Source organism: Phocoena phocoena, chromosome 1 (assembly GCF_963924675.1).
Source record: "Phocoena phocoena chromosome 1, mPhoPho1.1, whole genome shotgun sequence".
NCBI lineage: Eukaryota > Metazoa > Chordata > Mammalia > Artiodactyla > Phocoenidae > Phocoena > Phocoena phocoena.
In genome coordinates this window covers 76,325,897-76,397,985 of record NC_089219.1, presented here as the reverse complement: position 1 = coordinate 76,397,985, position 72,089 = coordinate 76,325,897, and the positions used below count along the sequence as shown (strand labels likewise).

The 72,089-nt window shown below is 37.5% G+C and overlaps 1 protein-coding gene across 1 annotated transcript; it reads right to left on the bottom strand.

The window, feature by feature from the left end:
• Window positions 1-20,885: 20,885 nt before the first annotated feature.
• CLCA1 (chloride channel accessory 1) lies at window positions 20,886-57,592 on the bottom strand. The gene is made up of 14 exons (XM_065898213.1): window positions 57,431-57,592; window positions 52,727-52,867; window positions 52,409-52,556; window positions 49,905-50,010; window positions 45,719-45,896; window positions 35,211-35,429; window positions 34,423-34,650; window positions 30,971-31,145; window positions 29,042-29,148; window positions 26,660-26,875; window positions 25,838-26,099; window positions 24,588-24,758; window positions 22,112-22,351; window positions 20,886-21,274 (listed from the first exon to the last, which is right to left on the bottom strand). Exons 1-14 carry the CDS (start codon window positions 57,590-57,592, stop codon window positions 20,886-20,888), a joined length of 2,742 nt encoding a protein of 913 aa, XP_065754285.1.
• Window positions 57,593-72,089: the final 14,497 nt, after the last annotated feature.

Here is a 72,089-nt window from a genome sequence, read left to right as displayed (position 1 = left end):
GTCAACTGTGGAGTTGCTGAAGAACCTTGAAAAGCTTTTAAGAAAAGACATGACCTAGTTAGACTGTACAGATGGATAGAACTCTGGCAGCATATAGAGGATAAACTGGGAAGGGGCTGGAGGGCTCCTGCTGCTGGTGTTGCTTGGAAGACAACTAGTGATGAAGTTCTGTTCTAATCCAGACAAGAGAGTATACTGCCAAAACTAAGGTGGTATTGGTAGGAATAGAGTGGAAGGATATGAATTTAAGAGGGAATACAGGATATAGTCTCTAGAACTTGGTGACTGAGGGTGAAAAGAGAGAGAGAAAATCAGATGACTCCCAGTTTTCTGACTTGGCTATCTTGGTGGAGAGTTGAGACCCCCTATTCCCACTCATTCAGGAAGAAAATAAGAAAAAGAAAAAAAGTAGGTTGGGGAATGGGAAGCAGAAAGAAATTTAGTAATTCAGTTTTGGACAAATTGAGTTTGAGGTGTCAAAGAACATCTAGATAGAAAAGACCTGTAAAGAACTACACACACACACACACACACACACACACACAACCAGATACATAAATGTGTGTGTGGGGGTGTGTGTGTGTGCGCACATTCATACCTTGGTACTTGGGGAGAGCTCTTAGAATCAGAGATCTGGGAGTAATCAGCTTATAGCACAGCATACGTATCTTAAAATCAAATCACTCTTGTCCCACTGTGTTAGTTTCCTCTTTCTGTTGTAAGAAATTGCTTCAAGCTTAGTGATTTAAAACCACACAAATTCATTTTCTTATGATTCTGGAAGTCAGAAGTCTGAGGTGGGTCAGTTGGGCTAAGGTGTCGACAGGGTTGGTTTCTTCTGGAGGCTCTAAGGGAGAAGCTGTTTCCTTGCCTTTTCTGGTTTCTAGAGGCCACCTGCATTCCTTGGCTCTTAACCTCTTCCTCTATCTTCAAAGCAATAAATATAGTATCTTCAAGTCTTTCTCTCTGTCTCTCTGTTTCTGACTTCTGTTTCCATCATCACATCTTCTCTGACTCTCCTGCCTTCCTGTTTCCCTTACAAGGACCATTTTTATTACACTGGACACACCTGAAAACCAGGATAATCTCTCCACCTCAAGGTCCTTAAGTAAATCACAACTGCAAAGTCCCTTTTGCCATGGAAGGTAACACATTCACCGTTGTGAACACTAGGACATGGACATGTTTGGGAGGCAATTATTCTGTCTTCCACATTCACTTTTATTTGTAGGGTTTAAATTCAAATTCAGTTTATTCACTTTTAGTGTTTAAATGCCTCTGCAATTTGTCATGATTGTTGCCTCCCTAGCTCTCCAAACGTGATCTGATCTTTGTCCCACCTCAAGTAAGATCAAAAAAACCTTTCTTGACCTTCTAGTCCAAAGACATGTCTCTCCTCTGAACTCCTACACTCCTACACTGTTGCCTACCTAGCTCTCCAAACTTGATCTGATCTTTGTCCCACCTCAAGTAAGGCCAAAAAACCTTCCTTGACCTTCTAATCCAAACAAATATCTCTCCTCTGAACTCCTACACTGCTTCTATTTGTTGTATTCATTTGTATTAATCATTCACTCATGTGAAGTCTCAGTTCCATTAAAGAGAAATTTACCTCAGATTGACTTAAGGAATTAAGTGGAATTTATTGACTCAGGGAATCCAAAAAAGGACTAGACAAGAAGTTATGGGAAGGTCAAGATGCAGCTAGTTTTCAGGAAGAGCCAAAACCAGGGACTTGAACATTCTGTCTCCTTCCTTTGTTTCTACTTCTCTCAGAGACACTTTCATTCTCTCCTATGGAAGATGATCTTGTCCATATGGAAAAATACAGGGGCCAAGAACAGGAACCAAGTTTTATACTTTAAGGCTTTTCTCATCAGACACACAAACCAAGACAGACTTAAGAGAAGAAATGTTGCTTAAACTCCCTTCAAGAGTTGTGAAAAGACACAGAAGAATCAAGATGCTGGAATAGGAGGATGTGGAATTTGTCTCTCCTCACAAGTATATCAAGAATACATCTACAAATGGAACAATTCTCACATAGCACTTGCTGAATATTAGTGGAAGACTTGAGACACCGAAAAGCATAGGAAAAATCCCCACCCAACTGGGTAGGATGAAAGAAAGAAAAAAGAAAACAGGAATTTAAAAAGGGACCAACGCTAGAGGAAACCTGAAGGAGGTATCCATCTTGACACCAAAACCCAGCTCTACCCAACTGCCTACAGGATCCTGTGCTGGACACCTCACACCAAACAACCAGCAAGAAAGGAACACAGCTCCACCCATCAGCAGAAAGGCTGCCTAAAGTCGTAATAAACTCACAGACACCCCAAAGCACACCACCTGATATGGCCCTACCCTTCAGAGGGAAAAGACTTTGATAAAGAACTCAGAGTAATATAGTAAAGATGATCCAAGATCTCGGAAACAGAATGGAGGCATGGATCGAGAAGATCCAAGAAATGTTTAACAGAGACCTAGAAAAACTAAAGAACAAACAATCATTGATTGTTCTCATTAACATTGATTGTTCACATTCACAATAACTGAAATGAAAAATATACTAGAAGGAATCAATAGCAGAATAACTGAGGCAGAAGAACAGATAAGTGAGCTGGAAGATAGAATGCTGGAAATAACTGCCACAGAGCAGAAGAAAGAAAAAAGGAATAAAAAGAATTGAAGACAGTCTCAGAGACCTCTGGGACAATATTGAACACAAAAACATTTGAATTATAGGGGTCCCAGAAGAAGAAGAGAGAGGGGAGATCTGAGAAAATATTTGAAGAGATTATAGCCCAAAACTTTCCTAACATGGGAAAGGAAATAGTCATGCAAGGCCAGGAAGTGCAGAAAGTCCCATACAGGGTAAACCCAAGGAGAAACATGCTGAGACACATATTAATCAAACTAACAAAAATTAAATACCAAGAAAAATATTAAAAGCAGCAAGGGAAAAAACAGCAACGAATAACATACAAGGGAATTCCCATAAGGTTATCAGCTGATTTTTCAGCAGAAAATTTGCAGGCCAGAAGGGAGTGGCAGGATACATTTAGAGTGATGAAAGGGAAAGCCTACAACCAAAATTACTATACCCAACAGGGATCTCTTTCCTTTTTCTTGAGAGAGAATTCAAAAGCTTTACTGACAAGCAAAAACTAAGAGAATTAAGCACCACCAAACAGCTTTACAACAAAGGCAAATGGAACTTCTCCAGGCGGAAACACAAGGCAAGAAAAAGACCTACAAAAACAAACCCAAAACAATTAAGAAAATGGTGAGAGGAGCATACATATCAATAATTACCTTAAATGTATATGCTCCAACCAAAAGACAGAGACTAGCTGAATGGATACAAAAACAAGGCCCGTATATTTGCTGTCTACAAGAGACCCACTTTGGAATTAGGGACACATACAGAGAGAAAGTGAGGGGATGGGAAAATATATTCCATGCAAATGGAAATCAAAAGAAAGCTAGAGGAGCAATACTTATATCAGACAATACTTATAACAGACTTTAAAATAAAGACTGTTACAAGAGGCAAGGAAGGACACTACATAATGATCAAGGGATCATTCCAAGAAGAAGATATAACAATTGTAAATATTTATGCACCCAACATAGGAGCACCTCAATGTATAAGGCAAATGCTAACAGCCATTAAAGGGGAAATCGACAGTAACACAATAATAGTGCGGAACTTTAACATTCCACTTACGCCAATGAATAGATCATCCAGACAGAAAATTAATAAGGAAACACACACCTTAAATGACATATTAGACCAGATAGACTTAATTGATATTTATAGGACAATCGATCTGAAAATAGCAGAGTACACTTTCTTCTCAAGTGCACATGGAACATTCTCCAGGATAGATCACATCTTGGGTCACAAATCAAGCCTCAGAAAATTTGAGAAAATTGAAATCATATCAAGCATCTTTTCCAACCACAACACTATGAGATTAGAAATCAATTATAGGAAAAAAGCTGTAGAAAGCACAAGCACAAGGAGGCTGAACAATATGCTACTAATTAACCAAGAGGTCACTGAAGAAATCAAAGAGGAAGTTTTAAAAAACACCTAGAAACAAATGACAGTGAAAACACGATGACCCAAAACCTATGGGATGCAGCAAAAGCATTTCTAAGAGGGAAGTTTAGAGCAATTCAATCTCACCTCAAGAAACAAGCAAAATCTCAAATAAACAATCTAACCTTACACCTAAAGTAACCAGAGAAAGAAGAACAAACAAAACCCAATGTCAGTAGAAGGAAAGAAATCATAAAGATCAGAGCAGAAATAAATAAAATAGAAATGAAGAAAACAATAGCAAAGATCAATGAAACTAAAAGCTGGTTCTTTGAGAAGATAAACAAAATTGACAACCCTTTATCCAGACTCATCAAGAAAAAAAGAGAGAGGAAATCAAATCAATAAAATTAGAAATGAAAAAGGAAAAGTTACAACTGACACTGCAGAAGTACAAAGGATCATAAGAGACTACTACAAGCAACTATATGCCAATAAAATGGACAACTGGAAGAAATGGACAAATTCTTAGAAAAGTAAAACTTCTGAATACTGAACCAGAAGAACTAGAAAATATGAACAGGCCACTCACAAGTAATGAAATTGAAACTGTGATTAAAAGTCTTCCAGAAAACAAAAGTCCAGAACCAGATGGCTTCACAGGAAAATTCTATCAAATATTTAGAGAAGAGCTGACACTGTTAGCTCTTGTTGACAAAATTCAACATCCATTTATGATAAAAACTCTCCAGAAAGTGGGCATAGAGAGAACCTACCTCAATATAATAAAGGTCATATATGACAAACCCACAGCAAACATCATTCTCAATGGTGAAAAACTGAAGACATTCCCTCTAAGATTGGGAACAAGACAAAGGTGTTCACTCTTGCCACCATTATTCAACATGGTTTTGGAAGTCCTAGCCCCAGCAATCAGAAAAGAAAAAGAAATAAAAGGAATACAAATTGGAATAGAAGAAGTTAAACTGTCACTGTTTGCATAAGACATGACACTGTACATAGAAAATCCTAAAGATGCCACCAGAAAACTACTAGAGCTAATCAATGAATTTGGTAAAGTGGCAGGATACAAAATTAATGCACAGAAATCTGCATTCCTATACACTAACAATGAAAGATCAGAAAGAGAAATCGAGGAAACAGTCCCATTTACCATCACAACAAAAAGAATAAAATGCCTAGGAATAAACCTACCTAAGGAGGCAAAAGACCTGTACTCAGAAAACTGTAAAACACTGATGAAAGAAATCAAAGATGACATAAACACATGGAAAAATATACCATGTTCTTGGATTGGAAGAATCAACATTGTGAAAATGACTATACTACCCAAAGCAATCTACAGTTCAATGCAATCCTTATCAAATTACCAATGGCATTTTTCACAGAACTAGAACAAAAAGTTTACAATTTGTATGGAAACACAAAAGACCCCGAATAGCCAAATCAATCTTGAGAAAGAAAAACAGAGGTGGAGGAATCAGGCTCCTTGACTTCAAACTACACTACAAAGCTACAGTAATCAAGACAGTATCGTACTGGCAGAAAAACAGAAATATAGATCAATGGTACAGGATAGGAAGCCCAGAGATAAACCCACACACCTATGGTACCTAATCTATGACAAGGAAAGCAAGAATATACAATGGAGAAAAGACAGACTCTTCATTAAGTTGTCCTGGGAAAACTGGACAGCTACATATAAAAGAATGAAATTAGAACACTCCCTAACACCATACACAAAAATAAACTCAAAATGGATTCAAGACCTAAATGTAAGGCCAGACACTATAAAACTCTTAGAGGAAAACATAGGAAGAACACTCTTCAACATAAATCACAGCAAGGTCTTTTTTGATCCACCTCCTAGAGTAATGGAAATAAAAACAAAAATAAACAAATGGGACCTAATGAAACTTCAAGGCTTTTGCACAGCAAAGGAAACCATAAAGAAGATGAAAAGACAGCCCTCAGAATGGGAGAAAATATTTGCAAACGAATCAATGGACAAAAGATTAATCTCCAAAATATATAAACAGCTCATGCAGCTCAATATTAAAGAAACAAACAACCCAGTCCAAAAATGGGCAGAAGACCTAAATAGACATTTCTCCAAAGAAGACATACAGATGGTCAACAAGCACATGAAACACTGCTCAACATCACTAGTTATTAGAGAAATGCAAATCAAAACTACAATGAGATATCACCTCACACCAGTTAGAATGAGCATCATCAGAAAATCTACAAACAGCAAATTCTGGAGAGGGTGTGGAGAAAAGGGAACCCTCTTGCATTGTTGGTGGGAATGTAAATTGATACAGCCACTATGGAGAACAATATGGAGGTTCCTTAAAAAACTAAAAATAGAATTACCATATGACCCAGCAATCCCACTACTGGGCATATACCCAGAGAAAACCATAATTCAAAAAGACACATGCACCCCAATGTTCATTGCAGCACTATTTACAATAACCAGGTCACGGAAGCAACCTAAATGCCCATTGACAGACGAATGGATAAAGAAGATGTGGTACATGTATACAATGGAATATTACTCAGCCATTAAAAGGAACGAAATTGAGTCATTTGTTGACATGTGGATGGATCTAGAGACGTCATACAGAGTGAAGTCAGAAAGAGAAAAACAGATATCGTATATTAATGCATGTATGTGGAAACTAGAAAAATGATACAGATGAACCGGTTTGCAGGGCAGAATTTGAGACACAGATGTAGAGAACAACCGTATGGACACCAAGAGGGGAAAGCCACGGGGGGATGGGGATGGTGGTGTGCTGAATTGGGCGATTGGGATTGACATGTTATACACTGATGTGTATAAAATTGATGACTAATAAGAACCTGCTGTATGAGAAAATAAATAAAATAAAATTTAAAAATTAAGAACTAATACTAAACTTTCTTTGGGTTAATTGTATGGCAAGATGTTAATATAAATGTTTCAGACATTACATGAAATTCCTAAAAATCTTATATGTTCTGGTATAATGTTATGTCATAATTCTAGTTAGTACTTTAAAATGTATATCTCAGAAATAACTAAATTTCCTCATCAATTGCATTATTATGAACTTTCATCAAATCTTTAACTATGGTCATTTTTAAGTGTTTTGCCATTTACAGACAGTTCTGGGTGTACTCTGATGCTTTTGCAAAAATGTTCCTCTAAAAGGGTTTCATCTTCAAGAAATTCATGGAGAAGACTCTGACAGGTACAGGTTTCTGGTAGCTGACTATACTGCTGAACTGAATGAATAAGCATTTTCAGAACTCTAATGGAAAACTGATGAATTCATAAAAGTGCTAACAAAACATCAAGATGAAAAAAATTAATTACATGGGACTGAGTGAACTGATGAGGATGATTATAATTTTTGTGACTTTCTGTTTGAATAAAAAAAAAAAACCTAAAAATAGAACTACCATATGACCCAGCAATCCCACTACTGGGCATATACCCTGAGAAAACCATAATTCAGAAAAGAGTCATGTACCCCAATGTTCATTGCAGCACTATTTACAATAGCCAGGACATGGAAGCAACCTAAGTTTCCACTGACAGATGAATGGATAAAGAAGATGTGGCACATACATACAATGGAATATTACTCAGCCATAAAAAGGAATGAAATTGTGTCATTTGCAGAGAATTTGATGGACCTAGAACTATCATACAGAGTGAAGTCAGAAAGAGAAAAACAAATATTGTATATTAAATGCATATTTGTAGAATCTAGAACAATGGTATTGATGATCTTTTTGCAGAACAGAAATAGAGACTCAGACGTAGAGAACAAACGTATGGATACCAAGGGGGAAAAAAGGGGGTTGGCATGAATTGGGAGATTGGGATTGACATATATACACTATTATGTATAAAATAGATAACTAATGAGAACTTGCTGTATAGCACAAGGAACTCTACTTGGTGCTCTGTGGTGACCTAAATGGGAAGGAAACGCAAAAAAAGAGGGAATATATGTATATGTATGGTTGATTCACTTTGCTGTACAGCAGAAACTGACACAGCATTGTAAAGCAACTATACTCCAATTAAAGAGTTTTGAAAAGGCATATAATGTTTCAACTGCATGTTTAAGAACCTATTATTTGCTCTAGGAAGATGTTTTTGTTCTTTGACCTAATCTAAAGGGATACCAATAATACTGGTCGTCTATTAACTCACCTAACTCTTTATCTGTCAGCAAACATCCTTGATTTCTATTTCACAAAGAAAGTAGAGGCTACTAGATGTGAACACCATCAAACACTCTTTATACCTATAAATATATCTTTATCTGGACTGTTGCTTTTCTCAAGCCTCAGAGAACACTGATAATTACTTTTCTGAAGGCTGATCTCCATGCGTTTGTGCTATCTGCTGATGATGACCAACTTCACATGTAGCCCAGACTTTTCAACAGCAGCCATAGGTACAAGAAGCAATGTAAAACTATTTTCAAAGTATTAAGAGAAAAAAATTAAACCTAGTATTTAAAATTATCACTTAAATATAAGGTGAAAAGAATAATGTCAGGACTAGTAGGTCTCAGATCACCTGATACACACTGTAAAAATACTCTTGAAGGAAATTCTCCAGCAAAAAGAAAAATAAATAAAGTCAGTAAGAACTAAACGTGAGTAAATAATTTAGTAAAATTTCTTGTCTAAGCAAGCAATGAGCAACAACAACAAAAATTTATCAATTCATAATTTAAATGCTAGGAAATACCAACATGAGGGAGGTTGGTATTGGAGTCCAGAGAGACACAAGAGCCTGCTAAGGCATTTCTGTTGGAAGTGAAGGGGAGAGGGGACTATAAATATTGCTTTCATATTACTGTAGGAAATAAATACATAAATAATAAATACATAAATAATAAATATAAAAATGGGTCTTAATTAGTTGAGATAACCACCAGAAGGCTAAAATCATAATGTATGATTTTCAAACCAGCAGAGTAAAATTCAGTTTATCTAATGGAAGTTAGTAAAGAAGGGGAAGAGAAGAGACAAAAACAATATGTAAAATAGAAAATATGAAGGAAGATGGTAGAAATCATTTCTAATAAATAAACCTATGTGAATTCATTAAACTCATTTTTGGTAAGACAGGGACTCTCAACTTAGATTTTGAAAAGATGTAATAATATGTGATTCATAGAGATACACTTAAAATGATAATGTTATAACCATTCCAAAACTATCTATGTGTAAAAGAAAATGTAAGAAAGGTAGGATATTTGTAACAGGTAATGAAAAAGACAAAATCAGTTGATCCTGAATGGTTTTATTTTACCTCATTATAACGTTCCGTGGTAGCTCAGAGATTGCAATCTCTGTCCTAACAGAACCCCTTGTCTTTACCCTAATTCCTCCCAATATATTCTGCACTGATTTTTCTCAATAAAACATGATCTTGTTCTGCTGCAGCTTTTTTACTATCATTTCCCCATTGCCTGCTGGCTAAAGTCCAAGATCTTTGGCATTTTCTTCAAAACCTTCCTCTGAGGCTTAGCTACTTCCTCATTACCTTCCTAATCCTCAGTTTCGTGCCCTCTCCTCTTCTGGCTTTGAATATACAGAAATGTTTTCATTTTATTCTTTATGCTCCCATAATTACATGATACCATATCACATCACATTAAATTACTTTGTCTCCCTGACTAAACTGTAAACCCCTGGAAGAGCAGGGACCATGTAGTTCCAGACTCCAGCAAGATGCCTGTCATACACTACAAGTTGTGCTCAATGAATAAATGAATCCGAGTCAACAAATATTATGTTCCAAGAGCTAGACAGTGTTAGACTCAGACCAATAGGTAAGAAACAAAAATTTAGGAATTAGGTTCTTGTATAAAGGTTACAATGAATGTTTCTTTTTTTTTCAGCTCAAAAAAGATAATTATTTTCTGAAACATTAACTATATTGTATGAATACTTTAAACAGCACTCTTTGGTTGCATGTGACAGAAAACCAACTCACATACGTTAGTTAAATATTTATTTGTTTATTTGTTTGTTTGAAGGATATTGGGCATATCTCACATAGCACTGCAAAGGTGAGGTAGCCCTAAGAGAACTCAGAACCAGCTCTACTGCAGATTATCCAGGAACCAATACAGAATCAGTTTTGCTGGCAACTTTTTATACCTAGATCAGATTCTGGAAATATCTGGGGGATGATTTCGTAAAGTCTGAGATGGTCCCAAGGTGAAAACACCCTGTTTGGCAGATGCATTAGGCTGCTATATAGGCTGTTTTGGGAGAACCAGTCTCAGCCAATCTGATATTCCTTGTTATTATTTGTATGGGTATATGGTAGCCTTGATTGTCTGGCATCAATCAGGAATTAATACTGTCATGGAACTTTCCAGATAACTGAAGCCTAACTCACTTATTTTGAAAACTTAATTTTAACTCTTCATGCCTATCTTTCTAAAAGAGAATATATTAAATAGAATGTATTGAGGATAACTTGGGTAATGTAATGAGGCATGAGTGAATGCAGGTGGCAAGAGTCTTTATGAATGCCCGCCAGTGGGCACCAGCATCATATACTCCAATCTTTATCCAAAGGGACAAATTTTTATTAAGGCACACAAATATTTTTACAGAAGGGAAGTGCCGGATTTAAATTTTTTTTAGAAATCCATTCCAGATAAATTAATACAGTAATCAGTTATAGGGAAAGGGAGAGAAGAAAGCTCATATGCTTGTTGTCCTCCCTGAGTGTTTTATGGGCTTGCTTCTCTGTGACATCTTCTATTTCATATTAGAATTAGTTTAATTGTACACTTGGGATCATCATTCTATAAATCAACTTTGAGCTCTTCTCTGGAGACCAATACAAGGTACTTGGAAATTTGCTAATCTCTGTAGAGGTGTGTGTATTGGCCCCTGAAGGCACTGCTGAGATGTTGTCCATATGCTGCAGAAATGTATATTCTCCATTTCCCTCATTTCTGGCTCTTTTCTGCCTTCCCAGGGCCCATTCTTTGTTGCCATTTTTTTTTCTTTTGGCTACCCTGTGTGCCATGCGGGATCTTAGTTCCCCGACCAGGGATTGAACCCATGTCCCCTGCAGTGGAAGTGCGAAGTCTTAACCACTGAACCACCAGGAAAGTCCCTTTGTTGCCATTTTGAGTTTCTGGCATCACCTTTCTTTTTTTGTTTCTCAACATGTTTTGGCATTTGTATTATGTAGATTTTTTTATAATATGTAAAAATCTTTTTTTCTGATTATAAATGTTTATTATAAAAAGAAATTGGAAAATATTAAAGGTTTAAAGAAGGAAACTTTAATTACCTATTACTATATGTATGTATGTGTGTGTGTGTGTGTGTGTGTGTGTATAACCATGCTGTGTATTCAATTTTTCAATTTTGTAAACATTTAAAAATTGTAGGTATTATAAGCATTCTACCACAAAACTGTTTTGGGGGCTTCTCTGGTGTTGCAGAATTATAAGCATTCTACCACAAAACTGTTTTGGGGGCTTCTCTGGTGTTGCAGAATCCGCCTGCCAATGCAGGGGACATGGGTTCCAGCCCCAGTCCGGGAAGATCCCACATGCCGCGGAGCAACTAAGCCCGTGTGCCACAATTACTGAGCCTGTGCTCTAGAGCCCATGAGCCACAACTACTGAAGCCTGCGTGCCTAGAGCCCATGCTCCGCAACAGAAAAAGCCACCACAATGAGAAGCCTGCACACCACAACGAAGACACAACACAGCCAAAAATAAATAAATAAATTATATATATATATATATATATATATATATATATATAAAATTTAAAATAAAACTGTTTTGGAATGAGAATGAAGATGGAGATGATGAGATAACTAATATTGACTTAGTGATTCTTCTGTTCCAGGCCCTCTTCTAACCACTCTTCTTATATTCATTCAGTTAATCTTCACATCAATCCTATGATGCCTTCATTTTATACTACAGGCAAAGTAGCGGTAGTACAGAGAGTAACTTGGCCAATGTTCCATAACTAGTGAGAGGATATGTATTTTTAAAGCATTTTCTTATATCAAGAAATATTTCAGAAGCCCAAATGATTGAGTAAAGTTTCATCACATGAATACAACATAATTTACTATTATTGTTAGACATTGATATTATTTCCCATTTGGGTATCTTTCAGAGGATGCTGCTGTGAATAACTTGGTTGGCAATTTTATTTATTTCCTTATGATAGATACTGTTTGTAAACTGATGTGTTAAGGGGAGAAAATTTTTTTGGCTCTTGACATTGCCAATTGCTTTCTAGAATGTCACTGCCCATTTATGAAATGGTATATGAGAGTTCATGAAATGGTATATGAGAGTATATACCTCATTACACTTTACAAATAATATACATATAAACACTATATATATATTATTTAGTAACAAGGATTTTATTGTTGTTGCCAGTCGACGGGGTTGCTCACAGCACTTCTCTACCCTCATTCTCAGATGAGGAAATTGAGTAAACCCTAGTGCTTACGATCTTCTGTTTGTTACTCTTGGTTACCTTTGTCACTGTTTATCATTCAGGACCACTGATTCACTACCAGGTATGCATATTTGATACCTGTTTCCACATAGATCCAATTCTATCCAGTAGTAAAACAGAGCAACAAAACTAAATAGACAACTAGGTCATGCTATACTAGCAAATTTGATCCATATACTGACCAGCATTAAAACAAAAAACAAAACAAACAAGCAAGCTAGGCAATAAACTCTGTACTTTGGTAGCAAATTTGACTGACACTCAATTCCAAAGTTAATAGCCATGTTGACAACCGTCCGTTCTAACAGTTTTGTGAGTCAGCAGGGTTTTCCCGTTATTTCCTGGTTCCTGGCTTACTGTATGTATAGATAAGGAAGGTATATAGGACATTGAGTTAAATGTAAAATATTTCCTCATATGGAACCTTGGCTACATGATGAAAACAAATAGGTCTAAAATGGGAACCTTTAAAAATTCTTTTCTGAAAAATAAAATGTAAGAAAAACTGGTTAATGTGAGATTTTAGTTATGTCTGATAAATGAAAATGCTATTAAAGTCCCCTGTACTATTATTCTAAAAATATTTATTGATTGCCTTGTCTGGATCCCTTGGCTTAGTTCCACCTGCCTTCAAGTAGACCTCACTAATATAGTGATGGATCTATATATATAGAGAGATAGATGGTTCAAAGTAGCAAAGCTTCCTGGGTTCACCACAGCTAACATTATACTCAATGGTGAAAAGTTGAAAGCATTTCCTCTAAGACCAGGAACAAGACAAGGATGCCCACCCTTGCCACTTTTATTCAACATAGTTTTGGAAGTTGTAACCACAGCAATCAGAGAAGAAAAAGAAATAAAAGGAATCCAAATTGGAAAAGAAAAGTAAAACTGTCACTGTTTGCAGATGACATGATGCTATATGTAGAAAATCCTAAAGACATTACCAGAAAACTACTAAGGCTCATCAATGAATTTTGTAAAGTTTCTGGATACAAAATTAATATACAGAAATCTGTTGCATTTGTGTACACTAACAATGAAAGATCAAAAAGAGAAATTAAGGAAACAATCCCATTTACCATTGCATAACAGTATGGAGGTTCCTTAAAAAACTGAAAATAGAGTTACCATATGATCATGCAATCCCACTCCTAGGCATATATCTGGAGGAAACATAATTCAAAAAGATATATGCACCCCCAATGTTCATAGCAGCACTATTTACAATAGCCAAGACTTGGAAGCCACCTGAATGTCCATAGAGAAATGAATGGATAAAGAAGTTGTGTATATATATGCAATGGAATATTACTCAGCCATAAAAAGAATAAAATAATGCCATTTGGATGGACCCAGAGATTATCACATTAAGTGAAGTAAGTCAGACAGAGAAAGACAAATATCTTATGATATCACTTATATGTGAAATCTAAAAAAGTGATATAAATGAACTTATTTACAAAACAGGAATAGACTCACAGACATAGAAAACAGATTTATGGTTACCTAAGGGGATAGTGGGGATGGGGGGAAGATAAATTAGGAGTTTCAGATTAACATATACACACTAATATATAAAAAATAAACAACAAGGACCAACTATATAGCACAGGGAGCTATATTCAATATCTTGTAATAACCTATAGTAGAAAAGAATCTGAAAAAGAATAGATACATATTTTTATATATATATAAATATATATGTATTCAGTTATATATATTTCTGAATCACTTTGCTGTACACCCTCAAACTAACACGACATTGTAAATTAACTATACTTCAATAAAAAAGGTCACACAGTATTAATGTAGTAAATGTGAATATGAATAGACTTTAGATTTTCCCTGTTTTGTGGACAAAAAAAACACAGAAAAGAAACAACAACAAAAACCTTCCTGAGTTCAAAATTCTGACTCTATCACTAACCAGCTGTGTGACCTTACTAAATTTGTTGGCCCCTCTTTGCCTCAGCTTTCTCATTTGTCAAATGTAAATAATATTACCAACCTCAAAGGGGTTCTGTGAAATAAAAATAATATAGCAGAAATTCTCTGAGCAGTATCTGACACTTAGTAAGAGCTAAGTAAATGTTAGCTATTCTTATTATTAGTATTAATAATAAATATTATTGTTATTATTATTATATGTATTCTAATTATTACTGCAACGAAAAGTTACTTGCAACTTCTCTCTTAATCAGGCTGTTTTTTGAATAGCACTAGGATAATTGCAGCTATGTTTCTAGAGCCAGCCTGCCAAAGAATCAACTTGGAAATGCTTCTTGGCTATGGGAAAAAGAATACCTGAAAATCTGAGGCTTGTACACTACTGGCCCAGTTCATGTAGCTGGGCTTCTGTTCTCCAGATTGATCTCCAGGTTTTGACTAACTCTGGTTTAATTACTACTTAAGTCACTTACCAACTAAGATTGCAGGCAAATTACTTAACTCTGAGCCTTAGTTGCCCATCTGTACTGCCTTTCGATATGACATCCTTTCCCTTTAGAGGGCCCTGCTCTTGCCCTCTGCTGGCTCTGCCTTTCCTAGGGCTAGCTTCATGGGCTTGAGACCTGTGTAGTCATATATGGCCCTGCACTCAGAAAAGTTCTATGCTTGATTTAATGCTCTGCTGTAGTTGCCTTAAAATTCTTAATTTTTGTCTTTGAACTTAAGTTTTGTAAATAGCGTCTGATGGAACAGTGGATCATGCATTTAAGCAAAAGAGATACATGCAATATGTGTGTCCACCATTTCTTGCCACTCCATTTGTATATAGCATTCATGATGTCCATGAGCAAAAATTCAAGTGAGCTCACAAAGCGTTGGATTTCAGCAAGACTCAAAGTGAGTATAAGGTAAACACGTTACGTCTATGACTAAGTAGATGGTGCCCTGACAGCCTGAAGAGGCTGTGCTTTCAGTTTAATCCAGAACTTTGAATGCAGAAAGAAGGCAATGACATTCCAAGAAACACAAACAACCAAGAAACTGTATCATATCCTTTCTTATTCATGTTATTTCCCTTTGTTAACCAACTACTTATATTGATAAATGATGACATAGAATGAAAGGGGAAAATAGAGCAACCCATAGTTCCTTTTCCTTTTAGTCCTTCCTTACTCACCAGCGAGCCAAAGGTAGAGAGCTGGCAAGCAAGATGTGAAATAAAAACACTTGAGTTAATTTTGTGCAGTGTTTTCACTATTTCGGCAAGAATTAAATACATATGTATGTATGAGTTATAAAATTGTGTACAAATTGTGTATTCCACATACATGTTAAATGCTCTTATATGTGCATCTAGAACCAGCATTGCACAATATAAAGATGAATGGTAAAAGTCACATGAATACTTTACAATTGTAATTTTTAGAATTTAGAACAGCTTTAAATAACGAATAAAATTACCATGACAAGCCAAGAAAGGTTATGGAAGAAAGGAAAAACTTTATATTTTAGTAGCTTTAATAATAAAGTTTGACTGCTACTTAAACAAGGGGTCCTGCATTTTCATTTTGCACTTGGTCCTCCAAATTATGTAGCTCATCCTTTCTGTGGAGTAAGGAGTCCACAGGGCCAAGAGATTGTGCCCATCCAGTGAGTAACCCCCTTCCCCCTCCCCTTCTAGAACACACTACACATGCCTGAAATCTGAAATTCCCTGATAAATAACCGATCTTTCTTCCATGGTCTGCATGGGCCAGAACTAACTTGAGTGCCAGGGTCAGTTTTCCCCAGGGCAGATTGCATCAAAAGTGTGTGCATTTTCAGGCTTGAGAGAAGAACAAAGGACAGCTGTTGATGTGCTGTATGGGTTGAGAGGGCCATACCCATATACGTGAGGTCCCTCAAGGTGAGGACTGGAGTTGGGGAGGGTAGGAAGATAAAAGGGTACTCCATGACCCATCTGTTCCTGAGCTGCCATGTTCCAGCATGACATTGAGAGGGGTCTAAGAATTTTAAATTTGAATCTGGCCTTTCAAGTCATAATGAAAGTGTATTTGTCAAGATAGGAGATAAACACATTTAATAGATTGTTAGCCTGATTTATATTTGCATATTTAGAGACTTGGTATGTTGATCTCCATTTATACTTTTGCCTTAGTCTTCTCAAATATTGGCGGGGGGGGCCTCTGGATGTAAATATGTAAGGCACTTAGTGCCTGACATTTAGTAAAAACCCAATAAATGGTGGCTATTATCATTATCAGATAATATAGCAAATAATGATGTTAATAATGTAGCACCATTCTCTCCTTGGAAAGGCCCTACTCACCTGTGCCTGCCCTTACAACTCTTCTTCACCACCCAGTAGGTGGGGTGATAGTGGTAGTGTTAGTATTCTGCTTTCCAACCCCTAGATACTAATGCCTTGCTCGAAATAGACTGATTGCCTAGATCTTTAAAGTGCTGCCTCAGGTCCCACAGCCATGCCCTGTGAGTAGGATTAGCTGAGGCCCAGTGCCTACCTGAATCATGCATGAGCTTGTTATGTCCTCTGCAGTTTGAATTGTGCTGCCTATTCTGCAGCTCCTTATATGCTTTTTGTCTTTTTTCCTAATGAATTTGGAATTACTTTGAAATTTAGGAAAATATTTATCTCTGTGATAGTTAAAATAGGCTAAGAAAAACCACCTAACATTTCCCTTTTTGCACTGGATGCCGGGAACCAGGTAAAATAGATTTTTCTCAACTACTATAACTATGCATTGCTTAGGCTTTCTAATTCAATGAATTTCCTGTCCTCATTATTTAGTTCTTACCTGGATTGTTATCTTTGTTTCTGTGACATTTTATTATAAGTCTCCTTGAACACTGTTTTGTTGATTAATCTTCTCTTTCTTTGTTTTAATGAATCATTCTAACAAACACGCTTTGGAAAGCATGTTATTTGGAAATATTTTGGCATTTCTTCAAAAGTCTAAAATGTAGAATTGTTTCGGGGCAGGTGGAATCCATTGAGGTCATATGTCAGGTAGTTTTTTTTAGGCATAATTTTTAAAAACATAGTGCATATATTCTCTCTCTCTCTCTCTCTCTCTCTCTCTCTCTCTCTCTCTCTCTCTCTCATTCTTTTGCTGGTATTGATATCAACAGACTATCAATGAGTGAATGAAAAGAATTAGATCCCTAGAATCACCCCAGAGTGCATCTGGCAGTAGATTTTGCCCAACATGTAATATGTAGTAGTATTTGGAGAAACAGAGATTTGATTAAGGTCATTTTGTTTCTTTTCTTTTGCTTGGTTTTCCCTCTTTATTTTGTACTTATTGCCAGACATCATGAAAGTGGAAGCATCACTTCCTCTGGCAGACACTACATGTGAATTAGCTACAAAACCATGGATTCTTAAAATAGATGCTTCCCCTAAAATAGTGCCTACATACTGTGTATGTTAATTGTCTTCTTGCTTGTTTACATGCTGACCAGCTATAAAATTCTTGAGAGCAAAAACTGTACCTGGCTTGCTTACCCATTTTATACTTGTCATCTAGTGGAGTGCTTAGGATACAATGTAGGTACTTTAAAATATATGTTGAATGGATAAATGACCGTCTCAAGCACACAGACAATATGCTTAATGCAAAGCTAGGGATTTCCAGAGAAGGTGTGATGAGAAGATAGGCTCAGTTAAGTAAAGGAGGCAGAGAAGACATTCACAGAGGAAGCAGGATAAAGCTGTGGTTCCAGAGGAGAAAGTCTAGGAAGGACACAGGCCTTTATTTGAAAATCCTAAGAGAACAATGCCTAGAATATATTCATCACATTTACCCACCTACTTAGTTCACCGATCAGAAAGTAAAAAAAAAAAAAAAAAAAACTAAGGTCATTATAGGGTAATGATGGCATAAAGCAAGATTTTGGTTTATTTTTATCACGTATGACAATCCAGATCCATTTTGCAACAAGCTGCTTTATAATCCAGAACACATAAGAATGTTTTCCTCACTGCTCTCTATTTTGTCTTACCTACATGCTGACATTTACCTCTTTTCCTTGAAGTATCATCATACATTCCTGTGCAGTTCCCCACTGTATCCCAAGGTGCATCCCATTAAATTCACCCAAATGGGAAATTACAGTCTCAACGAGTGACTTCTTAGAAATTTTCCAGGCTAAACTGATGGCAACCATATTCTGGGGGGCTGAATTGGGGGCCTCAGACTCATTTGTCCACATGGGGCAGGTGCATGGCCCTCTAGTCAAGCATATGTCCTAGTTTCATTTTGTAACTTTAAGAGAAAGACTACAAGCTGATCCTCTGTCCATTTGGTTGACAAAGCACCTGGATGTGTCCTCAATAAACAATACTGAATTTTAGGACGTCACTGTCTTCCTTGCCTCAGAACTCTCTGCTGTTCTATTATAACAAACATACATAAGAAAAACTAGTCTTTCTTAGACTAAAGGACATACAATCCATTCATTTCAAATTTTGTCTTTGGAGCAAACTCAAGAGCTATTTGCTACTTTTGTATTGTTTGGGCCCCTGTATAATAGTCTTTCCTGAACAATGCCAGAGTGTATTGTAACACCACAGTGAAGTGTGATTACAGTGAAAGATGTGATCAGTGCTACATTAAACTTGTTGTGATTATTATATGGGTGTTCCCGAGGCTACTGTCCTTAACACCACAGTACCCTAATTTATTGAGGATCTGTAGATGAAACTTCACATGGGTCTCGACTAGAAAAAGCCATGCTCCTCCTGACCCTATGGTTTGTTTTTCACTTTAGACTCTGTAAATCTTTCTTTTTTTCGGTACGCAGGCCTCTCACTGTTGTGGCCTCTCCCGTTGTGGAGCACAGGCTCCGGACGTGCAGGCTCAGCAGCCATGGCTCACGGGCCCAGACGCTCCGCAGCATGTGGGGTCTTCCCGGACCAGGGCACGAACCCATGTCCCCTGCATCGGCAGGCGGACTCTCAACCACTGCGCCACCAGGGAAGCCCAGGACTCTGTAAATCTTTGATGTGTGACCTGCCGATAGCAATTGAGCAGGACATTATATTTGGCCTTGGATATGCTGAAGCTTCCTCTAGTTTTTATTATATATTTACTTCATTTCTTTATTTTCTTAGTTTTTAAACATGTTTATTTTATGTATCTCTAAGATGCCTCAAATCCTATTTTGAAATCTTTGAATCTTCCTTTAAGGAAAATCTGTAAATAAAGAAATAAATTTGGAGTCTATGTAGAAACAGTCTTCTAGATATTTTGTATTCAATCAGAGAGTCACCCGCACTTTAAACTAATTGTGCTAATGAACTGAGAACTTGAAACAACTTTCACAAGAGTACTTGGCCATGGAGGCACTGGAATGTGTGATTAGTCCTTGATGGGAACTGCCGTACTGCTAAGTCTATTTGTCCTTTTTCCTTTTTCTTCTCCTTCCCCTTTCATCTGTCATGACCATAGCCTCTTCCACCTTTATGTAGTCCTCAAAACCTCCCTCCTCCTGATACTCCTCAAGCATAGCACTGATTTATCCTCAAATGTTCTTTACGCCTATAAGAAAAAGGCCAAATCTTGCTCATCTTTTTGTACTCAGGGTCTAGCGTAAGCCTGGAATATAGTAGTCATCTAATGAACATTTACTGAATGAACCGAATTGCATTACATAAAGTAATGCATATAAGGCATTAGTAGAGCACTTGACACAAAGTACAAAATAAATGTTTATTTCTCAATCACTTTCCTTCACACCTGGCCTGAACCTACTTTCCTACTTCATGTCCCACCACTGTGGCTTTAGGGATCATCAACTCTTGTAATTGCATGCATATTACATACATTTCTATGCCTATGGAGCCCTTACCATGCTGTTATTTCTTTCTACAGTGCAATCTCTTTCTTAAATGCATCATCCTTGCCCAAATCTAGTGAAAAGAAAACATAATTCTGGTGATGTTGGTCCAAATCTCCTCTATAACAAGCCATGCCTTTTATATTTAAATAGTTTGATCTGGTTGGGCCTTTCTGGCATCTTTCACATAGAATTACATGTTCTTTTATAACTTGGCAAAGCTCCTTAAATCAAACTAAAACATACTTCCATTTATTGATGCAAGCACCCCTACTTTCTACTACCCAAAATCATTAATAAGTGAGCAATAATTAAACTTTTGGATTTGACTAAGTAGTTTTTATACATATGTATCTGGTTGTTTAGCATTTTATTTCATTAAATTGCCTCATACAGGAAGTCTAAAATACATTTTATAAATTTTTATAATCAAAAAAAAGATGGATGATTTGTTTATTTTGGGGAAAACTCAGCCCAAGGCTACTGATAGCTGTAATTCCCCTAGCCACTTCCACATAATTTTTAAAATGTGAATGCCAGGAATGGTGCTGTTGATATTAATATCAGGACAAGGGAGAGAAGGACTAGGTGTCTCTGGAGGAGTCTCTGGGGGAATAAACAAAGATACTTGTGCAATGTTAGAGATTTCTGACTTCAGGTTGACCTTATCAACAGCCTGTACAGCAATGAAGAGATCTGTGCCATTTGTAAAAGTGATGTGTTCTGGTTTAAACACAAAGACTTCCTCTGAGTTGGCCTCCTTTGGGATGAGGTCAGTGGTGTTCACTTGAAGTGAATCATTGAACTTGTCTCTGAGATCAAGAATATTTGTGCTTATTCCAATGATGTACTTGTGAGCTTAAAAAAGAAAGAGAGAAAAAGGATGTGACTTGTAATTCTCAAGTCTTAAAGAAGTTTTAAAAAGTCTGTTAGAAACAATATCACCATCCCATAAAATACCAATAAATAAATGTAATTGACGGTCCATATTTATAAGCATTAGTATCTTCTTTTACATTCTTATTTTTATATCCCGACGGAGTGATAAATGTAAAACTGGATCAGGCTTGACTTAAAGACTAGGTCAGTATTTCTGGCCATAGCACCTGACTGAGAGAGGAGGTTAATTACCACTTATTATTTTATTATTTGTGCTTCTCAAACTTGACCATACATACACATCATCCAGGGATCTTAAAATGCAGATTCTGTTTCAGTAGGTCTGGGGTGGGGCCTAAGGTTCCACATTTCTAACAAGCATTCATCTGATGCCCATGCTGCAGTCCACAGACCATACTTTGAGAGGAAAACTCTGGTAGAATCTGAGATTTCTTCCAAAGGACAGCCCTGCTCCCTAGATATCTATGATCTTTTCCCCATTCTCTCCAGGGGTCATTACTAAAAATGAGGTTTATTAAAGCAGCAAGCAAGATTGGCAAGATTGCCAAGCAAACGGCTTGGCAAGATTTCAGAAAAAAACTGAGGATTGCCTGTTCCTGGTTGAAACATCTTACACCCCTTTGGGCCAGTTTTTCAGATTCTAAACTTCTCATGTTTAAAAATCTTAAGCTTTCATTTCAGAGGATGTTCAAGATCCCTCCACATGCATCACAACATGCCTGCCTGCCTCGCGCCCTCTGCCTCTCTGCTTGGCTGCTAAACTCTTTTACAGGGCCCACACCACACTCAGCTTACCTCTTCCGTGATCATAATCATCCCCAGGAGCCGTCCAAGTCAGATTAATGAGACTGTCCCCTTGGATTTTTGCCTTCAGGTCAGTGATTTTACAAGGCGGAAAGAGATCAGGTATGGGAGCCGTTGGAACATCGGAGGCCACAAATGAACCTCCCGAGGACGTTCTGCTGAAACACACTTGCTTGCCTTGAAGATCATCCTTATTAATTTCAGGTCTTGGTGGATTCCATTTTACTTGACCTGCATTAAAAAATTCCTCAGTGCAAGGTAAACAACACCATGAAATGGCTATACTTCCCTCTGTTTTTTATTGTATTACCCTCTTTCTACCCTTTCCTTCTTTCCTCCCACACACAAAACTTACTTTAACCATTTGTTGTAAAGCTCCCAAATCAGGTTGCATCAGATGGAAAAAAAGCAAAGAGAAAATCACAGTTCTTTATCTCACATATATTTATTTCCTGGATATTTAGTGGAATAGCTTTCATAATTTATTTTTTGTAAATATACTTGTCCTGGAATTGTTTCTTTTCCCAACTTTTTGCTATCCTACTCTTAACCTGACACAAGGTCAGTTTAAATACTACCCCTGCTTTAAACCTTCTCAGACTTCCTCAAGCAATCTCTTCCACCTGGGTAATACTAGGGGTTTCATTGTCTTTCCTATTTATTTCTTAATCAATTATCTGGGCCTTCAAGAATTGCCTTGATTAATAATTCTGTGCATTTTTCTCTTTTTTCTCCATGTTTGTGTTTTGTCTTTCTTATTAGATTGTAGTTTCTCACAAAATGTTTTATGTTAGGGGTTCCAAAATTGTGTGCTTTTGAAAGACTTGATTTTCTCAATGAATGCATGGAAATCTAATTCATGTAGCAATCCCAATTTGCTTCACATTCTTGTTGAACGGTTGTATAAAAATCATCCTGAAATTCTAAATATACCCTGGCCTGCTCAATCAGTGGGATTCTCAGACTCTCTTTTCAATAAAAATATTCTGGAATACCTTAACATGGCATTACTCTGGTTTTACTTTCTCATAAACTCTTCTTCTTTAGCCCTTATAATCTTTTGTCTGTAAAGACAGATTGATCTTTATACCCATTAATCTGGTCTTGGGCAAAGATGAAATGAATACTTTAGCAGGTTTAAGATTAATTCAATTCACCAGTAGAGAATTTCTTTCTTGGTATCAAGGCTCATCAAGGTATAGGGGGAAGAGCATAGCTTCCCAGTGCCAAGTCAGGTGCTATCACTTTTAGTAATGTGGACCAATAACCTCTCTAGCCTCTGTCTCCATCTGTAAAATGGGATAATTAGGAGAATGAGCTATATTAATGTAAGTGTAACACTGAGCATAATGCTAGATATAGCAAGTATACCCGTCTTCTCCTGACTTCTCTCCCTAACTCAACAAAAAGGGCAAATGAGAATAAAATAAGCTGAAATATGTAAAAGAGCTTTGGAAGCAATGGTGTCTTTTAAAGCACTTTTTCCTATTATCACTTTTGCATGAGGACACACCACATGTCTCAGAATCCTCCCTTTACTGATCACACACTCAAGTAAAGAGGACAGTGTGAAGCTTCTTAGAAGAGCTTTTCTTACTACACACCAGCACTAGGACAAGACCTGTCCAGGACAGAATGCAGGTTGATGGAAAACAAGTCCTGGAACCTATCAGGACTCAGTCTTGGACCTCATTCCAGCTCTAGTCCAGGACAAGTGTTCGTAACTAAGATTGGTGTGGGACTGTCTGTTCCTTGGAGCGTAATTTTTCCACTTGCTTACATGTGGGCTCAGTGTGCTACCTGTTATTAGGTTCGTCTACTATTCTCCCTAGTCTGAGCAGAAGAGAGGAGGAAAAGGAGACAGTGGGCTTTTGGTGATACTGATGCAGATAACAAGCCCCAAATTGTTATTTTTGATTCTGTGGAAATGCCTATATCAGTAGAAAGAGCTTTATTATGAAATGTGTTAAGATTTATTTAAAATAATAACAAACATTTATTGAACACTTCTTATTTACCAGCAATAGCTTATTAGATGTGTTTTCTTGTTTATTCCTCATAACCATCCCATGAGGTAGTTACCATTATTACCTATTTTACAAGTGAGGCAAACGAAGCACAAGAGATGACCAGGGTGGTCAAAATCTACGTTCAGTCTAGTGGTTTTCAACTGGGGGCTATGTTATTACCTAGAGGACAGTGAATGATGTCTGGAGACATTTTTAATTGTCATGACTGTGGGGGCCGCTTCTGATATCTAGTGAATAGAGGCCGGAAATGCTGCTAAACATCCTACAATGCACAGGACTGCCCTTCACAACAAAGAATTATGTGGCCAAAATGTCAATAGTTACCAAGGTTGAGAAACCCTGATTTAATTTTGTACCATTCTCTCCACAGGTTTAGTGGTTTTCACTTGATTCCAAGCCTTTTACTCAAGCCAAGGATGTTATTATAGATGACTTACCATTCTCGATCCAGCCAGGTATGTACATGGCTCCAATTTGCTGGGGTATCCCCTTCTGAGTGGCTGTATTGACACCTCCCAGAGCCCACACTTTTACACTGTATCTACCGTTTGTATCGTAAGCTGTAAAATACCTTGAATAGACACCATCATCCTTAGTAGCATCGGCACCTTGACAGGGAAATGAAGGAATTAATGAATATCCTAAAGGTAACTGGGCATTTGTATATTTCCAACTCATACGTGGATTAAATTTTCTTAAAGCAAAGATAATCCAGTGTTATCTCCAAGAGAGTTTAGGATTTGACTATGTTAAGAATGAGGTATACTTCTTTTCCGTGTGTGTGTGTGTGTGTGTGTGTGTGTGTGTGTGTATGTGTGTGTAATTTCATACGTGTACATCTTGTCTTCCTGAATTGTTGTCTTTTTTCTGAACTCAGAGATCAATCATGTGCCTCTTTTACAACCAACATAGCACAAGGTAACTACTCAGTACGTATCTGTTGAACTGAATTCAATTACTATATGTTACTGGTGAGAAAAAAAAGTTATATGATTTTTTTTTTAATTTATGGCTTTTCACTAGGGTAGATTTAGGTGGGAAATTCATTTACAGAATTTGTTTTAATAAGGTTACTTGTTTCACAGTAGTCAAGTTCCTTCCAAAAATAAATGTAGAATTTTCTTTTTCTCTCCCTGTTTGACTTCTTAAATATAAAAATAATAGGTAGAATTTTCCCTTTGGGTGAAGGATAATATAGAATCTACATAGATATGGGGGTCACGTATGACTATACTTTAATCCAACTCTGCTGCTTTTTAAATGTGAAAGCCTGTTTCTTCATCTGTAATGTAGGGATAATATCTCCAAAGTGTGTGGTGAAGATTAAAAAATGAAGATCTATCTATCTACCTATCTATCTATCCATCTGTCTAATCTTCACACAAACTCCTAACACAAAATACCTATTAATTTTCCTTCTTCACTTTTTGGAGGGTGTGGAATACCCACTGACAACTCCCTAGAGTCTGAGACTTCGGGGCTTTACAAAAGCTAAAGGTAGTCCCTTCCTCATGTTTTCCAACAATTTGAAATATAGTAATTGTGGGGTGGCAGAAAGCTCCCCCAACCAGGACCACAGTGCTGGACTTCCTGCTTCTAACTGTCCTCACCACAACATGCCCTCCTGCTCTTCCCTGGTTGCTTCTTGGAAAAGAAAGATATGTTCTTCAAGTTCTTGGGTGGTTACCTGCTCCATTGTCCAATAATTCCAAAGTAACTGTTTTTCCATCCACTGATTCTATCAGGGCTGTGACCTTGGCCCTGAGAATTGGCAAGCTTCCTTGGTGAATCTTTGCATAAACTACCATAGGGCTAGGGAATTTGCCTGTGTCTTTGTTCATTTTAGAGGTCACTGTAACTGGAGGCAAGGTACCACTTGATGCACGGGAGGTGACAGTCAAAGTCAGGGTTTGTGACCTTGCTTGTAGGCTGTATTTCCAAATGCCGACCTAGCCAAAAAAAATGGAGACATTTCCACTTAATAGCTTTAAGTGACACAGATCTGACTTCAATGCCACCTATAGGAAGAGCCCATCTAATACAAGTACATTACAAGTATATCTAAGAAGATTTTTGATACTCTCTCAGCCAAGGGAAACTTTGGTATATTTGGACTAAGTACATGGTTCTATTGCCAAGAAAATCCTAGTTGGGAAAAATGAGGTCTGAAAGTTGTGTCCTTATTTTAGCCTTGGTTTCTCAAGAGCAGGATCAAATCGACAGATTTCTGAGGTAGAGGAAATAGTTTTCATGATGCCAAAGCTCTAGCTGCTGTGTAATTTGAAGGTTCTCCTTTTAGCACCTGGAGAAAATATCACCAACTTCCTTTTTCTGGACTTGCTGTCATACTGAGTGATTTCCACCGGATGGAGATTTTTCCTTGTTTTCTCTTTCATTCAATACTGGCTCTTTTTTTAGCAACCACCCTCATTTAAAAAGCTACAATTATTCTGTAAAAATTTTATATTATCTTATCAAATTGTGAGAAGGAAAATAGATGAGTCCATACCTTGGCAATGCCTGGGATTTGGAGGTAGGCCATTTTGATGTATGTGTCCACTAAAAAGCCATCTTGTTTCTTTCCGCTGGGATCCCAGAGAAGGATTTGGGGAATGTCAGTTGTCCAGGTGATGAGAAACAAAGTGTCTTTCCCCACAGTACTGTCCACAATCACCGTGCCATTCAACCACTGACTGTTCTGGAGGGTTAATCCCCTGCTCTCAAGCTGTTAAGAAAAACAGCTCTTTACTTTCTGGAGAATAGAGCCCCCATCACATAGTCTCTTCCATTCTGTCTCCAACTCTCAGTTATCCCATTAAAAAGCCTTCAGTGATGCCTGAGTTCTTGGTTTGATATTTAGGACCTATTATGATCCAATTCTAGATTACTTTTTCAGCCTTAGCTTCCATAATGTTGATTCCTACACCCAAACCAGACCACTTCCCCATATGATTCTCATGAATCCCTGACTCTCTGACTATCATACTCTCTGCTTTTCCTGGAAGTCTGTACATTCACGTCCATTTGTCTAAGCCTTACCTACCCTTCAAAATTCAATTCAAAAGCCACTTTCTCCATGAAGCTTTCTCTGATGTCCATCTCACTTACTGTGGAGAATAATCTCTCCCTCCTTTGATCTCCCATAGAATCTTATTTCTTTCAATCCTTTGAGCTCCTCACATTGTGTTTTGCTTTATACCTACTGGTGTACACAGCTCATCTCACTACTAGACTATAAACCCTTAAGGAGACTAACTAGGACTTATTTTCGCCCACATATGGATTGTTTGAATTGCAATTAACTAATTCGTGGGTCAATTATTACTGCAGTCCTTGTGAAAATAAATGAAATAAATCAATGGCCAAGGCTGATTCGTTGTCTGAAGTAGAATGAAGGAGCTGTGGAGCAGGGGTTGAGGTAGGGTAGGGCTAACCAGACTTTGTAGAAATGTGATTTTTGAGGATTATCTCCTAGATAATTATTTATGGTCCTTAAATTGATATCCATTAGAAGATAGGGTGGCCTAGTAATGGAGCCAGACTTTCTAGTTTTGTATGTAGATTATGATCTGGGATATGAAGAAAGCTAGGGGCCCTTAGATATGATTCTTATGGCAGGTGGGTAAATGAGTCCTACTCATGTCTCTATCTTTCTCCCTTTTTGGTTTCTTATATATAAAAATAATGGGCAGAAACTGCCTGGCTGTAAACTTGCCCTTTCATCACTTTAATTATTTTTCTAAGACACATTCCTCCCACGTCCAAACTGGGCTCTTGGGTTTAATATTCTAAATCTGAACTAGGATAACCCAAATGAGTATAATTGCTGTCTTCTTTGACTGAATAAATGCTACATCGATAGACTAGAAAGGCTATTATTTTGAAATCTGTCATTATTTGGCTTTTTAAATTTTTTTTATTGGAGTATAGTTGATTTACAATGTTGTGTTAGTTTCAGGTGTACAGCAAAGTGAATCAGTTATACATATATATATATCCACTCTTTTTTGGATTCTTTTCCCATATAGACCATTACAGAGTACTGAGTAGAGTTCCCTGTGCTATATATTAGGTCATTATTTGGCTTTGACACTACATTATTCCTTTAATTTTATTCACAATAAAAGTTACAACTCACACAAGTGTGGTGCTGATTGTTCACTCTCTCTAGTTTAAAGATTCATGTGAATAACTTTTACAACTATTAGAGAAGAGCATTTAAAAATATATTTGTCCTTTTTTTATTGTCCCAAGACTTTTGAAAGAAAATTTGGTTTTCTTGAAATTTTAGAAGCAGAAGGGCCCGTAGAAGTTTTCTGGTTCATCTCTGGCTGAGAAGCTGAAGCTCAGAGAAGTAAAGTTCTTTGCCTGTGGTCACAGTTAATGGCAGACCCATGAACAGGATCCAGGTGTCTGGACTGACAACATGGGCTTTTCACAGTACAAATCACTTTCCATTCATTATATGAAAATCTTGGCAAATATCAAGGATTTGAGGTAATGGAAAAATAGACCAAGTAATCCCTGCACAGTTGTCCCAGAAAATTCATACTGAGATGATCTACTCTGAAGAAAATTCTGAGCCAATTATATTGCTATGGGTGCTCGTTAACAGATGTTAAAAAAGAATTCCTGGACCCACTATATTTTATGTTGATGGTTTCTAAGAGGAAGTCACTTAGTATTGTTTCCAAACAAGAAACACTAATTGCCTTGTTTAAATGAATAGTGTTGTATTTTAGGAATAATGTCTAATATCAGGCTGAAACGTCTATTTTAATTTTACTTCATTACTAGAAGAATGTAGAACTTAAAACTTTTAACCATTAAACTCCCCATCTTGGCTATGGTTATTTATAAACATGAAAAACCAAGGAGGAAGAACTCTGACCTGGATGGAATGCTGGGAGACAGCTCCGTTTCCTGATGAAAGGGCCCCAAAAGCATCCATGAGGCCATTGTTCTGAACCTGATCTGAAGCATATGTCTGTAAACCTCCTAAAATGCAATCAAATTATCAGAAGTTATTTTCTAGAAAGCAAGTATTTGCAACATTTTAGATATTGTTAAGATAACAAAATACATATTATACACTGTGTTATTAAAGTACTAATAGATTAACATTAAATAGGTGTCCAGATTAACTCAGAAGCTGATACTAACTTTTTAATCCTATTAAATAATAGCTTCAGCAACATAGTCATTTGGCCACTTCAGCTCTCTGCAAAGCGGTCAAGAATCTCCAACAGACCAAAACTAGTAATATAAATCTCGTGTTTTAAAGGTCATGCACTTTCATATGAGTCATTAAGCCTTACTGCAAGTGTATTGATTTATTCTTATTTTAGACATAATCTTAGCAAGCTTGACTTTTCAAGTTTTCTCCTAAATCAGAAAACATGTGTATGTTACAACAGTAAGAAATAACAACTGACAGGGGACAGTCATAGAAAAGTATTATGTAGAGTAAACAGGAGATGATATACCAGGCCATGTAGTCTTGAGCTATTTAGAATAGATGTAACTGAGATAGTTAATGAGAAAACACTTTAAAACTGTTAATGACATCCAAAATCTAAGAGTATTTTGGTCATCCTACTGGTACTTCACCCAGATCCCCTTATCTAGGCTACTGCATCTCTCCCCAGCTGCTCTAAGTGTTAGATTAATGGCATATAGCTGCCTCCTATTCAAGAAAATGTCTTTACCTAATGGGGCCACCCTAGCTAAAGACATAACATGCCCCCTTACCCCTGCTCTACCCTGACAGTCTATAACCACTGACTGATGGACACAGTGGTTCAAAAGGTCAGCCTTCTCTTTCAATATTGTACCAAATCTGCAATGCAATTCCAGATCCAGAGCCCCCTGTGGCACCAGGCTTCAGCTAGCCTCTAATTTCACATCTGTGCTTAGCTTCTTCCCCTGCCTGATCTTACTCCCTACTCTCCCTTTCTCCTGAGAGCTCTCCCTCTATAAATCACATGCACTTAAATCCTTTTCCCAGGCTCTGCTTCTAGGAAACCCAGCCTAAGACAGGTAGTATTAGGAGCAAAGAGTCCTGTCACTTTATCTGGCTTAGATGGCAACTCAGCATAATAATTGATATCCATAATGCTGGCTTTAAGTTAAAAAAATTTAAAAAAATATTAAAACCTACTCTGCTGAAGAAGCCAGGTTCAGATGGGATATATTTTAACTGTATGTGTATGGAAGGTAGAAGCACAATATATGAATGTTTTACAAAGAAACTGCATTATATTCTATATTTTCAGAGTGACCTTCTGTTTGGTTCAGCAGGCCCTTTGCCCTTCCCCTGCTATTTCTTGTTCAAGCCCCAATTCAGATGTCACCTTCCTGTACACTCCTTCTTCCCCAGATAAAGTCTAGGCTCCCTTCTTTGTGCTCATTGTACCCTCTATTACTAATAGAGCACTTGTATCATAGTATTATATAGTTAGTGGCTTGTCGTCTGTGTCCCCTGGGTCTCTTGGCCAGCTGCCAACTGGAAGTGAGTGGTTCCTGGCTAACTGATTAGATTCTTTCCAGTCCTTATAAAGTGTCTGGGAAGAGAGTCCCAAGTTCTCCCTAGAGTGCTGTGCTGGTCCCATCTTCTCCAGACTGCCCTAATCCTAGAACCAAGGCTTTAAAATAAATGAGTGGAGTCAGTTCTAAAAGTCATTTGGGGTAAGGGCAGCTAGTTAGTCAATAAGATAACCCCATCTGTCCCTATCCCACCCTTTCCCTACTCCCCAGAGCACTGGAGCTCACAGTCCAGTGGAAGAGAAAATACAGTAGGACTTAGCAGGTCATACTTCACCTGTCATTTTAGACAGCTCCTCTAGTTCCTGTGCTGCAGACGGCCCTAGGGCGACTGTATGGATGATGACTCCACTTTGTTTCACTTCATTAAAGCATGAGCTTATAGTCCTGTCCTCCCCATCGGTCAGTAACACAATTTCAGATCCATCTGTTGGGTATTTCTTCCTAATCACCTAAGGACATAATCAGGCATGAGTTGTCATACTCAGGGTAGCCAAAGTGTTTGGGAAAACTGCAGTTAAAGGGAATGAGAAGAGGAATTCCAGAGGGGATAAACAAAAGTGTCTAGGAATGGTCAAATATCTCTCTGTCTTGCAATGATACAAGACCATGGAACTTGACAATGGTCTTTTCTCTTGGTTAGCCTGTTGCAGAGAAGACTCAATAAGGTGGGATGCAGGGCAGTTCCAGGGATGGACAGCACTAAGCAGAAAAGAAGGTTTTTCTAGTTTCTTTCACATGATCTCTCCTTGACAGGCTTTCAGAGGTTCCCAGATGCCTTCAGAAATTACCCTCATTTAATGGGGATAATACTGAGGACTAATATATTACTATAATAATATTAGACTCGGGGCAGATTTTAGCTTGTATGATATTCACCAGTCTTACCATAAGCTGTTTATGGCTGGCCTTGGTTCTGATTGGTCAGTCCCCAGGTCACATGAGTTATTAAAAATTTTAATATCCCCTCTGATTAAAGCAAAACATTTTGTTCCTATTAATCCCCAGTTCCTAGTTGTCCTATGACACGTATGTCTCAACTGTTCCTGGGAGACACAGGTTATAGCTTTTTACGTGGTATAGAGAGCATATGCCTTATGCATATGGATAAGATTATGGATAAGACTGGATAAGATTATGATAGAAGGAAAATTAGATAAAATAATAATGTTTATGAAGAGGAAGGCAAGAGTTCACTATTCCCTTAAAAAGAGTGGAAGGGAGACCCAGAAGTAGAGGAAACAAGTAATCAAGCCTAAGTAACTCCTCTCTCTGGACCAGACTCTCAGGAAGGGAAGGCTCTCTTAAGTAGGTTGAAAAGGAAGATGAGATCAGAGGAGACTTCCACCCCACTTCTTTTAAGAGGGGGCTGCCCCACAAGGGAAGAGAGCAGAACTGTGATTGCTGCCGTGTGAAGAATTCTGGAGCCCAGGAGCCTGTCAGCTGTGGCTGTAGCCTCAGTCTGACCAAGCTGCAGGGCCTGAGCGGCCAGAGAAAGGGCTCAATTTGGATTCCCTTGTCCCATTCCCCATCACTGCTATGTGTCATGGAAATCATGCAGAAGTCTCCATGTATCCATAGGGGAAATGGATGGCAGCTGACTTGAGAGTTGGCAGGCAAGAAGACAGTTTATCTTGCCATAGAGGCTGAGGGGTGTACAGCCTCCCAAGGGCTGGATGCAGGACATGGGGGTGCTCAGGGATCTGCTCCAACAGTGAGAGCCAGAGTGTGGTGAGTCAGCTGGGGAAGACCAATGGGCCGTGATCAAGCTAAGAAAACAAGCAAAGCCCAGTGGCCACAGCTCAACTGATACCACTGCCAGACCTGACCAGGGTCCTGCCCCAGGGACTAGTGGGGAAATTGAGACAGTGCAGGATCCAAGGCCCTTTACCTCGTCACCCTGAAGCCACACACAATCTCCCCCCACCCCATACCCGGGCTCTGCTGGGCATGAGGAGCATCTAAATTCCAACTGTGTTCCTCACATACTCTCTCACGCCATCGGAGTGGAAAATACAGAACCAGAAGTTCCCTCTTCACCACCAGGCCATCTGGCATTAGTCATTTCCCCTCAGGTTTTGTATAGCAGGAGTTTAGTACAACATGTCAGTTTCCCTCCCTTACTTTCTCCTTTAATCAAAGCACGGGTGAGTGGCAGAAGCAAGAGAACCCAAGTGCACACAGGCGTCTGGATAAGGGTTTTGCAGCTGGCTGCGTACACAATAAAAACCACTTCTAGGGAACTGACCTTCAAAGTGGAATAAAAGGGCCAGAGGGACAGACTGCGTAAGGGAATGGTTGAGTCCGCTGTCAACATGAAACAGTGTGAGCTGAAGACTAAATGTTCCTGCTGCTGCTTGGAAATCGGGAACAGCCCCATTGATGTGTTATGCCCCAAGCAGACAGAGGGCAGAGTTTCCCAAGACACTGCCTAGATTCTGAGACCTTAGACCAGCCAGCTTCCTTCAGCCTCTTATTCTTTATTTCATGGACCTAAATAGCCTCTAAATAAATATAGAATATTCTATTCTATATTTGGAGCATTTAAGCATCAGGTGTAATCAAATAACTCAATTTAATTTTTTTTATTGAGAACCTCCTATAGAAAAGATATTGTGCCAGCAGCCTGGGAAGTTAAAAGATAATTCCTATCTCTGAAGAAGTTTTGTTTGAGCAAAGAACATGACAGGAAATAAGACAGAAGAGTCAAAAGTCGTAAGAGATGTTTAAGAAAAAATAGAAAAATGTTCATAGGATTCAGAAGGAGAAACTCTATACAGTTGAAACGATCAGGAAAGATGTCAAGTAGTGTCTATGATGATGTGTGAAGAATGAGTGTGATTTGAGGTACAAAGGAGGGAGGAGAAATTATTCTACATGGGGAGCTGGCCCGGCAAAGGTGTGGAAGCTGGCTGGCAAGGGCAGGGGATCTAATTTGCTTAAACATAGAATACCTGGGAGAGACTCCTGAGTACTTGAGCCTGGAAAGGTAGGTAGGGGCTATATTATAAAAGAACTTAAATATTAGTTAGAGAAATTTTACTTAGTTTTGTTGAAAATGGGGAGAGATTGATGTCTAAGTAGAGGGATGACATGATTGGATGATCAGATGGGATCTTTGGATACACCCCCAATACAATTAGAGTTACAGTTCCTAAGCCCTCCTATTTCAATAAATAAACCTTTTTTTTTTTTCCCAAAAAGGAGGTCCTATATACCCAGACGTTTGGAATGTTAATCTACCTCAATATTTAACCATAACTCAGAGTTCACTTTTTTCTTCATAGAAGATAACCTCTTAGATCCCTGTGTACCTTTCTTCATAGCAGTCATTAGTGTATGATTATACACTTATTTATGTGACTATGTAGTTAATGAATCTCCCCCCACTAAGATTATAAGCTCCACGACAACAGGTGTGGTATGTTTGGCCCTCGTGGTATTCTTAATGCATACCACAGTGCCCGACATGTAGAAGTAACACCACAAATCTTTCAAATGCATGCAGAAAAGCATGAATGCACAGATGCAGAAAAACACAAAAGCATGAATGAATTAGTTAACCATAGCTTTGGGGGCCTATGTTGTTGCACCATTTGAACCATTGCTCTGCAATTGGTTGTCTAATTCAACTAGATACAGGCATGCATGGAAACACTGGAAAGGGGAATTTCTTAGGAGACATAAATTGTAAGCATTGGCAAACTATGATAGGGCAACTTGTCTCACAGTAAATGCTGATAGAATTCCAGAGCAGATGGACGTTCCTCCTGATGCCGCTGTGGGTAAGCTTCTGGTAAGTGTGTCTCTTTCAGTGGCACTGTTTATCTGTACAAGTTCACTCTCTACGTAGGCAGCACTGTCAAATGTCACCATCCCAACCCAGGACCCTTGCTCAACCGTCTGCAGAAGGAAAAGTTTGCCTGCTTGATTCAGTCGTTTAAGGCGGTCACCAACCTGAATGGAGAAGCAGAAGAAAAGCAGTCAGGTTGGGTTTAGATGGGCAGACTAAAAACAGAACAGGCTAGAGGGAATTTGGAAATGGCTGCCTCAATGTAGAGTAAATGAAAATAAGCTTACTCAAGGCATATCCTTCTATGGAGGAACATTTCTCCTTTATAGTTAGTAGCATCTTTGGATAGTATTATTTTGTATAAATAGCCCTAAAAGATAAAGCCGGATTTGGCTTTAGTTCAATCATTAGTTAAATACTCTAGTAATAGTTCTATAAACATACATACAGTCAGTGAAACATAAAAAATGTTAATTCTATATAATTCATCAGATCTTTGCTCACAAATTGAAGGCTAATTTAATTTGGCAAATGAGACACTTGATGCTGAATTTTTGTTGAATAAAGTTGAGGTGGTGGGCAATTCTGATGGAAATGTTATTCCTGTAACTGTTCTGACCCTTGGGGTTGTGTTTATTCCCAGCCAGCTCCAAGTTGTGGTCCAGATCATATCATATACAAATGTGAGACTACCATCCAGAAGACCAAGACTCAATCAACGTACCGTCATGCTTCCAGACTTATCAAGGACTAAACACACAACTCTTTGTCCGATCTGCAACAATGAGAAGGTGGGCTTGGGTGGCTGTGTTGTCATAGGAGTGGTTTTCTTAAAGTCCTCCGAACCTTGGATCACTTCCCATGTGCTTCGGAGATTGCATTTTTTGTTTTGCTCGTTTGGGGCTTCTTTATTGTGGTTTTTTTCTGTACAGAATTCAACCACCTGAAATTGTCAATAAAATGATATAGATAACAGTAAACTACTTGTTAAAATCTTTAATAATTTGATTAAAATATTTTAAATGCAGATTTACATTTATGTGCCCTCCTCCCCAGACTGCCTTGTAACCCCATAACCTTGGCTCAATCCCACAATCACTGCAGAGCACTGCTGGGGAAAATCATAGAGATAATTCAGAGTTTCTATCTCAAAACAAGTCTTTGACCTCAGTGGACTTTTAGTGCTCCTCAGCAATCATCTATTTGCCTGCTGTTGGCTTCCCTCCTACTTCTCAAATTTGCCATTTCAAGCAATTGCCACTATCTTTAAGCCACCTACATCTCAACATTTCTCTCCTGGTACCATTTTCTCTCCATCCTTTTACTTCCTGCTCACTTCCTTACTTCCCACTGACTTACAAACACCTTGCGTTCTAACTTTCAACACCCAACATTCCAGCTCTCTCCAAAATCCACTTGGATGTCCCATAGGATCCTTAAACTTCAGGTTTTCATAATTGAACTCATCACCTTTCCTCTGACTCTGCTCCTCCCCATCACCAAGTATTTCCTAACTTGGTGTCACCACTATCTATTCAGTCACCTAAATAGGAAACTGAGAGTTTTCCTACCTTCTTCCCTCTATGAAATAAGAAGATCAATACAATTCTCTCTCTCTCTCCAGTTCATCATCTTTTCTCCCTTACCAATGGAATCTCCATCATTCAAGCCCTCATCGTCCCTCGCTCAGACTATCTGACCTTTCCATCTTGCTCCCTCTTTAATTGGTCCACTCCACAGCTGCCAGGTACGTATTCCTTCTTGTTCCTGTACTTAAGGTCCCTCTGTGGCCCATGATTGCTCCAGACTACTTCACATAGCTAATAGCAATCTCCATGATTTGGATTTTCACTTCACTCACGATCTTTGCTCTGGCCATGCATTCCAAGTCTCTAATTTCCCCCACTGTAGCCTATAAGTGCTCAAACTTGCCAGACTGTTTTATATCTCTGTGTCTTTGCTCATGATTCCCACTTTGTCAAGGAGTTCTTCCTCTGTCTTCTGCATTGTGAACTCTACCTTCATGTTTCAGCCAAAAGGTTATTTTCAAAATGTTCTCCCATTTCATACCCTTCCCCTAAAGAATTTCCACTCAACCTTGTGGCCTCACAGTACCCTATAAGAAATTTCAATAAGGCTCCTTTAACATTGTAGTGCACTTATTGGGATGAAAATCCATCTGTGACAGAACCCTGTCTCATTAAATTTGCTTCCTCAAAACTTAGCCCTATATCTGATACACAAAAAAAGCTCAATATGTTTGTTGTTTTTTTAGTAACCTTTACCAATCTGTATGTCAGTGTTTTTTAAATCTAGAAAATGGCAGTAGTTGTTATGCAAGAATTATATGAGAATGTATGCAATAAGGATAATACTAACTAAATGATAGTGTCTTCCCCTTTTTAAAGTTTATATCCCTAGCATTTGGGAGATTTAAAAAAGAGGCACAGTATACAAAGAAGGTATAACCTAGTTCCTCCGCTCAGTGATTTTACAGTATTATCATTCAATTAAAAATCCTAAATATCTGGGAGTCAAGTAATTCAGAAAGTAATCATTAGCTGTAAAACACTTATTTTTCTCTTTATTTGCATTTTTCAGATTGTTTTGGTAGTGTTTCCGTATTATCATTATAGCTACTTTTTAGGAAGGGAACCTGGAAAACTTTTGTGTAAACCCCGAGCAGAGGCTCCCAAACCTGACTGTGCATCAAATTTAACTGTGGCTAATTTAAAACAATCTCAGAGAGACCTTCAAGATGGCGGAGGATTACGACGTGGAGATCACCTTCCTCCCCACAAATACATCAGAAATACATCTACATGTGGAACAACTCCTACAGAACACCTACTGAACGCTGGCAGAAGACAGACTTCCCAAAAGGCAAGAAACTCCTCACGTACCTGGGTAGGGCAAAACAAACAAACAAAAAACCCAGAGATAACAGAATAGAGACAGGACCTACACCTCTGGGAGGGAGCTGTGAAGGAGGAAAATTTTCCACACACCAGGAAGCCCCCTAGCGGGCGGAGACTGCGGGTGGCGGAGGGGGAGAGCTTCAGTGCTACTGAGGAGAGCGCAGCAACAGGGGTGCGGAGGGCAAAGCACAGAGGATCGGTGTCGACCAGCACTCACCAGCCCGAGAGGCTTGTCTGCTCACCCGCCGGGGCAGGTGAGGGCTGGGAGCTGAGGCTCCAGCTTCAGCTAACCAGGAGGGAGTCCAGGAAAAACTTTGGACCTGCCTAAGAGGCAAGAGACCATTGTTTCAGGGTGTGCAAGGAGAGGGGATTCAGAGCACCGCCTAAATGAGCTCCAGAGACAGGCGCAAGCCACGGCTATCAGCGCGGACCCCAGAGACGGACATGAAATGCTAAGGCTGCTGCTACAGACATCAAGAAGCCTGTGTGCAAGCACAGGTCACTATCCACACCTCCCCTCCCGGGAGGCTGTGCAGCCTACCACTGCCAGGGTCCTATGATCCAGGGACAAGTTCCCCAGGAGAACACATGGCGTGCCTCAGGCTGTTGCAACATCATGCTGGCCTCTGCCGCAGCAGTCTTGCACCGCATTCCATACCCTTCCCCCCTACCCCCGCCTGAGTGAGCCAGAGCCCCCTAATCAGCCACTACTTTAACCCTCTCCTGTCCAGGCAAAGAACAGATGTCCTCCAGCGACCTACACACAGAGGCAGGGCCAAAACCAAAGCTGAACCCCAGGAGCTCTGCGAACAAAGAAGAGAAAGGGAAAATTATCCCAGCAGCCTCAGGAGCAGCAGATTAAATCTCCACAATCAACTTGATGTACCCTGCATCTCTGGAATACATGAATAGACAACAAATCATTCCAAAATTGAGGCAGTGAACTTTGGGAGCAACTGTAGACTTGGGGTTTGCTTCTGCATCTAATTTGTTTCTGGTTTTATGTTTATCTTAGTTTAGTATTTATAGTTTATTATCATTGGTAGGTTTGTTTGATTTGGTTGCTCTCTTCCTTTTTTTTTAATATATATAGATATTTTCTTTTTCTCTTTGGCTGAGTGTGTATGTGTATGCTTCTTTCTGTGATTTTGTCTGTATAGCTTTGCTTTTACCATTTGTTCTAGGGTTCTCTCTGTCTATTTTTTGTTTGTTTGTTTTTGTATAGTTTTTAGCACTTGTTGTCATTGATGGAGTTGATTTTTGGTTTGGTGGCTCTCTTCTTTCATTCTTTTTTTACACTTTTTAATTTCTTTATTTTTCATAATTTTTTATTTTAATAACTTTATTTTACTTATTTCTCTTTTTGTCTTTCTTTTTTTTCTCCCTTTTCTTCTGAGCCATGTGGCTCACAGGGGCTTGGTGCTCTGGCTGGGTGTCAGGCATGTGTCTGTGAGGTGGCAGAGCCGAATTCAGAACATTTGTCCACCAGAGACCTCCTGGCTCCACGTGACATCAAACTGCGAAAGCACTCCCAGAGATCTCCGTCTCAATGCTAAGACCCAGCTCCACTCAACGACCAGCAAATTACAGTGCTGGACACCCTATGCCAAACAACTAGCAAGACAGGAACACACCCCCACCCATTAGCAGACAGGCTGCCTAAAATTATAATAAGGTCACAGACACCCCAAAACACACCACAGGATGTGGTCCGACCCACCAGCAAGACAAGATCCAGCCTCATCCACCAGAACACAGGCACTAGTCCCCTCCACCAGGAAGCATATACAGCCCACTGAACCAACCTTAGCCACCGGGGGGCAAACACCAAAAACACCAGGAACTACAAACCTACAGACTGAATAAAGGAGAACCCAAACACAGTAAGATAAGCAAAATGAGAAGACAGAAAAACACACAGCAGATGAAGGAGCAAGGTAAAAATTCATGAGACCAAACAAATGAAGAGGAAATAGGCAGTCTACCTGAAAAAGAATTCAGAGTAATGATAGTAAAGGTGATCCAAAATCTTGGAAATAGAATGGAGAAAATACAAGAAACATTTAACAAGGACCTAGAAGAACTAAAGATGAAACAAACAACGATGAACAACACAATAAATGAAATTAAAAATTCTCTAGAAGGAATCAATAGCAGAATAACCGAGACAGAGGAACAGATAAGTGACCTGGAAGATAAAACAGAATAAAGAAAGAACAGAGCAGAAAAAAGAATGAAAAGAACTGAGAACAGTCTCAGAGACCTCTGGCACAACATTAAACACACCAACATTCAAATTATAGGGGTCCCAGAAGAAGAAGAGGAAAAGAAAGGAACTGAGAAAATATTTGAAGAGATTATAGTTGAAAACTTCCCTAATATGGGAAAGGAAATAGTCAATCAAGTCCAGGAAATGCAGAAATTCCATACAGGATAAATCCAAGGAGAGACACACCAAGACACATATTAATCAAACTACAAAAAATTAAATACAAAGAAAACGTATTAAAAGTAGCAAGGGAAAAACAACAAATAAAATACAAGGGAATCCCCATAAGGTTAACAGCTGATCTTTAGCAGAAACTTCAAGCCAGAAAGGAGTGGCAGGACCTATTTAAAGTGATGAAATGGAAAATCCTACAACCAAGATTACTCTATCCAGCAAGGATCTCATTCAGATTTGATGGAGAAATTTAATCTTTACAGACAAGCAAAAGCTAAGAGAATTCAGCACCACCAAATGAGCATTACAACAAATGCTAAAGGAACTTCTTTAGGCAGGAAACACAAGAGAAGAAAAAGACCCACAAAAACAATTAAGAAAATGGTAATAGGAACACACATATCGATAATTACCTTGAATGTAAATGGATTAACTAGTCCAACCAAAAGACATAGACTGTCTGAATGGATACAAAAACAAGACCTGCATATATGCTGTCTACAAGAGACCCACTTCAGACCTAGGTCCACATACAGACTGAAACTAAGGGGATGGAAAAATATGCCATGCAAATGGAAATCAAAAGAAAGCTGGAATAACAATTCTCACATCAGACAACACAGACCTTAAAATAAAGACTATCACAAGAGACGAAGAAAGACACTACATAATGATCAAGGGATCAATCCAAGGAGAAGATATAACAATTGTAAACATTTATGCACCCAACATAGGAACACCTCAATACATAAGACAAATGCTAACAGCCATAAAAGGGAAATTGACAGTAACAAAATCATAGTAGGGGACTTTAATACCCCACTTTCACCAATGGACAGATCATCCAAAATGAAAATAAATAAGGAAACACAATCTTTAAATGATACATTAAACAAGGTGGATCTAATTGATATTTATAGGATATACCATCGAAAAACAACAGAATACACTTTCTTCTCTTGTGCTTATGGAATATTGTCCAGGGTAGATCATATCTTGGGTCACAAATTAAGCCTTGGCAAATTTAAGAATATTAAAATCGTATCAAGTATCTTTTACAACCACAACGCTATAAGACTAGATATCTATTGCAGGAAAAAAAATCTGTAAAAAATGCAAACACATGGACGCTAAACAATACACTACTAAATAACCAAGAGATCACCGAGGAAATCAAACAGGAAATCAAAAAATACCTAGAAACAAGGGACAATGAAAACACGACAACCCAAAACCTGTGGGACGCAGCAAAAGCAGTTCTAAGAGGGAAGTTTATAGCAATACACTCCTACGTCAAGAAACAAGAAACATCTCAAATAAACAACCTAACCTTGCACCTAAAGCATTTAGAGAAAGAAGAACAAAAGAAACCCCAAGTTAGCAGAAGGAAAGAAATCATAAAGATCGTGTCAGAAATAAATGAAAAAGAAATGAAGTAAACGATAACAAAGATCAGTAAAACTATAAGCTGGTTCTTTGAGAAGATAAACAAAATTGATAAACCATTAGCTAGATTCATCAAGAAAGAAAGGCAGAAGACTCAAATTAATAGAATTAGAAGTGAAAAAGGAAAAGTAACAACTGACACTGCAGAAATAGGAAGGATCATGAGAGATTACTACAAGCAAATATATGCCAATAAAATGGACAACCTATAAGAAATGGACAAATTATTAGAAAAGCACAACCTTCTGAGACTGAACCAGGAAGAAACAGAAATATAAACAGTCCAATCACGAGCACTGAAATTGAGACTGTGATTAAAATCTTCCAACAAACAAAAGTCTAGGACCAGATGGCTTCACAGGCAAATTCTATCAAACATTTAGAGAAGAGCTAACACCTATCCTTCTCAAACTCTTCTAAAATATAGCAGAGGGAGGAACACTCCCAAACTCATTCTACGAGGCCACCATCACCCTGATACCAAAACCAGACAATGATGTCACAAAAGAAGAAAACTACAGGCCAATATCACTGATGAACATAGGTGCAAAAATCCTCAACAAAATACTAGCAAACAGAATCCAACAGCACATTAAAAGGGTCATACACCATGATCAAGTGGGGTTTATCCCAGGAATGCAAGGATTCTTCAATATATGCAAATCAATCAATGTGATAAACCATATTAACAAATTGAAGGAGAAAAACCATATGATCATCTCGATAGGTGCAGAGAAAGATTTCGACATAATTCAACACCCATTTATGGTAAAAACCCTGCAGAAAGTAGGCATAGAGGGAACTTACCTCAACATAATAAAGGCCATATATGATAAACCCACAGCCAACATCGTTCTCAATGGTGAAAATCTGAAATAATTTCCTCAGGAAAGATCAGGAACAAGACAAGGGTGTCCACTCTCACCACTATTATTCAACATAATTTTGGAAGTTTTAGCCCCGGCAATGAGAGAAGAAAAAGAAATAAAAGGAATCCAAATCAGAAAAGAAGAAGTAAAGCTCTCACTGTTTGCAGATGACAGGATACTATACATAGAGGATCCTTAAAAATGCCACCTAGAAAACTACTAAAGCTAATCAATGAATTTGGTATAGTTGCAGGATACAAAGTTAACGCACTGAAATTTCTTGCATTCCTATAAACTAATGATGAAAAATCTGAAAGAGAAATTAAGAAAACACTCCCATTTACCATTGCAACAAAAAGAATAAAATACCTAGGAATAAACCTACACTAGGGAGACAAAAGACCTGAATGCAGAGAACTATAAGACACTGATGAAAGAAATTAAAGATACCAACAGCTGGAGAGATATACCATGTTCTTGGATTGGAAGAATCAACATTGTGAAAATGACTATACTACCCAAAGCAATCTACAGATTCAGTGCAATCCCTATCAAATTACCAATGGCATTTTTCACAGAACTAGAACAAAAAAGTTTGCAATTTGTATGGAAACACAAAAGACCCTGAATAGCCAAAGCACTCTTGAAAAAGAAAAATGGCCCTGGAGGAATCAGGCTCCTGGACTTCAGACTATACTACAAAGCTACAGTAATCATGATACTATGGTACTGGCACAAAGACAGAAATATAGATCAATGGAATAGGATAGAAAGCCCAGAGATAAACCCACACACACATGGTCACCTTATTTTTGATAAAGGAGGCAAGAAGATACAATGGAGAAAAGACAGCCTCTTCAATAAGTGGTGCTGGGAAAACTGGACAGGTATATGTAAAAGAATGAAATTAGAACACTCCCTGACACCATACACAAAAATAAACTCAAAATGTATTAAAGACCTAAATGTAAGGCCAGACACTATCAAACTCTTAGAGAAAACATAGGCAGAACACTCTCTGACATAAATCACAGCAAGATCCTTTTTGACCCACCTCCTAGAGTAATGGAAATAAAAACAAAAATAAACAAATGGGACCTAATGAAATTTCAAAGCTTTTGCACAGCAAAGGAAACCATAAACAAGATGAAAAGACAACCCTCAGAATGGGAGAAAATATTTGCAAATGAAGCAACTGACAAAGGATTAATCTCCAAAATTTACAAGCAGCTCATGCAACTCAAAATCAAAAAACGAAACAATCCAATCCAAAACTGGGCAGAAGACCTAAATAAACATTTCTCCAAAGAAGATATACAGATTTCCAACAAACACATGAAAGAATGCTCAACATCACTAATTATTAGAGAAATGCAAATCAAAACTACAATGAGGTTATCATCTCACACCAGTCAGAATGGCCATCATCAAAAAGTCTACAAATAATAAATGCTGGAGAGGGTGTGGAGAAAAGGGAACCCTCTTGCACTGTTGGTGGGAATGTAAATTGATACAGCCACTATGAAGAACAGTATGGAGGTTCCTTAAAAATCTAAAAAATGAACTACCATATGACCCAGCAATCCCACTACTGGGCATATACCCTGAGAAAACTGTAATTCAAAAAGAGTCATGTACCACAATGTTCACTGAAGCTCTATTTACAATAGCCAGGACATGGAAGCAACCTAAGTGTCCATCGACAGATGAATGGATAAAGAACATGTGGCACATATATACAATGGAATATTACTCAGTCATAAAAAGAACCGAAATTGAGTAGTGAGGTGGATGGACCTAAAGTCTATCATACAGAGTGAAGTAAGTCAGAAAGAGAAAAACAAATACTGTATGCTAACACATATATATGGAATCTAAAGGAAAAAAAAATGGTTCTGAAGAACCTAGGGGCAGGGCAGGAATAAAGATGCATGTGTAGAGAATGGACTTGAGGACACGGGGAGGGGAAAGGGTAAGTTGGGATGAAGTGGGAGAGTGGCATGGACATATATATACTACCAAATCTAAAATAGATAGCTATGGAAAGCAGCCGCATAGCATAGCGAGATCAGCTTGGTGCTTTGTGACCACCTAGAGGGGTGGGATAGGGAGGGTGGGAGGGAGATGTAAGAGGGCGGAGATATGGGGATATATGTATATGTATAGTTGACTCACTTTTCACTTTGTTATAAAGCAGAAACTAACACACCACTGTAAAGCAATTATACTCCAATAAAGATGTTAAAAAATAAATCTGGTCGCCCTCTTGGAAGTTTCTGAATTATCCTGGAAATAGACTGCAAAGCCAGACTGAAGAATGGCCCTAGTGAACCATGATGTATCATATTTTTTAAACTTATGCTATATTGTTATAGACAGACTCTTGCAAGTTACTTCACTCTTACTCCGAAAGGAAAACATAATTTTATGAAAGAGACTGGAAGATAAGAGGTGCTCCCCACTAAAATAATTTAACTGATGCATTTATCTTAGTTTGTGCAAATTTGTTGATATATATGTTTGACATTAATAAAGGTAATTTGTCAAGTTTATTTTATAACCAGTTGCTCATTTAAAAAATCATTGAGAAATGCAGTCTCCAACTTACAATGGTTCAACTTATGATTTTTTGACTTTATTGTGGTGCAAAAGCAATACACATTCAATAGAAACCATACCTCGAATTTTGAATTTTGATCTTTTCCTGGGCTAGTGGTATGCGGTATGATACTCTTTGGTGATGCTGGCTATCGGCAACGAGCCGAACATAGCTTCTAGTCAACCACAGGATCATGAGGGTAAATAACCAATATACTCACAACCATTCTCTTTTTCACTTCTGTACAGTATTTAATAAATTACATGACATATTCAACACTTTATTATACAATAGACTCTGTGTTAGATGATTTTGCCCAGCTAAAAACTAATGTAAGTGTTCTGAGCACGTGTAAGGCAGGCTAGGCTAAGCTATGATGTTCCGTAGGTGAGGTATAGTAAATGAATTTTCAACTTGAAATATTTTCAACTTACAATGGGCTGGAGGAAGATCTGTATTTTAAAACTACTTAAAGCTATTAAAACTATGTACAAATTCCTTAAAGGCACCAACACTCTTATAAAGATAGAAAATTTTAGTTAACAACCAAAAGCAAATATGCAGGCCGAAAAGAGATCTCTGAAAGTTAAATTAAAGGCTACTGATCATGTTCTTATTACTAATAAAAAGAAGTGCCTGTTCTCCCTGGATAAATTTCTTGTTTAACTAATTCTTGTGCTTGTCTGCCTTTAAGGATATTTGAAGTAGTTCTAAGCCCTTAAACTAAAAGCTAGTGGGAGGGAGATGATGGAGGAGCAAAAAATGGACCTAAGGAAGGGGTCTGAGGAAAATAGGACTTTATCCCTGATTTTGTTCTCCCTGCTTGTCCCACAGAGATCAGCTGCTCACTGATGACTTCCTAACATTTGACCTTTTCTTGCAGCAACTGGGATAAAAACCTCACTAAATTCATAAGTGTCAAGAAAAAAAGAAAAACAAAAGGAACAAGGCACTTACAGAAGGTATACTTTGTGAATACATTATGGAAGCCTTCTCAGTCTGAACTTCATTAGGTATGAACTCACATCCTTTTTCGTACAGTCCTGTTACTCTGTCGGATTTGCATGATTGGGTGACACAGCTTCCTCCTTGACACCTCTGTAGTACATTTTTACCAGTAATAGTTGACGGACATCTGAAAATATATTAAGGTTAGATGTTTAGGTGTAGGTGATATAATTTAGAAGTGTTGGACTCTGTGGTCAGGTTCTACAGATGGCTTTGCCTATGATTTCCTTTCATAATTCAAGAAATAAATACATCCCCTTAAATAGCAAAATTATTAAATTCTCATTAGAGTAATTTCTGTTTGCCAGAAGGTGTCTGAGGGGCTCCCAAAATGATATCAGAATGTGTTTCTATGCAGCAGAAAAGCTAAGGCTGGCTTACAGCTACTGTTAACAATTAATAAAGACCAAAGGCACTTCCTAATCTAGTCCCCTTGTCCCTGGAAAATCAGGAGCCCTCTTTTGTTTACCTTAAAAATTTTGCTGACATTTTTTGTTTGTTTGTTTTTATCTAACTAGTTTACGTCATACAGTTTTTGCATAGTTCTTGTGTGTTCATAGGTATATTAGATTTTTCTTTACACACTTATGACTTTTGTCACTATTATAAATGGAGTACTTTTCACCCACATCTTATTTTATGAGTATATAAATAATATATGAACACTATAGGAAATTTGGAAAGTAGCAAAAAAGTATAAAGAAGAAAAAAAATCATGTCCCACTGTCAGAGATAAACTACCGCTAGCATATTGAAGCATTTCCTTCTCTATGTATAAGCATAACATTCTACGTATAGCTTTGCTTCTTGATCTTAAAAAGCTTAGTATTTTAGTACATTTAAATTGTGTTGTTATAATTCACATTATTCTTTCAAAATGTGATTTTAATAATTTCATATTTTGATACTACAACATGAATTTAGCCTAATTTACTTCATTTTGTTCCCCCCCAAAAAATTTTTCAGTGCTAAAAGTAAAACTTCCATGAATAAATAAAATGTCACATAAAATTTTGACTCTGTTTCCAAGTTTGCTGCATGACTGACTCCCAGAATAAATGCTCAGACCCAGAAGTTTGAACATTTTAAAGCCTGTTGATAGAGCTCATTCTATCATTTCCTTTAAAATGGATTGTTAAACATGAAATTACTGGAGCAAGAAATAGAAAAAACTTTTAGAGATTTGATATGTGTCACCAAATTGCTTTCCAGAAAAGTTATGCTGGTTTATTCCTCTAATAACCATCTATGGGAGCACTCATCCCACTGACAGTCACTTACTAGGCAATAAACGATTCTCATCTTTGTCAAATTTGCGCCTCTTTGATTACTAGTAAGTCTGAACAGTTTTACATTTTTACTGGCCATTTTTATTTCTTCCTTTGTAAATTATTCTTCTCCTGTCTTCTCCTGTCTATTTTTCTATTAGGGTGTTAATGTTTTCCTACTGATTTTTAAAAGTTCTTTATGTGTTATAATACTAAGTTTTTAAAAGCCTGTTTTTAAAAATTTTTGCAAATATATTTTTCTGTTTCTTATTTTTTAATTTAGTTTATGTTTGACTTATATGCAACAAAATTTTTAATTTATATGTAGCCAAATTTATTATTCTTTTAGTTATGTCTTTTTCCAATTCTTGAATGTATAGAAAGACCTTCACCATAGAGAAGTTTGATATGTATTAATGTTCTTCTAGTTTTCATTATGGTTTTATTTTTTATATTTAATGAGTCTATCCAATTGAAAGAGAGTCTGTTAATTTTTTCCCCCCACGTAGTTAAAAATTGTCCTGACATCTTAAGAAATATTGTCTTTCCTTGTAGATTTATAATTCTAGCCGTATTAAATAGTAAATTATTGTGTAAGTGTCTGTCAGTTCACATTGTTTTAATTAACTTAGCTTTATTGTATATTTAAAATTCAATGAGAAAAATTTCCTTTATACCTATTCTTTTTCGAAAATGTTCTCAGGTACTATCTACTGAATAAACTCTGGGACTTTAAAATGAGGTAAAAATAGAAGTACTGTTGATTAGAGTTTTATAAAACCTGTATATTAATTGGGGTTGGATTTACGTATTCCATGAATTGAAAATCTCTCAATTAATCTTGATTTTCTTTTAAATTCTTTAGAAGGATTGTATGCTATGGTTTTCTTCAAATATAACTTTCACATTTCTTAGTTTTCTTCAAATATCTCTGGTTACCTTATTGACTTCCCTTATCAATTTTAATTTCTATTTTTTCCCTGAGGCTTTCTAAGTAGACCACATATCGTCTGCCTAGAAGCAATTTTCTCTCTCCCTTTCTAGTAGCCCCCCCTCTTTTAACCCCCCCAACATGTTATTGCATTGGCTACAACTTTCTAAACAAGATTAGATAACTGCTAACAGTGCCCACTCCTATCTCATTCCTGAGAATGTCTAGCGATTCCCTATTAAATATGAGGTAGGCAGTTGGCTTTCAATTGATGTTCTGCATCATATTAAGGAAGCCTTCTATTGTAGGCAGTACTGTCATTTTTGTAATGGTTTCCAGGCCTTAAAAGTAATTTAAAAAATTGGTAGATAAGCAATAAATGCTATTTGTATGTTATAATAAGATTTATTGTTAAGAGGACATGGTAATCATGTCAGTTTTGCAAATGTTATCTGTGCAAGGATGAACATGCTGTATATGTGGATATTTCTGGAATATCCCTAGGAAGGAATAGGTACTAGTCAGCTTTTCTCTCAAGGGGATATACAGTGTCTGTCTGGAAGCTTAGCAAGAAGTGGGAAAGGCAGATGTCAGGGCTGAATGGCATCCGTGGGCTGAGATTTGAGAGGTCCATCCAACATATGATCACGTCAGGGGAGTGGCCCTGGGGAGTGGTCTCTGAGGTGCGGAGGGAACAAGCCAATCAGATAGACTGTGTACGGCTCTGGGAGGCACTTAGTGTCTTTTTATACCTAAAGTGACATAAGAGTGAGGGAAAATGTCATGGTAGTGGACCAAGCTGACAGAGTTTGAATGTAATAAAGAAAGAGGAAAATGGAGAGCAGTAATGCTCCTGTGGGAGAAAGGGGAAGCCAAGGCTGAGCTCTGAGCCCAGTGCAGCTTCCCTTGGAAACTATGCTGAATAAAGACAGTAACCAAACCAAAGCTGAGTGCGTCTCCTTAAACAGCCATCAGGGGAGTCGAACTGGAAGCAAGAGTGAAGAGGCGTGTTGTGCCAGCTCTAGTCTTTAAAAAGAGGTGGTTGTTTTTAACTGAGGCATAAATGTGCAAGCTTATCAAATTCCTTTTCAGAATCTGTTGGAATAATCATTTAATTTTCTTCTTTTACTTGATATACTATATTAATTACTTACCTAATATCATAGCATTTTCAGACTTCTGGAAGACATCCTTCTTGACCTTAGTGTGTTTGTTATTCCCTTAATTATGCCAGGTGTAACGTACTATCCTTTTATTTAAAACCTTTTTAGAAAGCTGTATCTACAGAATTCTTTTTCATGCCATCTGTCAGGTTTTAGTATCTGAATTATGCTAGCTCTCTAAAATAAATTGGGAAGTTCCCTTTTACATTTGTACTAAAGCAGTTTGTTCCCTGAAACTTTTGATTGCAAGAACTCACCTGTAAAATCACAGCAGCAGAGGTACTTTCTAAGTGTTCAGTTTGCTTCCTATTGACACCATACAAGGTTTTATTCAAATTGGGAGAAGTTTTCTGTTTTGTTTTAATATTTGGACTGTCTTCCAGCTAAATTCCACAGTCTCTCACAGGCCCATTCAAACTGACATAGTTCACACAGATAGTATTCTACCCTCAAGGCACTGAAGCTTTGTTTATGTCACTGATTATGATACAGGAAGATGGAGATACTGAACGTAGCACCTGTGGATTTCTTCTAGTTGTACACACACACACAAAGAGGCAAATGATTTGTAGCTGCAGAGTAGAGAATTCAACTAATTAAGACACTTGTAAAGTGAACAAAAGTAGTAGTTTTATGGGAATCTGAAAAAGACGGCACTAAGAGTGAGAGATAGAAAATAAGACAAAAGACTGACATTTTAAAAGTAATCAATTCAAGACAAAATTGTTTGCAATTTAAAATAGTTTGTGAAAAGTTAATCAAAATATACATACATTACTGGTTTTTTTCTTTTATTGGATAAGTAGAATTTCTGGTCATTATCGTACTCATTAAATACTCCCCATCGTAGATGAGCCCATTCATGGACAAATACCCTTCCTGTGAAAAAGTATTTTAAACACCTGATTACAATAAGAATGGTAAAATTACCCTCTTAAACTAAGAGAAAGTAATTCTTCTGAATGCTATTATGCTTTGCTATGTTTTTTTTTTTTTTTTTGATTAAAGGTTCGATTTCCTTAGAAGGAACAATCTGATACGACAATTGCACATTTCTATAAAATATGACTGTTTATTTTGGATTATCAAGTGTCAATTAGGCACCTAGTAAGTGCAAGGCAGCTATTCATACAATGATAAAACAATTGCCCTGTCCTCACATAGCTCATGGTCTAGCAGATGACACATATCATTTTAGATAACTATAATCCTTAGGGGTGCAAGTGTAATGATGGAGGTCAGTCAGCACAGGCTGACCTATAGGGCAGCCAGGGCAGCACCCCCAATAGGTCCTTCTCCCTAATGACTCATATGTGGACAAACCTCAAGCCCTGCCTACTCCACATCTGCCTTTTTCTTCTTTGACCTATTCTCATCTTTCCAGTCTCATTGCCAGTTACTTCTGAACTACTGCAACACTCACTCAACTGGCCTCCATGTCTCCAGTCTTCAGTGACTCCACTATGGTGCTCAGGGTTAAGTCCAACTTCTCAATATGCGTACAAGGTCCCTGATGATTCCGGCCCTATTCCTCTCTGCAGCCATATGTCTTGCTCTTCTCCACCCACTTCCAAAACTCCATAATGACAATGGATTCTTGAACTCCTTTTACTTTCTAGAGCCACATCACGCTCTTGCTCAGCTCTGGTTGTTTTTATATATTCTTCCTTGGTTTGGAATAATACTCTCTCCCTATCTCTGACTGAATAACTCCTACTCTTCTTTCAAAATTAGGCTTGTATCCACCTAGAAGCCTTCTCTGACATCCTCAAACTGGTCCAGGTACCCCTCCTTATCACTTTCATTATATTCCATTATGGCGTTTATCGTGTTATATTGTCATTGCTTCTTACTTGCCAGTCTCTCACTACAGACTCTTGTCTCCATGAGAACAGGTACCATGACTTCTTCACTGACATGTCTGGGCACATACTGTCTAGAACTTAATAGATACTTAGTATTTGTTAAATTTGGATGAATGTTAGTGACTTATGTACAGCTCAGTTTTTCTGGAATGTAAATTCCCAGGTAGGCTGAATTTGGAAGGTTAAGTGAGGAGGTGCATGTTAAGTAACCCTAGTATCTCACATTAAGGATTTTAGATTGTTCTCAGTGCTAGGGAACAACTGATGGCCTCTTAAAGGCAAGGGAAGATTGTGAAGTAGCAGGCGTGGAGTCACAGTACAGAAAGGAGAGAGTATAAAGGAATGACATTGTATATGGTGACCTTGATGGCTGGAGTGGGCCCAGGAGTGGGTTGGAGCAGCTAAGTAAATCAGTTCAACACATATTTATTGAGCTATACATTGGCAATTTTCTGTTCGTGTTATGGAGATGTTGTAAAAGAACAACAAAGAGGTGTGTTTGTTGGACACTTCTTTCTGAGAAGGTCTGTAAAAGTGCTCTAGCGTATTTGGGGGTGGGGCATGCAAGCACCAAGTGCTATTTTGTTTGCTTGTTTGTTTTCTCTGCCTTGCCTATTTAAATGAAGAAAATCAAATTTGTTCTCATCTTTTCAAAATGGTAAAGAAACCTAGTACAAGTTATTAGTTAACCTAATTAGTTAATACTAATCACACTTGATTATACTTGGAAAGTACATATTATATATACTCCATTGCTGGTTTCTTTTCATCTTTTCTCCAAAGATTGCTCTATTTGGTTCATATGGGAATGCTAAATGATATTTTGTGAAGGAAAATTTGGTTTTTTCTTTAGTCACACATTTTTGAGAGCTGAACAGCAAGGATATTCTGTCTGATACTCCAAGTGAGGTCCAAGGTCAGGCAGTATCAGCATCACCTGGGAGCTTGTTAAAATGCAGATTCTTGGGTCCTACCCCACACCTACTGAATCAGAATCGTTTTAACAATCCGTTTATAGTATGAACGCACATTGAAGTCTGAAAACATGATGCATGTCTGCCATCTGGTAGCCACTACCTGAATTGCAAGCAGGAGGTTTAATTTGTTCAGGTGTCTCACCACAGAGTAATAGAAACCCAACATTACATATTAAACTATTTTAGAGTTATTATCTGATACTAATCTGAAAATTTTAAATATTATATTTACACACATATATATGCAGAATATGAAGAAAATAAATTTCTAACTGAGAAATGCACTATTTGGAATCTGTTTTACATGAAAGAAACATACTATAATAGTCTATTTTATGTTCTTACTCAGAAAGATAATGCTATTGTTGATCCATTTGCAACGTAAAATTATTAAGTTATGAGAAATATAACAGAATATTTCATCTCTACGCATACCTTGTGATCCGTATTGAAGCAACATTTTTCCTGCTAGGAACCCAGGAGTCAGATAAATTTTATTACCCTTTTCTCCACAGCGTCCCATATGCTCAGTATAGGGTTCATCATTACCTGTTGGATTAGGTTCAGCAACCAGAACATCAGCCTGAAATTCAAGAAAAAGTTTTCGTCATTACAAAATTTCAGCAGATGAATTGACCTTACTTCACACCATCATATTCTGAAACAATTTTATTTGATTCTAGAATATTTTGATGAAAAAAACCTGAGTCACAAAAGGAAACCAAATTTAAAAAAAGAACTTGATATTCTCACATTTTTGTAGGTCTCAAGTTTGGGTTTCACATATTCAGGTTTTGTGCTCCAATTTTGAGGAATCAAAATGGCAACATTTTTGAAATAGAATCTTTTTTCTGTAGCTTCAAACAGATATGGAGATGCCTCTGTCACCATATCCTGGTCGGGGGAGAGGGGAACATAAACAAGAGCATTTAATGACAGAAAAAAAGATGAAACTACCAATTATTCAAATTTACATCTGTATCTCACATTTCCGAAAACTAGCTATTTATCAAGCTTGGAAGAGGAGATTGTTTTGTTAATAATAATAGCTAGCCTTTTTTGAGATTTTTTACCACATGCTCTGTGTCACAGTGTAATGGTTGACAGTGAAGACTCCAGAAGCAGACACTAATCCCAGCTGCACCACTTATGGTGGGACATCAGAAATTTCCTTGAGGGAGTTCCCTGGCAGTCCAGTGGTTAGGACTCGGCGCTTTCACGGCTGGGGCCTGGGTTCAATCCCTGGTTGGGGAACTAGAATCCCACAAGCCTCGTGGCGTGGCCAAAAAAAAAAAAGAAAGAAAAGAAATTTCCTTCAGCCCTCCTGAGCCTCAGTTTCCCCATTTATAAAATGGAAAATATTACAGTGACCAGCTCATAAGGTTATTGTGAGGATCAAATGAAGTCAAGAAAGCATTTGGAACCGTGTCTACTTAGCACAAGTGCTTATCAAATATTAGCTCTTAGTTTCATTTTATATGATCCTTTGAGGATCAGTGAACCTTTAAGGGAGAAACTGAGAACTAGAGAGTATTATAGTCTCAATATCTCACACCAAGTAGTAGTGGAGAGAAACTCAAATTAAAATGAATACAACTTCAACACCTGCTGACTCCTGTAATAATTTGGGGGCTAACTAAATGTTATGATAGTATTTCTTTTTAGTATAGCACTAAGTGTTAGATGTAAGGAAGTGGCATAAGTATATAATCTCTTTTCAAATTATGCCTAAACTTATTTCTCTAAAACAAAAGAGCTGTAGCATTAAATTATAAATGCCTCTGCAGATTCCCTGAGATGCATCATGACAAGATAGTATTGATAGAAAGGATATTACAAGATATTTATTACAGAAAGGGAAATTGAGTCTATTAGGGCTGAAAATCATTGAGAAACACAAAAGTGAGTGTAGACAGAGGGAAGAAGAGGACTGAAGACTGAGCTCCAGGAGCCCCAGTATTCAGAAGTGGGAAGAGGAAGAGCCAGCAAAGGAAACTGAGAAGCAGCAGCTGGTGCACGGGAAGGAAATCAGAAGGCATAGGGTGAGAGTGTTTCAGGAAGGAGAGAGTGATCATCCGAGTTCAATGCTGCTGAGCAATCAAGGAAGATGAGGACTCAGAACTGAGCAATGAATTTGGCAACCTGAGTAAACCATTTTGTGCAATGGCGACAACAGCTCCGTATGAGTGAATTCAAGAGGGTGGGAGGTGAGGAAGCAGAGGCAGTGAAAACAGACAGCGGGTCAAGAAGTTTTCCTACAAATTAAAAGGGAATTGAGAAATGAAGCAGTAGATGAAGGAAGACTGCAGGGCAAGGGAGTTTGTTTGCTTTTTTAATGGGAACTATTATATGTATATGCTAATGGAAAAAAAAAAAAAAAAAACCTGATAATGCAAGAGAAAAAAGGGATCATTGCTGGAGGAAAGTCCTTGCTGGAATAGACCAGAGTGACTAGGCTCCGATGTCTAGGAGGTTGGCCTTAGGAGCAGAAACAGTTCATCACTGTATGGGGAAATAGTACTTGGGTGCTGATGCAGGGGTGAATCCTGCTCTGTTCCTTGCTAATGGGTTAAACTTGCGGAATTTATTTTGTCTCCCTGAGCTTCAGTTTCCAACCTTTCACATGGTGATAATAATGGTTGCCTTGCTAGTTTTATAAAAGCCCTCCAAATGATTTGCATCTCCTTCCAAAAAAAGCCAGATTTTAAACAATTGCTAGGAGAATTTAACGTTTTATAATTTTTTAAAATAAAAATACTGAGCCAATATCACCAGAAAGCTGGAAAGTAGGTATAAAACTTCCTATGTTAGAGTATTATATTACAATTTGACTTGTGAAATGTACATTTTCAGTGTCTCCTAGGAAGACGACTAAGCAGCATGAAATGTCTTCTGTTTTAACAGAAACATTAATAATGGATCTTTGCTTTGGCATCTGTTCCATATTTTGAGAAAGTGACCTCATATCCAAAAAGACACAATCTTTTGAGGTTTGAAGAATGTTGAGGATGAAGTTTATAGGATGGGCTGGTAATTCCTTAAGGATAGGGATAGTATATTGTTCACCACCGGATTCCTGGTACCTGACATAATGTAAATGCTCTGTAAATATTTGTTGAACTAAGGAACAAATGAATGAGTGAAGAGGTTATAATGAGGGGCAGACTCTCCAGGAGCACCAAGACCAAAGATGCCTGGGCTCCCATACATTGAGGAGGTCCCAAACGGCTCCTGTTGTTTATCTTTCTTGTGTGGTGTGTGTGTGTGTGTGTGTGTGTGTGTGTGTGTGTGTGTGTGTGTGTGTGTGTGTGTGTGTGTGTGTGTGTGAGAGAGAGAGTGCTTCTCCCTGATTCTCACTCCCTCATCTTATGACCTGTGCTCCCACTGCTTCTGCAATACTGATGAGAGTGTAGTTGCCCTGGATGGAACTGCTGCAGCGCCACCCACCGGTGTTGCAGGTGGAGAGACGCTCGGACTGCCCTGCTGAAGCAAGTACAATATTTAAGAGCTGACTTAGAGGCTTCTGCTCACACAAGGACACCCGGGGGAGAGTCTCCACAGAAAGCAGAGACTGAGGGATGACCAGGAAAGTGGCAAAACCCACAGTGAGGTCCCTCGACTGCGGGTCTGGAACATCAAATAGGAACTCACTTTTATTAACTACTCAGTTAGGGACTCTGAGCACACTATTGCCCTTAAAAGTGCTCCTGTGACAAAGAAACGTGGAAACCAACCTCTCTCATACCAACTCACTTAGGGCTCATAACAAAAAACCAATTTAATAATTGTAAGGAGAAGTATATTTCTCTGGAGGAACCCCCCAAAGAGAGTGAGGTGAAAGTCCTTTTGCTTTTGCTCTAAAGCACCATACAAATACAAATTACCACTGTCCTTAGAGATGCTAATGTGCTCCTTCCCGCTTGTCCCTGAGCACCACTGACTGTCCAGCCGGAGACAGAAACATACTGGTCACATTTTCCTCCAACACTTTCCTGGTCTCTTGCTCCAAGTGGCTATTTCATTTTTTTCTGATGCCATTCCTAAGTTTAGAAGCAATCAAAGACTCACCCAAGTTTTCTGATTGTTAAGAAATTTCAGAAGGCATGAATTTCCCTTTCACTGATGGCAGTAATATCTGATGGTCTTCTGGTTTAAGCAGGTGAACTTCCTCTCCCCCTCGACTGCTGTACTTCTCCAGCCCCAAACTCCTCTTTGTGGTAGAGATGGTTCTCTCCCCAAACTCCATCTTTCTGGGTTTGCTCCTGTTCAGAACAAGGAACCTTTCGAGGAGACCCTTGGGGCCCTTGCCCTATTAACTTCTGAGCTCACACTCAGGAACTTTGCCCAGAAACAAGTCTCAGTCCCTTTGGCTTGGTGAGGAATGATGAGCTCTTTCTATCTAGGATTAAAAGTAGACCTGGGGATTGATGATTTGCTCTTACTGTGTACCAGGCACTCTGCATGCATTTTTAAAGTTTTTCTAAGTTGTTTTTTTTTTTAAAGTTTTTCTAAGTTTTTGAGATAATTTTAGACTTAACAGATAACATGCAAAAAATGTACAGAGTTCCCATATACCTTTCACCTAGCTTCCCTTTTATGCATGCATTGTTAATCCTCACAAAGCCCTGTGAGAAAGATACTTATTATTATCCCCATTTTATAGACCAGTACTTCTGTTCATTATGCAGTAATGTGTGTGTGTGCTACAGCCACCTCTGTGTGTGCTACAGCCACCTCTGTGTGTGCTACAGCCGCTTTCCAGGGTGGTCTTTTATAAGACATTTCCCTCATATTCTTTGCTGTTTGCTGTTGTACAAAACCTCTCTAATCTCTCTATCTTACAACAGTTAGATGCCTCTGCCTGGACAGGAAGAGTCCTCTTCCCTAATTTTTCCTTCCCCTACAGAAAAAGCAACAAGTGGAGTGAGGCTGCTCAGCAGCCCCAAGAGGACACTTTGCATTGGGGCTGGGAAAATGCAGGGTTTCCTCACACTGTAAGGGTCGGGCTTGTTCTTAAGTTAGAGATTTGCATCTTGGACTCCTATATTAGAATTGCAGAGAAGCAGGTTACAATTAGGAGGATAAAAGGAGACTCTGATATGAGCCAGTGGTAAAATCAGGCAAAGGAGTTACCCTCTGCGCATCTCACAATATCTGCCAAATGTAGTTGGCTCTGCCTCGGTTGCAGAACTAAATAATTTTCAATGAAATCATTTATTAAGTGCCAACAATATATCAAGCTCTGAATTATGTGCATTGCATTTATTATCTCATCTCTCAGAAGAATCATAATGGTTGTGTTATTATTTCCATTTTATAGCTGAAGAAATGAAGACACAGGTATAAAAAAAACTTGCCAGTGTCACGCAGCTGGAGTTAGAGAACTCACGTTTCCTCTATCACAATATTTTGCTTAATTTTTCAAAAAAGCATGGATAATTACCATCTACGACTTACCTTTATTTGTTGAATGAGTGTTTCATCTTCTGGCACATTAGGGTCAACTGCAATGACAATGCCTTCATAGCCATTATTATTCAGCTGAATGAGTGAATCACTCAGGGCCCCTTCCAGAAGGTGAAGGACCAAGATGAAAACCGAATTCTTAAATGACCCCATTGCTGTACACCTCCCTTTGGGTTCTCTCTTTGGAAAATGTTAATTATGGAGGCATCTTTCTTTACCCCTATATATATGGATATATAAACGCACGTTTTTCCAAGTTATCAGAAGTGGTTTACCACAGGACTTTAACCCCTTAACCCCAAATTGTTTCACTATTGGATTTGTCACCACTCTGAGGAATGCTAACTATAGCTATCATTATGATAACTATAACTTCATCTCAAATTTTGTGTACTTTTAAATATTTGATTTTGAAAAGAATATTAGCCTTGCCTTCACCTTTGCCATTTCCTCAAGGGTGGGGAGCCATATCTGGTTCCCTGGCAGGACTCACAGCTGACGAGCAGCTTTGCCATTGAAAGATGTTTACTTCTTACAAATGTTTGTCCAGCCAGGGACACTGACCCACCCAAATCCACCCTCTAACCCCTGCCTGCCCAGTGGAGGCCTGACTGTTCTGCGTATTCAGTACGCATTCATTAAGTATAAACTGTATATCCAGTTATCCCTCATGGTGGTCTTTATTTTTATCGTCTTCGATCTTTATGTAACCTCAGCACCTCTCGTTACTCCCTTAGACAATCTACTTGCACCAAAACATTAGCAAGCCACATTAGATATTATTGAATATTCTATAATGAAAAGATAAAATTTATATCTCACTGTGCAAGGGAAACTCCCTCAAGTTTCCTCATCAAACCTCTATTTCACTATTCCGTAGCTTCTACTGCCCAGTAAAATTCAAATTAGCATTCAATTATTTTACTGAAATTAAATGTCTCTCAGAACATGAATAGTGGACTGCCAGCTACTGCATAGATTCTTTTAAGTTTGCCAAATCTCAGTTGAAAACTCAAATTGGTCTACCAATTCAAATTGGTCCTATATTCAAATTACTTGAAATATCCCTTCATCTCATAACTTCATTTGATCTTCACACAGTGATAAGCATCAATTTCATCTCGTCTGTCTTTGACACTCACTCGTAAAAATTAAATTGGTACTTGTTGCTAATAATTAGTACTTATTGCTTAAGTATGTAATCTTTAATCAATCAAAAGTGAAGCATTGGAATAGAGTGGAAGTACTCAATGATAAAATAGTTGTCCAGATAATCTAAATATACTTTTATATAAAAATAATTTATTCAATTCTTATTGAATAAATGTATGCATTTATTATACATATGTCATAAAATATTTTACATTTTAAAATATCTCATACCCCGCCCCCCACTATACGTGTCTCTCCTGGGTTCCCTAGAAAAGAGAGTCTAAGACAAGCTTATGTGAAAATGATTTGCAAGCTTAATCCCAGAACAGTGAGAGTGAGAAAAAGGGGAAATGATTCAGGGAAGCCTGGGAAGCAATGAAAGGTGCTTACTAAGCTGGCTCTGGAATAGTAAACAGACCCAGCAGGCCACCCTGCAGGTGCACCTGCCCTGCTTTCTGGGATGTCTCCTAATGGGCTATAGGAGGAAGGAAAAGTGTTTGGCCCCTTCTCATCTCCTACAGGTGATCTCCTGCAGGTGATCACCCTTCTGCCTATGTCACCCAGCCCATTCAGCAGCTGCTTGGAAAGAAAATCCTATGCCCTGTGGTGTATAAAGAGCCAAAGATTCCAGGTGGTGCCTGTTGACCTCTGGCAGTAGAACCACTTGGGCCTACAAGGAGTAGGTAGTGACTGAGGAGGAGTAAGTGCCCATTGGGTCAAGCGGACAGGTGGGGCCAAACAACCCTAAGGAGCTTCAATAAGATGAGTCCAATACAATTTACTTCTTGAACTGCTCAGATCCACTCACGTCCTTTCATTCTATCTAGCTCCGATATTATAAGTTAAGGCTGGAATTGGGGGCAGGGGCACAAGCTGTCTCACTTTTTCCCTGAGAGAGGGTACAAGCCCTCTTACAGAATCATTCATAGAATCTCCTTCGAAGTGCTGGCCAATTGCAATCTCCTAAAATACCCAAAGCGACAGAGTTATTGAAATAAATCACAGTGCCTGCTGCTATAGCTGGTCTCAAGGCCATTATAGATATGTATTATCTCCTTCCTTCATCACCAGTTTCCCTCATTTTTAGCCAGCATTTTGACTGATCTGTGTTTGTTTGGTTTTTTTCCTGTTGGTATAACCCAGCCTTTCCTTACTGAGCGGTCTGAGCCTTTAGTTGCCTTGCCCTTGCTGGGCTGTGGCTGGTGCAGGTGCCTATGACAGGGGTCACCGGTATGACAGATCCAGATTAGGTGCCTCCTCATATTTTGTGTGGCCTTCCCTGCTGGCTGGGCCTTGGCTGCTCCCTCAATGGAGAGTCCTTGCTGCTGCCTCGGTTGCCTTATCTCCTAACACCACTGGCTCTTTGCTTCCCCAGGAAGAGGGCGGAGTTTAGCATGGCCTCCACTGGACAGGGTGTGGTGGCAGCCCCACTCTCTCTGGTGCCCAAGTTCAGCCTAAACAGATTCACAGAGGCTTTGGCTCACATAAAGCATCACCCCATGGCACCTGGGATCTGACTTTGTCAGAGGCAGTGCAGATGGGCCAAATGACACAAACCAGAGGTGCAGGGAGTTAGCACCCTGAGAGACAAACTTTCACCAAAGTTTATATTTCCAGCATCCCAGAAGTCTTTGTTGTATTCCCTTCTAGTCAAAAACCTCCAAATGGTAATTGCGATACTGACCTCCAACGCCACGCTGATTAATTTTACCTGTTTGTGTACTTTATATAAACAGAAATATAAGTATGCCCTCTTGTGTTTGGCTACTTTCACGTAACATTTTCTGCGTGAAATTCAGCCATGTTGTTGTGTGTAGCAGTAATATGTTCTTTTTCCATTGTATTTCTTTGTAAAAATATACCACAATTTACTTACTGCCTTTGATGAACATTTGGATTATTTCCTGTTTGGGGCTATTTTAAATAACACTGCCATAGACATAAGCATTGACTTCAGTTGGGTACATACCAAGAGTGGAATTGCTGGGTCACACGGTATATGTATGTCTAGCCATTGTCGATCGGCCAAATACTTTTCAAAATTGTTGTATTGATCCACATTTCTACCAGTACAGGGTACTGCTGCTCTTTACAATTTTGTCCACTCTGCGTGGGGTATAATCATATAGTACTGTGATTTTAATTTGCATTTTCCCTGATAACCAATTTTGTTATATACCTTTTCATATAATTACTGGTCATTTGGATATCCTCTGTTATGAAGTGCCTGTCCAAGTCTTTTTGCCCAGTTTTTAATCAGGTTAGTATTTTCCTTGTTGATCTAGAGGAATTCTTTATATGTTCTGGGTATTGAGTTCTTTATTGGATGTATGTATTGCAAATATCTTTTCCCAGTAGGTGGCTTGCCTTAATGGGTCTCTTGGATGAACAAAGGTTCTTAACTTTAATGGAATTCAATTTAATTTTTTATTTTATGGGTATTGTTTTTGGGGTCATATTTAAGACAGCTTTCCCAAGTTCATGAAGATGTTATACAATATTCTATTCTAGAGGTTTATTGTCTTATCTTTCACAATTAGGTCGGTGATCTATCTCAAATTATTTTTGTGTGTATAATGTGAGGTAAAATTCAAGATTTTTGTTTTGTTTTCCTCTCTGGATAGCAATACATGCAGATCATTTATTGAAAGGACCATCATTCCCCCCCACTGAATTGCAGTTGTGCTTTTGTTGTGAATGAGTTGACTGCAAGTGTGCAGGTCTGTTTCTGGACTCTATTCTGTTCTATTGGTCTATATGACCAGGCTTACCTCAATACCATATTGTCTTAGTTACTGCTGGTTTGTAAGTCTTGATATCTGGTAATATAAACGCTCCAGATTTGTTTTTCTTATTTCAAGATTATTTTGGCTATTTTTAGTCCTTTGCATTTAAATATAAAATTTAGGATCAGCTTGGAAATTCTACCAGAAAAAAACTCCTGGATTTGACTGGATCACATTAAATTTATATGCTCATTGTAATACGTTAGCTAAATGACACACCCATCAGTGCCATGACAGTTCTGAGGTCAACCATAAAAGGCCAAAAAGTGGGCGGTGGCGCAGTTCCTGGAAATCTCTACCCCTTCTCCAAAATAGTTGGAATAATCCTCCACTCATTAGCCTATGCAATTACCCAGCCCGTAAAAACTAACCACCTCATATTTCGGGGCCTCTCGCCTTCTGAGATGGCCCACACTCTGTCGGTAGAGTGTATTTATTTCTCCCAAGGTCATTCTAGCCTTTTTGAGATGGACTGAATTCTATGGAATGTGTATCTCTCTAAGTAAGTCCACTTCTTACCTAAAAAAAAAAAAAAAAAAAAAAATTATACATCAGTTTGGAAAGAATTGACTTGTTTATAATATTGAGTCTTTCAATCCATGGACCTGGCATATCTCTTCATTTTAAGTTTATTTACTTGATCTCAACCATGTTTTATAGTTTTAAGGGTAAAAGTCTTTTGCACCTTTCATTAAATTTATTTCCGTGGTTTTTAAAAGTTTGGGGGGTGCTATTATAAATGGTATTTTTATAAAATTTCATTTTCTGATTGTTTATTGCTGGTATATAGAAATATATTAGATTTTTATGTACTGACCTTTCATCCATGGAGCTTGCTAAATTCATTTATTTCAGATAGTTTGTAGATTCTTTTGGATTTTGTGTTTATAATTATGCCATCTGTGAATAATAACATGTTTACTTCTTCCTTTCCAATCTTATATCTTTTATTTTGTTTCCTTCTCTTATTACACTAGCTAGGACCCCCCAGTACAACGTTGAATACAGGTGGAAATCCCAAGTGAAAAAGCATCCTATATTTGGCCATTAAGTATGATATTATCTAGAGATATTTTGTAGGTATCTTTATCAGACTAAGAAAGTCTCCTTGTATTCCTAGTTTGCTAAGAGTTTTCTTTTTAAAAATCATAAATAGGTTTTAAATTTTATCAAGTGCTTTTTATGCATCTATTGAGATTACTATATACCATATACCACATATGATATACCATATATGATTTTTTTCTTTATTCTGTTAATATGGGGAATTACATTGATTGAGTTTTCAATGTTAAATCCCTCTTACATTCCTAGAATAAATTCTTGAATTTATTTATTTATGTGCTATATAAAAAGAAGTGTGTTGCTTAATTTCCAGACACTTGGGGAGTCTCTAGTTAATCTATTATAGATTTCTAGTTTAATTCCACTAGAGTCAGAAAGAATACCCTAAGATTTAAATCATTTGAAATTGGTTGAGTCTTATTGTTTGCCTCAGCTTATGGTCTATTTTGGTAAAACGTTCCATGTGCTTTCAAGAAAAATATTTATTCTGTAGTTGTTGGGTTACAGTGTTTTATATATGTTAGGCCAAGTTAGTTAATCATGTTATTCAAATTGTCTCTTTTCTTACCAATTTCTTGGCTGCTTGTTCTTTTAGTTGCTGAAAGAGGTGTGTTAAAGTCTCCAATTATAATTGTGAATTTGTCTATTTCTGTTTCCTTTATTCAGTTCTATCAACTTCTGCTTTATATATTTTAAAGCTATGTTCTTGGTGCAGGCAAATTTAGGATTGTTATATGATTATCATCACAAAAATTTTTTCTATCCCTAATAATACCTCTTGCATCAAATCTACTTTCATTGATATTAGCTATGGTATACTGGTATTTTGAATATTGAAAAATTAAAAAAAAAAACTAATATAACACAGCACAATGCCTGGCACATGGAATTTATTCAATAAAGTATCTTATCTTTACACTTCTTCTTCACTCCCACTTACCCAAACCTTAGCCTTGAAGGGAAAAATTGGAGAGGAGCCAACAAGATGGAGAAAGCCAGGGCTTTGCATTAGATGGCATCAAGTAAGAATGACCAAGGTATATTTGTAGGATACTGATGTTTAAGAGGTAGTTTTAAGCTCTCTGCCATGTAATACTTCAATATGACTCCTGTTTCCACCCCCTAGTTCATTACCTACTTTAGTAATGGTAATAAGGCCATAAGGAAACAGGTAGTCATACATTTTTGATGACATAAAAATTGGTATAAATGCTTTGGAAGGAACTATGCATCAAAATTTAAGTGTGTGTATCTTTCAACATAGCAGCTCCATGCTAGGAATTTACCCTGCAGATAGATTCACACAGGTGCACTAGATTATATATACAAAGAACAACTCACACAGGTGCATAAGAGTATATGTACAAGGGTAATATAATTTGTCCCTCAAAGCATACTTTATAATAGCAAGAAGTAGAACTACCTAAATGTCCATTAATAAAGGAATAATTAAGCTTATTTGTTTAACATCTATTTTGTTTATCACTTCTTACTTAAACATCTGTAGTTTTAATAATAGCATGAATTACTTTTGTAATTGAAATAAATTTATACATAAAACTAAACTATTGGACTAAAGACTATCATTTGGAAATCCTAACATGTCAGCATTGGAGCGGTAGTTCTGTCTTTTCTACTCTTAATTTCTACTCTTAATTTCTAATTTTCTTTACTCTTGCATTTCACACTCTTTTTCTTTTATCTTCTTCATGCTCTTGCTTCTTCTTTCCTATACTGGTGTGATGTAAGGTTATACCAATTTTTTAAATGTTCCTTTTGGATGTTTGCTAATTTATATTGCTTCCGCTTCATAAGCCAAGGATATCTTTCTATCCAAAGCAATTGCCCACTGTACTGAATAGCTTCCTCCTTCTTGTGCCCTCGAGACAGGTGTTCCCAGAAAGCAGCTTTTCGATAAGACTTAGCAGCAGGTAGCTTAGAGGAAGTAAGAAATAAAATTGACCACCATCTGGGTCACTCTCCACCCATCCAGGCTATCATCTTGCTAATAAGAGCTGTGTAGTCTAAGTGCAGGAGGGATTTATGGAAGGGTGCATTTCTTTTGATCTTTAGGGACAAGCTCTAATTACCTCCATGCATATGAGCTTCTGTTTCTGTGCCTTTGAGTACTTGTCTCTCTATCATCATGTACTCTATAATTGTATCCCTAACTTTCATATCTTATTTTGTCTCTCTCTTTGTGCCTGAGCTGTGCTTTTTCTACTTCCTATGGTAAATGCAAACTAAATCAGATTCTCATTTCTTCAGAGCCCACTATTTATCTCACTTCCCCTCTGCTTCTATTCCCTGTTTCCCTGTATTTTACATTCACAGATCATAACACAGATCTTAACACATAATGCAGCATCCTCCCAACTTTATATCCATTCCCCTTCTTTATTTTTCATCAGTTAGATTTTCTACGAGCCTTATGAATTCAATCCTCTAACATAGACCATCTTCACTTTATTTAAACTATTTTTTTCTATTCTTTTTGTCTTCTCTACTTCATTTAAATCTGGTTCAGTTTTGTTCCCCCTTTCCCCTTCTCTAAGGCCACTTTTTCTTGTATTCAGGTGTCAAATGTCCTTATGAATGATGCCTTTCTCTTCCTCCCTATAAGGCAAGGTTTCTCAATCTTGGCACTATTGACATTTTTGGCTAATTCTTTGTTGTGGGGGCTGTCTGGTGCCAGGTAGGATGTTTAGCAGCATCCCTGGCCTCTACCCACTAGATCGTACCCCAAACTATGATAATCAAAGTAGTCAGCTGCCATTGCCAAATGTCACCCGAGAGAGTAAAATTACTCCTGGTCTAGAAACCATTGCTTGCTAAAAGGGAAAGATACAATAAATTCATTCATAGTGTTTCTTTTGATAGAACATGTAAATGCAATAAAATGAACAGATCAATTGCAAATAGGTAAATGAATTTTGACAAAGGTATACATACCCAGTCAACCACTATTGCAATCAATCCCTATAGCACTTTCATTGCTCCAGAAAGCTTTCCAGTGAATGCTCACACGTTTGCATGAGACAACCACTGTTATGATTTCTATATCCAGAGATTAGTATTGTTCTTGAACTTTTAATGAATGGAATCATACAGTCTGTGCTCTTTTGAGTCTGACTTCTTTAGCTCAACATAATGCTTTTGGGATTTCAGGTATGCTGTTGCATGTATCAGTTGTTCATTTCTTTTTGTTGCTGAGTGGTGTGCCACTGTGGATTCATACAAATAGCAAAATTTTGTTTTATCCATTCTTTTCATAGAAACTTCTGTTTTTTTACAGCTTGGGGCTATTTTGAATAAAGTGGCTATAAAAATTCTTGAGCAAGCCTTTTGATGGACATATCTTTTCATCTCTCTTGAAGTGGAATAACTGGGTCATGGTTTAGATATATGCATAACTTTTAAGAAACTGCCAGGCAGTATTCCAAAGTTGTTGCACACTCACCAGTATAAAAAAATTACAGTTGCTTCACATCCTTGTCAACATTTCTTAGTGCCAGTATTTATAATCTAGTTGTTCTAGTGGGAATGAAGATGTATTTCATTTATAGGTATCATTTTCAATTTGTTGATAACTGATGGTGTTGATTGCTTTTTTATAAATTGAAGTATAGTTGATTTACAATATTAGTTTCAGGTGTTGATTGCCTTTGTATGTGCTTATTGGCTATTTATATATTCTCTCGTCAAGTGTCTAAGTCCTTTGCCCATTTTTATTGGGTTCTTTGTCTTTTTAAAACTGATTTATAACATTTTTATATGTTCTGAATATAACTTCTTTGTTAGATATATTTGTTGTGAATATTTTCTTCCACTGTAGCTAAACTTTTTATTATTAATGGTGCCCTTTGATTAGCACAGATATTTAGTTTTGATGCAGTCCAACTTATTATTTTGTCTTATGCTTAGTGTTTTCTCTGTTCTAAGAAATCTTTCTACACTATACTTGTAAATATATTTTCTTATATTTTTTCTAGAAGTTGATATCTTAACTCATATTTATATCTATAATCCATCATGAATATATATTTTTACAAGGTATTTATATTTTACAAGTAAAATTGCTTTCCCAAACATATGTCTAGTTGTTCCAACATCATTTATTTAAAAAAAACTCTTCTTTACCCATTGACTTGCCTTTACTCATTGATTTGCACATGGCTTTATGGAAAATCTATTGACCATATGTGTGTCAGTCTATTTCTGGACTCTGCATGCTGGGATGTGTTTTATGCCTAGCATAAACATGAGCACTTAAAAATGATATGTATTCTGCACTAGTTGCTTGTAGTATTTTTAAACGTCAAGGTCAAATTTGTTGATAATGTTGTTCACATATTCTCCATTCTTACTGTATTTTTCTGTCTAGTTACTCTACGATTGACAGTGGGAGATTTAAATCTCCAAGTTTGCTTGTTGATTTGTCTATTTCTCCCTTAATTCTGGCAGTTTTTGTTTCTGGTATTTTGAAGCTCTATTAATAGCTACATGCACATTTAGGATTGCTATATCTTCTTGATGAAATTTTTTATTATGTTGAAATGATTCCTTTTTCTCTCCTTTTTTGAGGTCTATTCTGTCCTATAATAATATACTAACACCAGCTTTTTTATGCTTGGTGTTTGCATGATATACCACTTTCCTTTTTCCCACTTTCAATTTCTATGTATTTATATTTAAAGTTCATCTGTTGTAAATTCCATATAGTTGGGTCTTGCTTTATTATCAAGTCTGAAAATCTCTTTTTAGTTGAAGAGTTTAGTCCATTTATATTTAATATAATTATTAATTTAGCTGCTTTAAGTCTACCATCTTACTATATGCTTTTTGTATTCCCCTCTGTTCTTTGTTCCTTGCTCTTTCCTTATCTTCTTTTGTATTAATTGGGTAGTCTTAATGTTCCATTTTATCACATTTATTAGCCTTTTATATATACCCTTCCCTGTTACTAATAGGTGCCAAAAGGGGTTATAATATGCATCCTTAATTTATGTCTACCTTGAATTAATATCGTATGTATGATGTAAGTACCTTTAAACAGGATAATTCCATTTGTCACCTTTCTTTCCATTCTGCTCTTGTTGTCATATATCTTACTTCTTTATGTTATTTATACCATAATACATTGTTTTTATTTTTACTTTAAATAATTTATCATCTTTTAAAGGCATTAAGTAAAGAAAACCAATAATGTATTATAGTTACCTATATATTTATCATTTCCAGTGATCTTCCTTTCATGCTGTAGATCTGTATTTACACCAGACATCATTTTCCTTCAGCTTAAAGACATTTCTTTGGTACTTCTTGCTGGTGAAAATTATTTCAGCTTTTATTTATATGCCTACATTTTAAAAGATATCTTTGCTCAATATAGAGTTCTGTCTTGGTTTCTTTTAGCACTCTAAGATGTCATTTTACTGTTTTCTGGCCTCAATTGTTTCTTATGAGTAGTTAGTCATCTTTCCTATGGTATACCTAGGTGTTATTTTCTTTGTATAGATCCTATTTTAGGTTCATTGAGCATTTTAGACCTGTGGGTTGGTAGTTTAAATCAAATTTGGAAAAATTTCATCCAATATTTCTTTGAATATTTTTATGCCTTATCGTCCCTCCCTCTACTTCTGGGAATCATTTACGTGTAATATCACACAGGTCATTTGGGCTTTTTCTTTTCTTTTAATGAAATGCTTCAGTTTAGATGCTTTCTATTTTCACATCTTCAAGTCATATGATCCTTTCTTCTGTAGTACCAGTCTGTTGTTAATCCATTCCAAATTTTTTTACATACATTGTATTTTTCAGTTTTTAGGATTCTCACTTGCTTCATTTTAAAGACTTTCACATCTTTCCTGAACTTCTTCCTCTATTCATCACTTATATTTATCTTTTCCTGTAATTGCTTTATCTTGTTTATAATGTTATTATAAACTAATTATCTGCTAATTCCAAATATGGATCATTTTTGGATCATCTTTTATTGACAGATTTTTATTCTTATTAATTATGGGACACATTTCCTGCTTGTCAGCCTGTCTATTAATGTTTTATTATATAGTGGATGATATGTTGTAGAGGCTTTGAATTATGTTATCTTTCTCTGAGTTATGTTCTAGCAATAGCTTAATTATTGGTGAATATAATCTTGATTCTCTAGAGACTTGGTTTTAGACTTTTTCAGAGCAGATCTATTTCAGTTTTGCCCTTGGTTCTAGGGCATAACACTTAGTCTGTGGGTATGATACTTACCCCTAATCTGGAGTTTCAATGGAAACACAAACACCCCCTCTAACTTGGGCGAGGTTGTATTTTGGTGCAACCAATTTTAACCTTTGATTTAGAAAATGAAATCACAATACCAATAGATATGTAACAAAATGTTCACAGGAGAATTATTCATCATATTCCAAATTGGCTATTACTCAAAAGCCTGTCAATAGTAGAAAGGATGAATATGTTGGTATAGCCAAGCAATGGAATATTATACAGCAATAAAGAATAATATCTACTGGTATACGAAATGTGGATGAATATCATTAATGTAATGTTGAATGAAAGGAGCCAGACACAAAAGAATACATACCAAATGATTGAATTTATCTGAAGTTCAAAACAGGCAAAAACTAAGCCATGGTGCTAGAAAGTCATTCTGTGGTAAACATTGGGGAGGAGGTAGTTGCAGGAAGAGGTTAAGATATAAGTTTCTGAGATTCTGGCAATATTCTATTTCTTGATTTTGGTGTAATTACCAGAGAATATTCACTTGTGATAATTACACTTACAGTTTGTGCATGTCTGTATATATGTTATACTTCAATAAAAAAATTTAAAACCAAAAAAAAAAACTTGGGTGACATTGAACCTTAAATTTTCTCTCCTCAGGACTGAGCAGTTGCTGAACTCTCTGTTCAGCTCTTTTAGGTGCTAAGCTCTTATTTTCCATTAAATTCCTTTGCAGTTTAGGACTCATCCAAGGATTGAGAGGATGCAGATTTGGGAACTTCCCTCTTGTAGTTACTTCCTTCCTCGGATTTCCTCCCTCAATATTCCACTGCTTTAGCAACCCAGAACTCTTACTTCTGGCTTTTCAACCCAGTAAGACAGCTGCTTTCTGCTTGAGCTCTTTCCAGATGCTCTGAGCAAACTGGGAATGCCTTCTGGGGGAAAAGCTGGTTAAATGTGGATCTCACCTAGATTGCTTTCCTTTTTTCAAGGGTCATAACTCCTCCAGGTTCTAATTGCTTTTCTTGGTGTCCAGTGCCTTCAAAGAGCTGTGTTTTATATTTTTTACAGAGTTATTACCGCTATCAGCAAGAAGATTAGTTTGATATGAGCAACTCTGCCATTAGTGCAATTGGATTGATCACATGGTTTTAAATAAATGATATAGTTAGGGACCAACTCTTCCAAAATAATTACATTATAGCAGAAGGCAAAGCCTAAAGCAAATAAAATAATTTTGGCTAGGCTTTCTAGTACTAACATGCAGGTGCAAACATACTTTTGGAGCAGTCAGCATTGCACACATAAACAGCAATCTGCTCAGTGAATTCATCTCCTAAAAATCTTCTCTCTCCCACTGAGATTTAACTTTCTTTTACCATCCATAAAAAGAATAGGGTAAAAATGGAAGGGATATTGTCCTCAATTTTCAGAACAAATTTCTATATACTGATAACAACAACCATCCTGGCATGTGAAGATAATATAATACTTGCCTGTGTCACTTTCAATCCCTAGACTTCTCTTTCCTCTACCAGATAACTGAGCATCTTGTCTCATATTTTTTCCTCCTCTTGCAATCTTGAATCAAATCTTCAGTGATGTCACTATTCATGTGGTATTCCACTAGTGACCAGTGCTTCACAGTTCCTCGTTCTCTTTGACCCAACTCTTGTCTATTTCTATTCCTTATCATTTGCTCAGGATCAATGTCACCTCCTTTCCAATGGCTCTGTTCTACTGACGATTTCTGGGATCTCGAAATCAGTTATCTTCCCACATTTACCACATATTTCTTGTTGTCTAATGCTTCAATCCCTCACAACCACTGAAGCTTGTTTACCCTATTCACTTGATGAGATCACCCTTTCAACTCTGCTATAATATATTTTAGTTTATCACTTTAACATCCTTAATCTCAGTCTTACCTCTTCCAATTTACTGATTTCTGGACTTAAAGCCATTTGTTCATTTCTATACTGACAAAATTGGAGGAAAAGAAAAAAAAAGCCCTGTTCCTTCAGCCTAGACCTGTTCTCCTGATTATTAACCTTGAAGATTTAAATATTTCTAGGCATAATCCCTGGCATCTTTCCACACCTTCTTAAATAGACAGAAGTGAAGGAGCATTATGACAACCTGACTCTACTCCTATATACTCTGCCTTTAGCCAGCACAACGCTTTAGATTACTCCGTTAGTTCTCCATTTTCCTGTCTATAAAATGAGGAAAACATCTGAAGACTTAAAGCCCACCACACCCCATCTCAATATTTTACCAGCCCATTGAAGCTACAGAGAAGCAGATCCCACGCTACCAGGCTCAGTGGCAACAGAGGGAGGAGGGACTGACTGCCAAGTGGGGACTTGAAGTTCCAATCTGTGAAAATTTAGGCACTACCAGACTCAGCATGTTACAGGCCAGACCTGGGATGTAGTATGAACAGCAAGGAGGCAGCCTAGGTAGAGGTATTTGCTGGTCATTTTACTCCCCAGCACTGCTCTGAGTCTCTTCCTCAAGGTTTCATGCCCTCTTTTCATTCTTGGTCCAACTCCCCACAATTCCCTCCCCACCCCCCAAAACTTAAGCTAATTGTCATTCTTAGTTGGTCCTAGTTATAAAGCAGCTCTATTCCACATTGTTGTTTGTATTTACCCAATAAAGTTTTAAGTTCTGTAATATGCAAAACATGTGATTTTATTGCTCAGTAATCTTTAAAAAATAAGAGCAAAATTAAATAAAAGATAATTTTTATTTCCTTGTGACATGTGCTTGCCTCTCTCTAGTCACCCTCCACCCCTGTAAGTTAATACCTGTAGGTAAATCACCCTTTGTGGGAAAAGGATTCCTGGAGTCTTATTTAAACAAAAAAAACGGAATCAGTTAAAAATTTCCAAAGGTCAGTCTCTCCCTGTGACCTCTTCTTTGTTTGAATAAAATTATATAGTCTGTATATTGATATGTGTTAAAATAAGCTCAGAACTATGTCTTTCATTCTTTACCTGAAGTCTTATGAGAACTATAACCATTTTCCTTGAATACCACTCAAGGCAAATAACTTGGAAAGCTGCTTTGATAAGATTAGAAAGTTATAAACAATAAATTCAATAGGCCTCTGTTATAAAACCAGTGTCAGGGACAAGGATAATACCTACATTTTAAGGTTAACTCTTATAGTGAACCAACATCTCTTTGAGCATTATCAGTGGGGTCTATCTGTAGTATAGTTAACCAAATGAAAAGAGGTAAAGAACTTTACAATAGGCACTTCATATGTAAAATACAGGTTGATCTTTAGTCATTAACAAGCCACCTGTTCTGAACAGATAAAGGGGAATTAAAAATTAATCATACAACTAAACAATTGCTTCACATAGATAGTTATACTATATCATTCAGGCCTAACATCC

Excerpts from the sequence above, each read along its gene's own strand:
- CLCA1 (XM_065898213.1), bottom strand. The coding sequence starts at position 57,592 with ATGGGGTCATTTAAGAATTCGGTTTTCATCTTGGTCCTTCACCTTCTG. Across the intron at positions 52,868-57,430 it reads CACTCATTCAACAAATAAAG|GATATGGTGACAGAGGCATC; the intron begins GTAAGTCGTAGA and ends TCCCCCGACCAG. Across the intron at positions 52,557-52,726 it reads AACTTGAGACCTACAAAAAT|GCTGATGTTCTGGTTGCTGA; the intron begins GTGAGAATATCA and ends CTTGAATTTCAG.